We start from the raw sequence: 72,089 nt of genomic DNA, 5'->3' as shown, positions 1-72,089 counted from the left end.
AAGCGTCCGACTTCAGCCAGGTCACGATCTCGCGGTCTGTGAGTTCGAGCCCCGCGTCAGGCTCTGGGCTGATGGCTCGGAGCCTGGAGCCTGTTTCTGATTCTGTGTCTCCCTCTCTCTCTGCCCCTCCCCCGTTCATGCTCTGTCTCTCTCTGTCCCAAAAATAAAAATAAAAAACGTTGAAAAAAAAATAAAAAGACTTTATTTTTAATCTCTGTACCCAGTGTGGGGCTTGAACTCCTAACTCCAAGAGTCAAATTATCCACTGACTGAGCCTGCCAGGTGCCCCTATTTATCCCTTTAAACGCAGCCTCTTTCCCTTCCTGAGAGTGATAATCTGAGATCCAGGCCATTTCCCCATAATTCCAGAGCTGGGTCTACTCTCCTCATGTCACGTTCAGAGTAACCTACAAAAATGCTCCAGATGGATCCAAGACTCCAAGACTTTGCTCTTCAACTAGAAGAGTGAGGTGTTTTGTTTTGCTTTGTTTTTAATTTAAGAAGGAAGAAATGAGATCATGAGGCTTCAGGCAGAGCTTGCCCTGTTTGGATCCCATGAATGACCTGTGGGTGGCACATAAACACCTGCCCAGAAAAATCTTCGTCCCTTAAGAGAAAGGCCTCTAGAATAGATAGCTTATCTTACACTCAGTGCTTTCCTCACCAGCCTCTCAGAGCCCTTAGCAGCTTTGTGCTGTTGGATGTGAGTTTCCACTTGGTCCTCTTTTATGTCTTTAGTTTCTTTTGGCTCTCTGGCTGATGGATCCCTGCAGCTTGAGGTCTAGGAATGTTTGATTCTGCCCCTGTGAATGATCCCACAGCTGTCCTCCAAACCCCCAGGAGAGGTGAGGAATTTGGGTAGGTTGAGCTCCACCAAAGACCCAGAATATCCTTATTCTACCCACTGATTGATGATCTTCTCTAACTCCCTGGCTCTCTAAAAAACCTATAGGAGCCAGAGGGTGACAAGCAGCAGTAATTGGCTCATTTTCTGTTATGAGAAATTAGCCACTTAGCATGTGTACCTTTAGTGTGGAGAAAGTCAATGTGCATTTGTTGCCTTTCATGGCTGCTTTGCCAGAGTTAGCACATAGCAGGTGCTTAGTCTGTGTGGCAAAAAGTAGAATTGAAAATCTCTGCTCAAGTCCAGTGGCTCCAATATGCTTTGTCATTGGAACTGGAGCCTCCCCAAACTTCTCCATGGCTTCTGGGCTAAAACCATGGTGCTTGGATTCAGTGGCATTGTTGGCTGCCCAGAATCACTGAAGCTGGTTCTGGCTTATCTAGTGTAGCACTTACACTCCTGTCACTGTTGGTTATGTTCCCTATGGCCCCTGAAGTCACAGAGTTACCTGTCCTACCCCTTTGAATGCACTGGAAGTCCTGTTGCAAACCCATCCAGAAAATTCTTCACAGTTTGGCTTGATGGCTATTTTTTGACCAAGGCCCTACTTTTCACCTCTCCTTCATGGAGCTGCTCCTGTCCTTTCTCTAGCTTCAGGCTCATGTGATTGTTTTTTGAAATGCCCTGTTGGGCTTTCCCGACACGGTAAGAGAAGCTAAGAAGCTTTGTGGTATGAGTTTTCCATACCTTCTCTACCCCTCCCATTATCCTCCCTTTGTAGAACATCTAATTTGTTTTCTTGGAGTTGGTGTTGAGGGCTGGATGAGTAGGTCTATCCCAAATGTAGTAAAATATTTAGAAAGTTCCAGGAGTTTTCTAAAGAGAGGTTATATAATTGCAATGTGTCTTTTATGCTTATGTTGTCTTTATTCCAGTCAGTTGTGATCTAATCAACTGACTCACTCGTCAGTTGGATGACAAATTTATTGAGCTTCTGATGTGAGCTCAGCCATGTATTAAGTGCCCAAGGAACACAGGACAAGGAAAGGATATAGCTCTTGTTTGTAGGCAATTACAATCCAGTTGAGGAGTAAAGGATGAATAACCATGTTCCTACAGAAATTCCTATGAGGCAGTTGTTCATTGATTGCTGTGTGCGTGTGTGTGTGAGTGGTACAGGAACGCCTGCTGTGGAGAGGTATCATGATGACCTAAAGGCAGCCTGGGACTGGAGGAACCAGGTTTACATCTCAGTCCCCTTTCTTATTGGTTAGGGCTTTTTGAATTTCGAGTCACAAGCAGAAAACATTTGATGAGGACTTTTTGTGCACATTGCCAAACTGCAAAGTGCTGTGGGATTGAGGGAGAAAGGCGAGGTGTGACGCCCACCCTTGAGCTGCAGTCTCAACAGAAGCAATGAGACAAAACAGCAGATGACAACATCCTCCTTATGTGTTGGCCCCAGAATGGATGAAGGGGGAGTCTATGACTGTGAACATATGCCCCACCAGATTGATATAGGGAAGAGATTTATGGTTCTTTAGTGTGCAATTTGAATTAAAGGCTATCCCATTTATGGAGCTCCTACTGTATTTCAGGAAGCAAGCAAGTGATGACTGCATGTGAACACCCACTCCACATTAGCTTTTTCTCTTTAATATGTTAGTTTCTTTTTCTTTTTTGCCATGTTAGCTTCTTAAAATCCGTCATCTGGATAATCTCCATGATCCAGTGCAATTTTGCTCTTTTTTTCACATAGAGGAGGAAATTGAGGTAGAAAAAAGGAAAGTAAATGGCTCAGGGTCAAACACTTAAGTAGGGTTGGTGAAGCTCAGAATCCGGCTTTGTGTGTCTATGTCCATCTTGTCCTTGTATGGGTTAGGCAATGAAGACCTGGTTAGGTAATTTAAGATGATCCTGCACTGAGCTGGGATCCAAACCTGCATCTGTCTGATTCTAAAGCCTGAGGCTGTTCCTGTCTATAAGCTTGAGGAGTTAGTAGAATCTTGCATTTCCTGAAAGAAATCCTTGCTGTGTGTAAAAACCAAACCAAACAAAAAACCCAGCAGAGCGCAGTTTACACTGAGGGGCCTCCTACTATGCAAAAGAGGCCTTAAAATAACTGAGTGCTTCTAACATGTGCATATGGGTCACCAGGGGATCCTGTAAGTCTGCAGTGGGACCTGAGCTTCTGCCTTCCTGACAAGCTTCAGGGGATGCTATGCTATTGGTCCATGAGCTACACTTTGAGTAGCAAGAGTCTAAACCAGATTTCTCAATCTGGACAGTAGTAATACTTTGGCCAGAAAATTTCTCATTGTGGGGGCTGTCTTGAGTATTGTGGGATGTTCAGCAGCATCCTGGCCTCTTCCCACTAGAGGTCAGTAGCACCACCCCCAGGGTGATAACAGAAATACCTCCTGAGGATGCCAAATGCCACCCAGGGGGCAAAATGGGTCCCAGGGTAAGTACCGTGGCTCTAAACCCGTGATTCCCAAACTTGTCTGCACATTGGAATTGGCTGAGGAGCTTCAAAATTCATGGTGCCTATGTCCCACTCAGCAGGTTGTGGTTTACTTGACCTGGAATGTGGCCCAGGCTTTGAAATGTTTAAATGCTACCCCAGGTGATTGTAATGTACAGTCTCTAGTCTAAACTCAAACTCTGGTCCAATCAGCTTCTCCTTTTCTTTAAGCTTTCAAAGAAGCCGTCAGGCCCAATGCTTCCAGCTGCCCATGGCTGACCAGATACCTGGTTTGGGGAAGGGAAGGGCAGTTTCCAGTCTATATTCATCACATGGAGAGGCCAGCTCTGGGTTGGCTTGAATTCTCCAGTAAGAAAGGAATTATGCAGGGCTGGAATATATTTAGCCCCATCCATCATGCTGTCTGGGCTGCTTTGTATACAGAAATAGTACAGGCTTACCTTGGAGTTCTTGCAAGGTTTGGTTCCAGACTACTACAATAAAGTGAATATTGCACTAAAGCATGTCAAATAATTTTTCTGGGTTTCCCAGGTCATATAAAAATCATGGTTATACTGTGGTCTACTAGGTATGTAATAGGTTTTTTACTTTTTTTTTTTTTCTAGATATAGCACTATTGCTAAAAACATACTGTCCATTATCTGAGCTTTTAGCAAGTTATCTTTTTACTGGTGGAGGGTCTTGTCTTCATGGTAGTGGCTGCTGACTGATCAGGGTGGTTGCTGAAGGTTGGGCAGCTGTGACAATTTCTCTTTTTAACATTTATTTTTGGGAGACCAAGTACAAGCAGGGTAGGGGCAGAGAGGGAGACAGAATCTGAAGCAGGCTCCAGGCTCTGAGCTGTCAGCACAGAGCCTGATGCAGTGCTCAAACTCACAAACCATGGATCATGACCTGAGCTGAAGTTGGCTGCTTAACTAAGCCAACTAGGCACACCAGTGACAATTTCTTAAAATAAGACAACAATGAAGTTTGTCCCATCCATTGACTCTTCACTGCACAATTTCTCTGTAGCTTGTGATGCTATTTGATAGGGTCTTACCCACAGTGGAACTTTGAAAATTGGAGTTAGTCCTCTCAAACCCTGCTGTCTCTTTATCAGCTTAGGTTTATGGAACATTCTTAGTCTTCACAGCATCTTCACCAGGAGTAGATTCACTCTTAAGAAACCACTTTCGACAGATGAAACATAATAGTCAAGTTAATGGTAGAAAAGCTATTGTAGTTATGTACAGGAGCCCCACAAAGATAGGAGACTCCAAAAAGACAGCCAAGCAATTGAGCCTTATATACCATCCTGAGCTAAGGAAAGGGAGAGGGGGTCTGGGCGCTTCAAAGGTAAGAAGGCAGATCATAGGACGATGAGACAAGGAAATATTTGGTAAAGAAAACTTGCCCTGCCACACGGGGTTACTCCAAGGAGCAAATCAGAGCATGCCTGGTGGAGAGTCCAAAATGGCACTGTGAATAGGGTAATAAAATAACAAAAGTCACAACAACAGAGAGCAAGTAACAGTCTCCAGAAAAACACCTCCTGAAGGGCCACGCCCTGGACAGTGTATGACTCTCCTTTAATATAGCAGTGCTTGCAGGTGCAGAGCACACAACAAGCTTTTAAAATGCATAAGGGACAGAAAATGAGCCAAAATGATGAAACAGAAGAATTCTCAAAAGAAGTTCCAGGAAGTAGCAACAGCTAACGAATTGATCAAAAAATGATTTAAACAATATAACTGAAAAAGAATTTAGAATAATCATAAAATTAATCGCTGGGCTTGAAAAATCTAGAGGGCAGCAGAGAATCTATTGCTACTGCAATCAAGGGACTAAAAAATAGTCATGAAGAATTAAAAAATGCTATAAATGAGGTGCAAAATAAAATGGAGGTGGCCACAGCACAGATTGGAGAGGTGGAGAGGAGAATAGGTGAATTAGAAGATAAACTTATGGAAAAAGGAAGCTGAGAAACAGAGGAAAAAATCCAGGAGTATGAGGGGAGAATTAGAGAACTAAGTGATGTAATCAAACAGAACAATATCCGTATAATAGGACTTTCAGAAGAAGAGAAAGGGGCTGAAGGTGTACTTGAACAAATCAGAGCTGAGAATTTCCCTGATCTGGGGAAGGAAACAGGCATTGAAATCTAAGTGGCACAGGAAACTCCCTTCAGGTGTAACTTGGATCCATCTTCTGCAGGACATATCATGGTGAAATTAGCAAAATCCAAGGATAAAGAGAATTCTGAAAGCAGCTAGGGATAAACGAGCCCTAACATACAAAGGTAGACACATAAGGGTAGTAGCAGACCTATCTACTGAAACCTGGCAGGCCAGAAAGGAACGGCAGGAAATCTTCAATGTGATTAACAGAAAAATTATGCAGTTGAGAATCCTTTATCTAGCAAGTCTTTCAGAATAGGAGAAAGGTTTTCTCAAACAAAAACTGAAGGAATTCATCACCACTAAACCAGCCCTACAAGAGATCCTAAGGTGGATCCACTTTCTTTGCTCATCTATGAAAAGCAACTCCTTACCCATTCAGGTTTTGCTGTGAGACTGAGATGGCAGCCATTCAGTCTTCAGGCTCCATATTTTAACATTTTTTTATTAGTTTTTTTGTTTTTGTTTTCTCTTTTTTGGAGAGCAGAGGAGGGGCAGAGAGATAGGGAGAGAGTGAATCCTAAGTAGTCTCTGTGATCACTGCACAGAGTCCAATGCGGGGCTCAAACTCACCAACTGTGAGATCATGACCTGAAGCTGAAATCAAGAGTCAGACACTTAATCCACTGAGCCACCCAGGAGCACCTTCAGGCTCTACTTCTAATTCTAGTTCTCTTGCTCTTTCCACCATGCCTGTACGTACTTCTTCCTCCGAAGTCTTGACTCCCTCAAACTCCTCGAGGATTAGAACCAACTTTTTTCAGACTCCTGTGTTAATATTGATATTTTGACCTCTTTCTGTGAGTCATGAATGTTCTTAATGGCATCTAGAATAGTGAATCCTTTCCAGAAGGTTTTCAGTTTACTTTGTCTAAATCCATTGGAGGAATTCCACTCCTATGTGGAATTTAAGAACCAAAACAAGCAAAGGAAAAAAGACAAACCAAGAAACACTCTTAACTGTGAAGAATGAACAGGTGGTTACCAGAGGGGAGATGGGTGAAATAGGTGATGGGGATTAAGAGTACACTTATCATGATGAGCACTGAGTAATGTATAAAATTGTTAAATCACTATATTGTGTATTTGAAACTAATGTTAACTATAGGTTAACTACACTGGAGTTTAAAAACGTAGTGATTCCTATGATGGGTTTAAAATTTTTTTTGATGTTTATTAATTTTCGAGAGAGAGAGAGCTTGAGTCAGGGAGGGACAGAGAGAGGAACACAGAATTCGAAGCAGGCTTCAGGCTCTGAGCCTGACGTCTGGGGCTCAAACTCAGACTGTGAGATCATGACCTGAGCTGAAGTCGGATGCTCAACCGACTGAGCTATCCAGGCACCCCTGATGGATTTTTTTATTGTCTATGGCAGCTACAGCCTTAAAAATTAAGATTTGAAAGTAAAAATTACTCCTTAATCCATGAGCTGCAGAATGGATGTTCTGCAAGCGTGAAGAAATGGAAGTTTCGAGCAAGCATGAAAACCTTCATTTTGTTGTCCATCTCTAGCAGAGCTCTTGGGTGACCAGGTGCATGCCAATGAGCAGTAATATTTTGAAAGCAATCTTTTTATTTTTCCTGATCAGTAGGTCTCAACAGTAGACTTAAAATACTCAGTAAAGCCTGTTGTAAACAAATGTGCTGTTACCCAGGCTTTGTTCTTCCATTTATGGAGTTGGGGAGAGTGAGTAGATTTAGCATAATTCTTAAGAGTCCTAGGCTTTTCAGAATGGCAAGTGAGCATTGGCCTCAACTTCAAGTCTCTAGCTACATTGGTACTTACCAAAAGCATCAGCCTGTCCTTTGAAGCCAGGCATTGACTTCTCATTAGCTCTGAAGGTCCTAGATGGCATCTTCCAACAGAAGGCTATTTACTCTGTATTGAAAATCTGTTGAGTGTGGCCATCTTTATTAATGATCTGTGCTAGATCCTCTGGAGAACTTGCTGCAGCTCCCACATCAGCTCTTGATCCTTCACCATGTGCTTTTATGTTCTGGAGATGGCCTCTTTCCTTAAACCTCACAAACCAACCTCTGCTAGCCTCCAACTTCCCTTCTGCAGCTTCTGCACCTCTCTCAGCCCTCCTAGAATTGAAGAGAGTTGGTGTCATCTTCTGGATTAGGCTTTGGCTTAGCGGAATGTGGCTTGTTTGATCTTCAGTCCAGACCAGTAAAACTTCCTCCATATCAGCAATAAGGCTGTTGAGGTTTCTCATCATTTCCATGTTCACTGGGGTAGCACTTCTAATTTCTTTCAGTCTATCTCTGCTTTCAGCAAATTTTGCCTTTTGATACGCTTTCCTCACCAAGCTTAATTAGGTCTTGTTTTTCCCCTTTAGAGAGATGTGTGACTCTTTTATTTGGACACTTACAGGCCATTGTGGGGCTGTTAATTGGCCTAATTTCAATATTGTGTCTCAGGGAATAAGACTCGAGGACAGGGAGAGAGATGGGGGAAGAGCTGGTTGGTAGAGCAATCAGAACATAAGGCTTATCACTTAAGTTCATGGTCTAACATGGGCATGGTTCATGGTGCCCCCACACAATTAACAATAGTAACCTTGCTGATCATAGATCACCACAACAAATATAATGGAAAAGTTTAGAGTATTGTGGAATTCTCAAAATATAACACTGAGACATGAAATGGGCAAATGTTATAGGAGAAATAGTGCTGGCCTGATGGGGTAGTCACAAACCTTCAATCTGTTAACATAATATTTGCAAAGTGCAATACAGTGAACTGGGTGTTGTGCCTGTATCTATTTTTATCTCCAAGAATTCCATTCTGAGCTGGTGATCTCCCCTAGGTGCTGTAAAGGCCTCTGCCATGGCTTGGCTCCTTTACCACCCCAAACCTTTGATGGAGTCCTCCTTTATTACCCTTGAACCCAGAGGCTAGGATGGTAGTCTAATATTTATCTGAAGTTTGGACTGAGGAGGTTCTCGGAGGTAGAGAATCTTTGCTAGGTAAGATCTCACCCAGTGAGCCATGGAAGGGATACCTATTGTTTGCATCTCAGCTGATCGTGTATGTGTGTTGTGGACCTCCTCATTCTAAGGTTACTCCTGTCTAAAGCCAGGGATATTTTGCTGTCTGATGTGACATGCTGTGAGTATGGGCAGAAGTTCACACTTGGGGCCTTGGATAGGAATTGCTCATTAAGGACTCACTGTTGTCAGATAAGTTGCTGCTTCTGTGGAAAGTAACAGAGGAAGGATACATTCAGGGCTGTTATTCTTACTACTTCCTGACACCTACTTTAGCTTTTTTTCTCTTGGTAGTCCAGGGGAGAAGACTGAATTGCAATGGCAGGAACCATGGATGAGAGAAGCACGCTCATCAGGAAATGTGCATGGAACACTCTCGGGTGGCAGTCCTGTGCTGCTGGGACTTCTAGGATAGGCAGCCTGGGCTGGCTTCCCAGGTGTATTTTGCTGTCAAGGTTACTAACAAGTTACCTTAAACGTTCTGAGCCTCAGTTTCCTTATTTGTAAATGTGAAGATTAGTAACACCTACAGGCTTGTTGTGAAGATTACATGAAATCTCATGTTTATTGAGCCCTGCTACATTTCAGAAACCTGTATTAGCTCGATTGATTGCCCCAACATATCCTCCAAGGTTGATCTTCTCCCTCTTTTTCCAGTTGGGGGAATTAAGGCTCAGATGTTGAGTAATTCGTCCGAGCTCACACAGGGAGTATCATGCCAGGCAGTCTGACCCTAGGGCACATGATTTCACACTCCACCGCTTGTTACCAAACTTCTGGGCATTGTTAGTGTTCCACAAATGTTACTGTTCCTTTCTCCTGTCTGCAACATATTTTTCTGAATACCAACTTTATTAGTGGGTTGGATAAAGATAGAGGCAGGTTTCATAGGAGAATTTGTGTATCTTTTGGATATTAGTCAAATTAGGACAGGCTGAAGTGAGGGGCAGCACCTAATTGGATGAGCTAGGGATATTATATCCTACTCTTAGATACTAAAAACCACTAGAGAGAGGCAGGAAAGAGCTAATACTTACATAGATACCTACATATATATAAATTCATGTGTGTATATATGTATAAAATTCACATATATGTATAATTCACATTGATAAATGTGAATTAGCTGTATACCTAGGTTATGGTAACTGGGTTACAGAGGGACTCTGCAAGTCATGAGTTGACGGTCTGTCTATTCTCAGTTCTAGAAGGCTGTGAGAGCCCCATCCAGTTGACAGGCAGTTCACTATCCAGTTTCTCAAATGCTTGTACATTCACCAACAGTTTGTTTTGTTTTTGAAAATCCAAAGTAATAAACTCAAAGATATCATCTGACTTGGATTTTGAAGTTTCCTTGCTCTGGCTGATTTGCTGGCAGATGAGATAATGCACATTAAAATGGCAGCCACAGCAGCACCAACAAGCTCCTGGCACGTCCCAAGCACTTGAGTGAATGTTTTACATGCCTTACTTAATTCAGTGCTCACGACAACCTAATTGAGGTCCTTGTCCTCTTTTATAGATGAGGACATGGACTCAGAGGGATGATCTAATTTACCCAAGGGTCCTAAAAGGAATTAGAATTTAAAAGGCATCACATCCAGAAAGGGGTGTTTCAGAAAGAACTGGCTGACTGAGGGCTGCCTCGAACGATCCATAGACTGGCTATTGGGATCCTGGAGAGCAGACGGCTGGCTCCCCTGGGAACATAAGTGCCTGGTGTGGCCAAGGCCCTGGCAACTGCTTTACAAAGTGTTTCTGAGTGGATCTCCATGCATCTTGGCACATACTCTTGCTGTCTGAGATAGATTTTCTATCCCAAAGTGTGACAGTTTCTCCTAAGTGTTCCTGTCACTGGCTCAGTGATAAAAAGGGTGATTTCCATAGTTTTTCTGGCATGTAGAGGATGAGATAGTGTCACATGTAATGAAGCTCAGAAAGGCCATAATATCCTAAGCTTCTGCCTCATCATTCTTTCAGTTCATCTAAGCAAGTTCAGACCTGCTCCCATTTTGCATTTATCAGAACATAACGGGGAGGTGAAAATTCAGTTCTTGTAGTTTAGCACGTTGCCCTGAATCTTGCCGATAAAGCTAAAAGGACCCCCAAGAATCATAGCATGCTGGGTCCTCTCCCCATTTAGCCATAAACCCTGAGCTACTTTTTTCTAATCAAATTGTAAAGAGTTTTTTTTTTTTTTTTTTTCTCGGCCCTGATGCACTTGTGCAATTCTCGGGGCTTATGCTTGAGGTAGAAGGAGCATTCAGGTTTGCCTGTCAAATCCCCCCTATTCTGGAGTCCCTGGGGTGCACTCTGCTGCTTACCATCTCCTGTAACCTTGGTATATTCCCCAGGTTTGGTCACCAACTTACTTTTTGACCTTGTGCAAAATTACCCTTGAAAGGTTAAGTTAGTTAACATTCTTGGGTATTTGTTTTGCCATAGGAAGATCAGGCAATTCATTCCTTTGACAGAGATGGTTCTTCACTCTCTGTGCATTGGGTGATTTGGGGCCAAACACCAGAGATACGCTGGTGAGCAAGTTCACATGCAGCCCCTGCCTCTTCAGGATGGGAATCTCCTAGACCAAAGGGTTTGGACTAGGCAGTCCCCAATGCTTGCCAGGCCTCGAGGTGCATTAACTCCTTTCCACCCTGCAAAGCGTGCATTATAATCTCCTTTTAAGAGCAGAGGGGGTCAGGTGCCGGGGTGGTAGGTTACTTTCCCAGCCTCCCACAGCAAATAAGCTCCAGAACTGGAACTCAGATTTGGTTCCAAAGCCCACTGGTTCTCCAGCCTCTCCTCTGCTAGCTTAAGGGGAAGGGAACTAATATTATTCAATGCCTCTTAAGTCACAGTCAACCCCCCTGAAAGAGGGATCGTGCCCTCCATTGTATGAATGTGGGACCTCAGATTGAGAAATTCTCAGGGGTGTTTGCTCAGCCTCCCAGATAATGGAGGCAGGTTGAGAGGGCACTTTGGCCTGCTCTATTTCCAGAACTCGCCGCTGGGCCTCTGCTCCATTTGCTCCCTGGATCTGTGACAGAGTTCACCATACATCACACTCCAAGCTGCCTGCTTCTACCGTCTTCCTTGGTCTCAGCCATCCACCCCAGAAACCTGATACATTCTGATTTGGCTAACTGCCTCTCTTCCCAACCAGCACAAAGTAGGTGCCCAGTAAATACTGGTTAAATAAATACTACTGATTGTCCTCACAAGAGCAGGTCTTACCCCCTGTTTTAAATGTTCTAGATTTTATCCCAGAATGTGAAAGCATAAACTACAGTTAATGCTAATTCCTCCTGAGCTTGCATGACCAAAAAACTTCTTACAGGGTGTTTGAAAGATGCCCTAGTCATGTGAGTCCAGAACTTGTATTCATGCAAGGCTTTGTTTCTGGGATAAGTGGGGCCACCAATAGTGGGTTCTGGTTTAGATTAAGACACATATCAGGTGGATTTGCATTGATATGCAGCAAAGTGGGCCCAGGTGACCTTCCAGGAACCTGGCAGAGATTTTGTTTGTTTTTTTGTGTTTTGTGTGTTTTTTTTTTTTTTTTGGTTTTTTGTTTTTTTTTTGTTGTTGTTTTTTTGGCATTTCCCCCAACCTCACACTGGCTCTGTGGGCAGTTGGATGGCTAGGGCGGGCAGCACCTAGGACTGGAATCACATCAAGCCTGGGTTCCATAGGACCTCACTTCCACAGGACCTCCACCATGGGCTGTGGGGGTTGAGCTATGGCCATTGAAAGCAGTGCAGAAAGGGGCGCAGGTGTTGTGGGGGTCTGGTAGCTGTTGTCTACCAGGCAAAGTTGTCTGTCTACAGTAGCAATAATCTGCAGGTTATTTCTCGAAAGAGCAGCCCTCATCCCTTTTACCCTCTGCCATACTACCCTGCTGTGTGAACTCGCAAGTTTAAGAGGAAAATAAGGCTTAGCACAGGAACAAGGCTCTATCTTAACAGCGTTGGGCTGTGCTCTTAACATACAGACTCTGGAATCCTGGTTTCTCAGGACCTGAGGGTTTCCTGAGCTCCACAGCAGTTAGCAGAGAGACCAAGCATTTGTTTCATATAAGGGTGCCGTCCAGATTCTTACTGCCCACTGACAGCCCATTAAAGCTGTGCCTGCATTTATTAAAAGAGATAGAAGGAAAATTCCAGGTCTCTGTGCATTAACATCCAGGTGGAGGAGCTAGCTCTTAGTTGAAGAAACTGAATACAGTCTAACAAGAAAAGCAGGCTCAGTGGTTGGTTAGTGGAGGGCTAAGTGCATGTTGAAATGTTTTACTGAGCACCTGAATCCTCAAGGATATGCAGAAGCCATAGTAATTCATTCTTAGTAGTAATTCATTCCTTTGGCTATTTTAATCATCACAGCTTTATTATAAGGCAGGCGTTGCAAGCACCATTTTCCAGATAACTGAGGCACAAAACATAGAATAACTTGCCTTTGGAAACCATACAGCAGAGCCTGGACATAAATCCCAGTCTCTGATTCCCAGGTTCAGTGTTCACATCCTCATGAAGCCTTCATCAAGTATCCTCCATGTGCCAGGTTGTGACTTAGGTACAGGTTGTGTGGAGAGGGTAAGACTCCCATCTCTGGCCTTCAGGAGTTTGTCTAGTGAAGAACAGTCCATAAAGTTAGTGTTCCATCCCACAGCAGGATGGTGAACACATTGGTCTGTACACACAAAGCTCAGGAAGATGTGCCTGGCTCTGTGTGCAGGGTCGTGGCACAGGGAGCTGGCTCTTGAGAGATGCCCAGATGCCTGCTAAGTGGCCAAGCTCAGCTGTTGAAGGGCACTTTAAGCTTTTAGACAAAATCTAAAAGCAGGGTTCTAGAAGGCATGAGACTAGACCTGAAGTTGGGGGTGGGGGGGAGGCATTCAGGAAAAGTGGAGAATAAGAATTAATAGTTCCTCAGTGTTTATTTCCCAGCTGCTGCTCCGTTTTTCCCATGGTGATGGCATGGCTTAGATACTTGAACTGAACCTATCGGTTGGGGACATCTTCCTGATCCTGGATCTAGAAGCATGGAGAGATGAGTGACTGTTGAATTAGCTCACTCGGCTTCTAAGAGGGAGAGCCTTGATTGGCGCCCAAGTGGTCTGACTTCTAAGTTTGTGGAGGGGCAGAATAAATGGAATGGAGGCTGGCAGGGGTGTGGTACTGGGGCTTCACGCCTGTCCTCATTCTCATTCTTCACTCAGGATTTTCCAGTCTCCTATGCCAGGGGCTGTGAAACAGAAAAGCAAAGGGAAATAAATTAAAATCCAGTAGAGAGGAAAAGTCTTCCAAGAACAATGATAATGTGAAGAAAGCATCTGATGAGCAGCTTGGAGGTTGAAGAGGTGCCCCATTCCCTTTCATCATTTTTATTTCTCCCAATTCATTCACCTGCTCTTTTTGCAAGTACCTTTTCCTTCCCAGGGGTTTCCTTTCCCTCTGTCTCTCTGGTGTCTGACATTGTATCTCACTAGGAACCTTTGTTAACAAGTGACTCTCACATTCCTGAGAAATTGTTTCCATGTTGAAATCTGAGATTGTTTTCTTGACCCATATTGCCCTATGTGAGGGCCGCAAGAATCGGGCCACCTTCACCTGTCCCTCCATTAGGCACTCAGACTGATCCTATTGGTCTGAATTTTCTCTAAGATACTGGAGCTTCCTTCTCAGACAGCATTGATTTGAAATGAACATCTGTGGAGTCATGCCTGCTTCTTTCTCTCCTATAGCCACTCCATCTAGCTTCTTCATGCTTCTCTGCCTCTACCTCTTTGTAGATTTCTACGAAGATGAGGTCTGCTGTCTCTTTGAATCCTTTAGCATTCTATCTTTTTTGCCTAGGAGGTTTTGCCTGTGTTCAATGACTACCTCTAAATATGTGTCCTCCAAATTTTATCTTGGTATGAGCCTTTACTCTTAGCTCCAGATTTGTACATCCAACTGTTTTCTTTAGGCATTTTTTTTCTTGGAAATTTCAAATACCTACCAGATTAGAATGATGAACCACCAATACTTAACAATCCAGTTTCAAAAACAGTTTCTGCCATGCTGTGGGTCTATCCCTGTTCCCTCCTTCTCCACCTCTTGGCTGTACACTTTAAAGCAAATATCAGACCTGTCATGCCTTCTCATCTGTAAACATGTCAGAATCCAACAACCTTCTAATTATTTCCACTTAGTTTTCTCAAAAGTATGTCAAGCTTTAAGATCTTCTACCTTAGAATTGGTTGTCTTCTAATATTCTCCAGTTTAATGATTATCTCCAGCACCCATCCTAAGGGTTATTATTGATAAATGTCTTCTCTTCATTCTCTCTGTATATCGCTGAGCTCCCTTAACTCACACATATAACTTGGATTCTCCTGCTCTGTCACAACCCACTCCAAGCCACTGTTTCTTATCTTGACTGGGGCAATAGTCTTCTGAATACCTTGCTCTTCCCTTACTCTGGTCCTCTTTTTCTTGTTACAGCCAAATCATGTTTTCTTTGTTCCTTAAACAAATATGTACCTAGTACTTACAGTGGCGTGTTATAAGATACATGTCTAGTATTGGTGAGTGGGACAGATAAATTTCCTGTTAGTGTGTGTTCGTGGAGACAACATAATTTGAAGTGATATGAAGAAAATAAAGCTGAAGCTAGATAGAGACAGGGGTGCCCTCCTAGAGTGGTCAGTAAAGGGGTCTTTGATGAACTTAACCCTTGAGCAAAACCTGAATGCTGTAAAGGCATGAATCATATGTAAGTCCTGGGGTAGAACATTTCAACCAGCGTAAACTATACAATGAGTAATAAATTTTCTTTATCGACTTGGTTTTTACCTTTTGAACATAGTAATAAATGTAGAAGGTATGCGATGAAAAGTATATTTTCCTATTTCCAGTTTATTTTACATCATTCCAAAGATGTCCCAGCATCAAGCACATGTATGTATATATAACTTGATTATTTTTTTTGAAGTATGAGTGCACCCCCTTTTAAAAACATTTCCTATGGGATAATGCCTGCATTCCTGACTGGGATTTTGAGGCCTTTCTTCCACTGGCTTCGCCTTTCATCTTTGGGTCCTACCACAGACCCCCTTGCTCACTGTGACCTAGGCACATGGGACTTCCTCCAGTTCTTGGGCATTCTCCCTGCTGCCACAGAAACTTCATACGTGTTATTCCCTCTGGAATGCCCCTTCTCCCACCCCTGCTTTGTCTTAACCTAGTCCAGATGTAGAGTCCTTGATTTGTCCTTAATTACTTCCTTATCAGCCTCAACTCCCCCTCTCTCCCCCCTCTCTCCCCCCTCTCTCCCCCCTCTCTCCCCCCCCTCTCCCCCCCCTCTCTCCCCCCCCTCTCCCCAGTCCTGGTTAAATTTGCCTGGCTACAGTCACCATGGCTGCTTTTAGATTCTTCATATACACCAACAACCTTGTATTGACTATTTCCTTTGCTTGGGATGCTCTTACTTATGATCTCCTCATGGCTGGCATCACTTAGACCTCAGCTGAACTGTGTCTCAAAGAGGCCTTTGATGGCCATCTAACCTAAAATGATCACTCACTTTATCTTCTGTCAATTTTAGTTCTCTGCTGATGTGTTTCTTAAAAAAAAATTTTATTAAAATATAATTGACAAACAGTACCCTATTAGTTTTAAGTGGATATGTTAGTGATATATAGTATTTCTGTATAAAATGAAATGATCCTGACAATAAGTCTAGTTATCAAAGTTATTACAATAATATTGACTATATCTCATGTGCTGTACATTACATCTCTATGACATAGATTTAATTGTAAGTTTGTATCTCTTAGGTTCCTTCACCTACTTGCCTGTTCCTCAAACCCTTCTCACTCTGGTAACCAACAGTTTGTTTCCTATATGAATGATTTTTTTTTTTTTTTTTTTTTTTTTTCGGTGGTCAAAAAAATTTTTTTCTGTATGTAAGTGAAATCCTGTGGGAGTTGTCTCTAATTTCACTTAGCATAATACTATCTAGGTCGATCCATGTTGCACATGGCAACATTTTATTCTCCCTTATGGCTGAGTAATAGTCGTGTGTGTGTGTGTGTGTGTGTGTGTGTGTGTGTGTGTGTGTGTGTGTGTGTGGGAGGGGGGTGGGGGGGGGCTTTATTCATCTATTGTTGGACACTTAACGTTCCTTCCACATCTTGGCTCTTGTAAATAATGCTGCAGTGAATCTAGGGATGCCCATCTCTCTTCAAATTGGTGTCTTTGGTGTTTTGGATCAATCCCCAGAAGTGGAATTGCTGGATCATAGGGTAGCTCTATTTTTAATTTTCTGAGGAAGCTCCATACTGTTTTCCACAGTGGCTGCACCAATTTACATTCCCACCAAGAGTGTGAGAGGGTTCCCTTGTCTTCACACCCTCCCCAACACTTGTTATTTTTTCTCTTTTTGATAATAGCTAATCTGACAGGTGTGAGGTGATCTCATTGCAGTCTTGATTTGCATTTCCCTAATGAGTAATGATGTTAAGCATCTTTTCATGTGTCTGTTGGCCATCTGCATATGTTTGGAAAAATGCTTATTCAGGTTCTCTTCCCGTTTTTCTTAAATTGGGTTGTTTTTGATATTAAGTTGTGTGAGTTCTTTAGTTTTAGATATTAACCCCTTATAGTATGTATGATTTGCAAATATCTTCCATTTAGTAGAATGCTTTTTCGTTTTGTTGGTTTCTTTCACTGTGCAAAAGCTTTTTAGCTAGATGTAATGCCATTTTGTTTGTTTTAGCTTTGGTTGTCCTTGCCTGAGGAGACTGGTCCAGAAAATTATTGCTAAGACCAATGTCATGATATTTTTCTTGATTAACTGGTTTGATTGATCTCTCCCACTTGACCCCAAATATAAGCTCCAAGAGAGAAGAAAATGGTTTGTCTTCTTCATTCTGTGTTCTTAGTGCCTGGAGCACAAGGTAGGTGCCTAATGTCTCTTAAATGAATAAAGGCATTATAGATTTGCAAGCAGGGAAGTACAGGATAAAGATGGTGCTTAAGGAGGACTTACAGATCGATAAAATTCAGGGAGATAAAGGACAGCTTAGAGGTAGAAATGATAAAGGAAACTGAAGGAGAGTACATCTATGGTGTTTCTGCCCCTTGCACCCCTCTCAATTGAATTAATCTGGCCCCCATATCTGTATGTTTTGCAAGCTCCCCAGGAGTTTCTGGTACTCAGCAGGGTGCCAGGATGGTTGTGCTTGCTCAGTGATCTGTGCTGCCCACTGAACTAGAATGCCAGTCACATATGTGACCTTGAATTTTCTGATAGTGACAATAAAGTAAAAAGAAACCAGTGAAATTTTAATTTACTTAACCTAATACTATTTCAACATGTTTTCTATATAAAAACTGTGGGTATATTGTATACCTTGTTTTTTCTTTAATAGGTCTTTAAAAGTAGTGTGTAGCTTACCCCTACAGCACTTGGCAATTTGGACTAGCCACATTTTAAGGGCTCAGTAGCCATATAGGGTTGAGGAGCCTGTACTAGGCAGTACAGAACCACAGGTCCTTTCTGGTTCTAGCATCTGACAGCTAATCCTGAGCACACTAAGATCTCTGTAATTCTGAAATGCAAAGCAGGCCACCATGTACTGGGCATCACATTTCTTTCTTGTTCTTATGAAAATCCGTGTTCGTCCCCCAAATATTTCTCTTTGTTCTGGATTCATTCCTATTAGCTGACTGTTGGTACCTGAAAACCCCCAGCCTGGATCAATACTATCTTGGAGGTTTCTTTTCCTCGGTGAATATGACGCAGGACCTAATTTTTAGCCAGTGGAGGTCACTGTTTACTCAAGGAGTGTCCTTGGAGGAGACTGTCTAATTCAGGGACAAATCCACACAGCAGTCAATGTGTCCTCGTTCCCTGTATTAGTGTTTCCCTTCTAATTGGGAGGAGTGACAGATTTTTAGGAAGGGAACTGCAGGTGGTCAGACCTGGCTCACCAGTGTTGTCGAGAGGTGTTCCTTGGTCCTGGGGATTCAAAGTCTCATTTAATAAAAGTTGTCATCCAAAATGACAAGGCAATCAGCAACCATGTTAATTGTAGTAAAAAAAAAAAAAAAAAAACAAAAAACCAAAAAACCCTCCCTGATGGCCCTTTTTCTTTTCTTTTTTTTAAAAAATAAATGTGTTTCCATAGAGCAGAGGTCACAGTCAGCCTATAGTTAAGTCTGACCAACAGCTGTGTGACAGTGTTTGGAAAACAGTTGTGCTAACGTTTACATTGGAGGGGATTTCACACAAGCATTTGGATTTCTGGCTTCTCCTGAAATACTGGAAGATCTGGCCACATTAGACTCACACTCTGTGAATCTGCAGCAAAGATGACTGTCTGTTGCTTTTTCAGATTGTCCTGCCCTCTTCACTTTCCCCAGGCTCCACTATTCCTGGCCACTCCCCAACTCTGGTCCCTTCCCTTGTTCACACTTGTTGCCATATGTGTTTCTTGGAATGAAAGCACATACGCAATTAACTGCTGTTTCAGGCTTCTTGAGTGATGGGGTGATTTGGGCGAAAAAGTGATATGTGGTTTGTTTTGGAAGATCTTCTCTTTTCCTGGCTTTGGGTTTAGGGCTGGAGATTCCTTGGCTTAGGGTAGGTAAGACCAGGTGCCCTGTTGCTTGGGCCTGCCTCTTCAAGATGCCAGATATGCCAGGTGGTCAGGAGCTCTTTTCTGTAGCCCAGGGTGTGGGAGATGAAAAAAAGGGGTTAGGGGACAGTAGGATCTTTGCTGAAGCTAGAGGGGTTGAGGATTGACCCCAATGGCTTCCTCTAAACTGTACTCAGTGAATGGGGAGTTGGGGACTCTTGTGCCTTTAAGGCAGTGAGAGCATCAGAGTCACCTGGAGGACTTGTGTTAGTCACAAGTGGTGTGTGTGGGGTCCAATGCCCAGAGTTTTGTTTTTTGTTTTTTTTTTTTTTTTTTTATTTCAGAGAACATGCACAAGCAGGTGCAGGGCAGAGAGAAGGAGGGATGGAATCCCAAGCAGGCTCTGCACCATCAGCATGGAGCCTGATGGGGGGGAAGGCTTGAACACCGTGAGATCATGACCTGAGCTGAGATCAGGAGTCAGATGCTTAACCAACTGAGCCACCGCGGTGTCCCAGAACTTCTGATTCAATAGTTCTAGGGTGTAGGATTTGAGAACTCGCATTCCTGACAAGCTCTCATGATGCCGAGGTGGCTGAACTGGGATGACACTGAGCAAACACCAGTGCAAGTTTTCGAGGCCAAAGCGAGTTTTTTTCTTTTTTAAGGCAAAAGAGGGTGTGTGTGTGTGTCTATGCGTGTGCACATGCATGCAGAGGGGAAAGGGAGAAATGATCTATTGAAAACAGGCTTTTGACTTCCTTGCTACAATGCATGTATGATACAAGAGCCAGTATATTACCAAAGGCAGAGAAGAATGAACTCAGGCATAAGCAACACCATGGAGAAGGTTCTGGCTTTTTCCTTATCAGTGTGTTAGATACCCTTCTCAAGAAAAAAGATGAAGTGCCTTTGGGTGGCCTCTAACTCTGGGGCTGCTTACCTGCAAGTGGATGAAATGACGTTTATCTTAGATGAAAAACAAGATAACAAGCACAGGCCCCCCCCCCCCCCCCCCTCTTCTGCTAGCTCTGACGGCTGTGCTGAGACCCGGAGAGGAGCTTTGGAGCAGTGTCGGCTGGTGGCTGCTGAACACTCATGGTGTGCTGGGAGCTGTGTTCCAGGCTTACCTGTAACAGCTCGTTCAGTTCTCAAACCATTCCAGGGGATGTGTATTCTGTGTATTTGCATTTTATAGTTGAGATTGCCTCAGAGTTAAGTACCTTTCTCTAAAGCCACACAGTTAGTGGGTGACAGCCAAAGTGTTAGCCCGGCTCATTCAATTCTATAGCTGGAGCTCTGAAACCCTGTGCCATGAGTCTGAGTGGGGTTTGAAGTGGAGGGATACCGCTGAGGTATAGGCAAGCATAGCCTATTTTGTGTCTTCAGCATTTTCTGCAAAATGGAAATAATTCCACTTCCCAGACTGTTGTACAAATCCAACTGAGATCGGTAGATCTTCTGATATGTCATGGCCTCAGTAAGTGTTCATATGCTTACCCCCTCCCTTCCCTGTGTCCCATGAGTTCCCCAGTGATTTTCATTGTACCTCACAGTATCCATTCACTTGGCATTTGTTGTACAATGTGAACGATCAGGCAGGTATAGTACCTGCAGTGTGATGGCAGGAAGGAGCTACAGGTTGATAATCTAGCTTTCCACTCTTCATTTCCACTTGCAAGTCTCCCAGAACCCTCAGACTTGCCATGCCCCACCCCCCCCAACCATGGCTGTCCTCAAAGACAGCTCTGGTTTGCTTGATGGTGCCATCTACTGTCGTTAAGTTCTTTTGAGTCAGTGGCCTGCCTGTCCCTCTCCATCCATCTTTTTCAGATCTCAAACTCCTTATTTCAGCAGGCTACAGATCCTGGGGGTTCTACCTGGAGAATTGCTTAAATCCTCAGGACTCTTGTCTAATTGGGCCATCATTCACTCCTCACCTGGATCCTCTCTGCGTTCTAAGCGGGACCTCCTTTTCTGCCTACTTTGCCCCTTCCCATAGTTTCTATGTGGCTGCCAGAATGGGTGTTCTAATGCACCTCTGAGCCCATTGCTGCCTGCTCCACGTTCTGTAGCATCTCCTCCCTGCCCTCCTGTAACTTTTGCCCACCTTTGGGACCCCCAGCCTCCAGGATACCCAGCCTGCCACCTTTTCTGGCATCATCCTTTCCTCATTCCCCAGAAACCTCAGTCCCTTAGAACCTGTCCTTGAAATCTCCCAGCTTGTGCCTCCATGGATTTGCTCATGACGTGTACCCTGCCGGGAAAACCCCACCCATCCCTACACTTGGCTCTTTTTCTCCCCTTTTCTGACCCCACTCAAGAACCTGCTTTCTCACACTTTGCTGCTCCACAGGATGGGGTAAGTTCTTCTGAGCTCCCATAGTCCTTGCTCAGTATCCCTTTTGTACTACAACGCACTTACCTGCAGCCGTTCCTCCACTGAATTGGAAGCTCTAGACATGTCTGTATTTCTGCATTCAAGTAGAGAGCAACCAGCCATGGTCTGGGTCTCTAAGGAGCTGGGAGTGTGGAGGTGGGCCCGGGAGCTGGGTGGAGTCGTCCTGGAGTGCTGGGAGGCCAACGTTCAGAGCTTTCACACCAGCAGATCTGCATGAAGGGCCCCTAGGGTAGCCTTTGGAGCTGCAGGGCTCAGAGGCTTAAATATCTACAGAAATCAGGATCTTTATTTCAAGACCTTTCTCTCTGACATTTCTCCCCTCAAATGCCACTTCTGAGCCACATGGAGACACATGTCCCAGGAGGGTTTGACCTATTCAGGGTCTTGGTTATCTATCAGAGGAAAGCTGAGCTGATCCAGGTTCCTAGCAGGGGGTGGGGAGTGGGGAGGTGGGGCTTTGGACAGCAGGAAACATCAGTTAGGTCCAGGATTGTTTTGCCTTGCCTCACCCTGCCTGCTTGCTAGCATTTGCCTTCCCTGGCTCTCTGTGTGGACAGAGACAAGCCATTAATTAAGCTAGGACCTTTGTTTCCTGAGCTACTTTGTCCGGATGCTTCTCCCCTCCAGGCATCTCAACTGTCCCATTGTGGCTCAGGATGCTGGTGACAGCAGTGTGAAGGGTCAGGGGGCTCTTAATACTTCCACTCTATCATGGGCTCTAGAGGCTCGGAGAAAGAGTTGAGGGCTTTCTCACTTTCAGAGACCTGAGAAATGTTGGTGTAGTAATCTGACAGAGGGTTCAGTCTTCAGAATCTAGTAAGAATGGCCCCAGGACTCCTTGTAGGGAGGGTCATCTGAATGAACTTTCTTAAAAGGGTGGTTTCTTTTTCCCTGTAAGCAGTTTCCTGCTGGCTTGTATCCTGTTAACAGGACCACAGATGACACCTATTGTAGAGTGAATTGGATTCCAGCCACACCTTCCAGTTCTTCTCTTAATCTGATTCTTTATCAACCTGTGAGATGGTGGGATGGGGGCACTGGAGACTGGCTATATGATCCATCTTTTAAACATGGGGAAACGGAGGCCAGAGGCGTCAAGTGTTACTAATGAGGTCATCATTTAGCAAGTGCTCTCCAGCTTGCAGAACATTTACATGTAAATGCTTGCACTTGTTTCTTAAAATAGTGCAAGATGAAGTGTGAAACCTCGGCAACTATTCTGTGCTTGTATGTGTTAGGCACTATCGCTATCATGTGATAATTAGATATTGTCTTAGGCAATAACCCTATGATAGGTGGGATTGTGCCCTATTTGTCCAGGACTCAACTGAGTTCTCAGATAAATGAAATAAGCTGTCTTCCTTAGTCTTAGAACACAAGCACCGTCTTCTGTTATTTCAGGAGGAAGGCCCCTACCCACTCCCCAGCCTATTATCAGCAGTCTGGGGAGGTGTGTTTTGGTGCCTGAGACACAGGAAGGTTCAGCGTCCACTCTTGCAATGTGGAAAATGTAAAACCTTGGGTAGAACTCGCAAATAGAGTAGTGAAATGTCCCCACTGAGCAAGTCCTTCTGTTCTGGGAAACACTGGAGTTTTTGCCTAGACTTCTTCCGATTCCCAGATTGTTATTTGGGAGTTAACAATTTGTTAAGGATCCAAGCCAACTGTGTTACACGTGCAACTTGATCTTTAACTCAAGTTTCAGAATTGCCTGCTGAGACCTGTAATAGTACCCTGAACCTGTAAATGAGGACTTGGGAAATGCAGAGAAGTTGAATTATTTGCTCCAGGTCACATGGCATGGTCAGTCTGTAAGTTGCATAACCGGGATTTGGATCTCTGCCTGGTTGACCCAGAGGCCCTCCAAATTATCTACTTTAGTGCACCACGGGGGAGCCAGAAAGCCTGAAAGCAGATTATGGCTGCCCTATACAGCACCTTTGAGGAAATTAAGAAAAAGTGTCTTTGCTGGGCATGAGAAATTAGAAAAAGGAAGCATTTCCAGTACAACCCTGAGACGTGGCTCAGAGCCAAGCCTGGTGGGAGAGCAAAGGCATCCTTCTCTCCATCCCCAGGGTACAGTGCTACCCTGAGGTGTGGGCTGCAATTCTGACCCACTGTCCAGATGCACTTGTGCACTGCCGTTTGTTTCCAGATGTTTCTCCTGGATCCTCCACCTGTGGTAGTCAGAGATGGGTCTTGCTTGTTGTCACGAACAGGTGTCTTGGTACTATAGTGAAAAGCACGTGCCCTGTGTCATCCTGGGTTTGAATTCTGCCTCTGTTTCTTCTAATACCTCAACCAGGAATAAGCCACATTACCCTGTGTTCCCGGAGTTTTCCTCCAGGGGTTATTGAAAGGATTAAATAAGCAGTGCATGCACAGTGCAGGCCTCACCGGGTCTCAGTGTCTGCTGGTGGTACTGGGAGAGTTGCCTGAAGGCTCCTCTCAAATAAGTCACCAGTGTTTTGCCAATGAGCCTGTGTTCCCGGAGTTTTCCTCCAGGGGTTATTGAAAGGATTAAATAAGCAGTGCATGCACAGTGCAGGCCTCACAGGGTCTCAGTGTCTGCTGGTGGTACTGGGAGAGTTGCCTGAAGGCTCTTCTCAAATAAGTCACCAGTGTTTTGCCAATGAGCCTGCCTCCCAGGCTTTTTTCATCAGCTGCTTTAGCATGGTAATCAGAGGCCCATGAGGATCTAATTAGAGATGGATAAACAAGTCAGGAAAATGAGACGCTCATTATTGGCGCACACACACCCAAGGTAGCATTACCATAAGTCTCTGTTCACCTCTATAGCTATAAAGCTTGGGTGGAAGTATCCCAGAAGTGAGAGTTCTTGTGTCCCCGTAGGAAGCTCCTATTCATCCTTCCTCATCCCAGCTTAGAGCTCTCATCTGTGAAACTTTCCCTGATGGTAGATATATTAAACCCCTAGTTCCACTTTAGGACATTCTTTACATGCATGGAACACCTACTTGTGAATTATTGTTTATGTTGGTAGTAAGGGAGCACCTACTATGCACAAGATTCTGGCACCAGGCATGGAAGCTGGTTTCTCTTTGTCCCTGGCATTTTTTGGTTCCTGGCTGTCTTGAGCAGAGTGCCTCATTCTGTTTCTGCACCCAATTCAAAGACTTCCCTGGGCTCCCCACTACCCCTCTTCTCACTCTGGAGTTAACTCCTGCACATGGCTGAGGATGGCTGAAGGAGCCATGTGTGTACTGGTCAAAGTCTTGTGTGGATGCAGCAGAGGTACTGAGGTGAAGCCCAGGAAGGTGGGCACGTGAGCCATGCTGGGTGGGACTCAGCAAGGCGAGGGCAAGGATTCTGACCTTAGGCTCCCTGCACTGGTGAGGGTGAGCAGGGAGTGTGGTGGCTTTCAGGGCTGACTTTACCACCTCACTCCCAGTATGTTTGTGCCCTCCCTTGGTTGGGGAGGCTTTAGTGCAACTGTTCTGACAGTGCTGTGTGTACATCTGGGCGAGGAGGAGAAGGGGAAAAAAACCCCCACAAAAAACAAACAGCTGGTGAAGGAGGCCAGCTCAGCAATAAAGGCATTGCTGCAACAACCAATAGCCTTGACCTACAAGAAACATTAAACCATCTTGACAGCAACCATTTTGTGCTGCGAAATACAGAGAGACACTGGAGAGACGGCAGCTGCAGGAGAGGTCTAAGGCTAGAGGGGTGGAGGATTCTTGCATACCATCAGGATTTTTATTAGTAATTACCTTGTGAGGGAGAGTACCAAGGACAGAGGCAGCAGGGAAGGCCTTTTGAGAAGGTGCAGAAAAGCAGTGGTGTGATGTGGTAATAAGTAGCCTGGGAAGGAAATCTCATTTCATTGTGTGGACAAATCTCCATGGAACTGAGCCCCTTACAGTCCCAGCTTTGCTCTTGTTGATAGTAAAACACCTGGTTTCAACGGCAGCTCTGCACTTGCTGGACAGAGGTGGGATCCTGAGCAAGATATTTAATACCTTTTGGAGCTACCGTTTCTGTGTCTGCAAAATGAGGGTCATTTTAGCTGTGGGGTTTAAGAGACCATGCATATAAACATCCTGAACAGTGCCTGGCAGGGAATAGCCATGACCAAGTGAAATGTAACTACTATAATTTTGGGGAGACTATAATGGTCGTGATGGTATTAATGTTAACACTAGCTAGTGGAAAAAAGAAATCCCATGGTTTTAGTTACATAAAACCATAGAAATCTGTTTCTTGGATGTGTAACTGTCCAATTAGGGCTGAAGGTGAGAGGGTGGGTTTCTTCTCTGTGTTGACTCAGGGACCCAGGCTGTATGCATCTTGACTTAGGATCTACCAAGACTTCAGAGTCCACAGCCAGTAGAGTGGGAAGAGGGTGGACAAGGTGTTCCTACTTCCTGAGAGCCCTGGCTTGGATGTAATCAATGGCATTCCTGCCCACATCACATTGATGAGAATTGGTCACATGGTCACCCCTGATGACCAGGAAGGAACTTCATCAGTGATTAAGTGGGAGCTCCCTTCCAGGCTAACTGCACACTGTTGGAGGTACACCCATTTCTTTTTTTTTTTTTTTTTTGTGAGCAGTTAGCTTTCTCTGCTCTAGTGGTATTGGGTAGGTGACAGTCTGGGGTGACATAGGTGCCTTAGGACAAAGCTAATAGTAGCCAGGTCAGTTACAGTGGGCAGTGGCTTGATAATCAGTTATACAGAGCCTTGCTGCTCAAAGTCCTCCGTAGCCCCAGTAGCACTGGCTTCGCTCAGGAGCTTGCTTGACATGAAGAATCTCAGGCTCCACCCCAGACCTTCGGAGTCAGAATCTGTATTTACAATCTCACACACTTCGACTGTGTAGATTCCAATTTATCTGGTCTTGGGATGTGCATTGTTTCTAACAGTGCTCAGGTGAGGCAGGCGTTGCTCATCTACGGGACTACACTTTGAGTAGGGGACGCCAACGTCCAAAGCTCAACCTCTCCCTGAACGAAGTGAGGTTTTTTCCAGTGGCTGTGTGAAATGGGGGCTTCCCACTTTGCCTTCCTTATGCTGGTGGTCATCTACCCTGCATGGGTGGTGGTGCTGCAAGAAGGTGGCTGAGGTGGACTCCAAGCTTCTTGTTTTGTCTGAAGAAAGAGGAAATCCAGAGAGCACCCACAGAAGGCCAGCAGCTGGGTGTTTACTGATATTTGGTGGCCGAACAGAGACACCCTTCTCATATTTAGAATCCGTCTCTGGGCGGACGTGAATCTCTGTCCAACTGAGCTCACTTGGAGTTGTCTATAGCGAGCGGTGTTAATGAAGCCTGTGCTAGAGTCACACAGGTAATCACCCTCTTCCTGTTCTCCTTTCCCCCTTGTGACAGTTCATTCTTTTGGAAAAATTCATTAACCTACTGTAACACTTTTCACTGGTGACAACTCTAAGTAAAAGCACGCTGGCATTTCTTGCTTTTTCACAGACTATTCTCTCAGCTCCCTGAGAGTTGCACATTTTAGAAGAACAAAAAAAAGTCTTGTTTTGAGATCAGTGGCCCTCATGTAAAAATCCCTGAGCTCTGAGGCTCTGTGGATGCCTTGAGGTGATTCTGGCATCAGCTGATGGCCAAGACATTTTAGAAATTGTAGACTGGAGGGAGGGTAGGGATGTAATGTACATGCATCACCTACTGTGTGCTGTACTTAGCAAATGTAGCTCTGTAGTCTATTTTTTTAACGTTTATTATTTTGCACATGTGTATGGAAGAGAGTGGGAGAGCAAGACAGCAGGGAGGAGCAGAGAGAGAGGGAGACAAAGAATCTGAAGCAGAATCTAGGCTCTGAGTTGTCAGTACAGAACCCAAAGCAGGGCTCGAACTCCTGAACTGTGCAATCATGACCTGAGCTGAAGTCAGATGCTTAACCAGCTGAGCGGCCCAGGTGCCCCAGCTCTGTAATCTTCTAAACCACACAGATAGGGAAGGGAACTGATAGTAAATGTTAGGTGCTCTGCTGGGTGCTACCTATTGTCTCTTTCATTTGCCATTTAATCCATTTGCAACTCTGAACATTAGACCTTATTGTTATAGGTAAAAGAAGGTGAGGGTGGGGAAAGGTTAAGTAAAGTATAAAGCCAGGATTTAAATACAACTCCTACCCTGAATGTCTTCCAACTTCATTGTAGGGTCACTGTGAATGAGAACCAGGTGGCAGACTTTTTTTTTTTTTTTTTTTGAGGAGTGAGTTGGTCTCCTATAGTCCTCAGATTCATAAGATTGTCCAGCTCCAGGGTTAAGGAGAAGTCTAGTATGGTAGTTAAGAGCATAAGCATAGATCCACCTGTGTTTAATTCCTGCCTCAGCTGGGAGTTTAATCAAATTAGCCTCTCAAAGCCTTAATTTCCTCAAATGTAAAATTGGGATAAAAATAGTACTGCTCTCATAGGAATAATGAAATGATCGTATAAAAGTTTCAATGTCATGCCAGATATACAAAATAAGCACTTAACAAATGCTAATTATTGGTAATATTTGTAGAATCAAGCCGCTTTTGGCTGACATGGACAGATATCACTCAACTTAGGTTACATGAAGAGGATAGGGTTTTTACAAAGCTATGAAGAACAGCCTGACTGGAAAGTCAGATATTGAGATTTTTTTTTTCCCATCTTTCCTGGGGCCACATGTCATCCTCCTGTCTACTCCCCTTTTTGGATCTGGGCCATCATTCTCTTGATCAGAGTCCTGTTACCTTTTTGCTCCACTCTGTTGAGTCTGCTTAGTTAGGCCTGAGTCTGAATGCAATTTTATCCTAAGCACATGCCATCGATCACTTATAGATTCTCAGGACTTAATTGAGAATTAATAGGCATCTTGTTAGTTGAAGGCCAGCAAACTAATGGACGTCTTCATTAGTGGATGGGGTTCACTCCCTGTTCTAGGGGCCCTCTTCATGAAGCACAGTGGGTGAGGCGAGCAGACAAGTAGGTTGAGAATAGGGATTTGGGTTTTTTCCTTTGGTGTGTTTTTGTAATTTCGGTTGGGTACAGGTTATTGATTGGCTTATTGAAGGACAAGAATTTTATTCTTTTAAATGTATGTATCTTTAAACATTTTATTTTTGAGAGAGAGTTGGGGAGGCAGAGCACGAGGGGGACAGAGGATTTAAAGCAGGCTTTGCACTGATAACAGTGAGCCCAATGTGGGGCTTGAACCTATGAAATGTGAGATTATGAGCCGAAGTCTGATGTATAACTGAGCCACCCAGGTGCCCGAAAGGAGAAGAATTTTAAAATTAAGTTTCCAAGGTGATGAAAACCATTTCCTCAGAAATGATGAATTAGTAGAAAAAGCAGGGAAGGGTAATTTCATGTGTTTGGACCCGTTTTAAGAAGGGTCTGTCCTGTGTCTCAAGCCTTAGCGCCCTTTTGGGATTTTAGACTCTGCATTGAGCGGGCCGATGTTGAGAGGTTTCTCTGTTTGTCAGTCTCTTAGACCTTTAGATGTAATTGCCATTACCTTTCATTAAAGATTTTCTTAGAGAAAATTGCTTTCTTACCTGTTTTGCCGTTTTCGTGGCCTGAACATCATTCATAAATTCTGGAGGCAGGATTTTGTCTTCGTTTAAAGATTTAGTTTACTGGCAATTACGGACAAACCAATGCAGCCCATTGAAGAACTTCCCAAATAAATACCAAAAACTCTGGTAGAGTCAGTTAATTACCTGTGACAGGGTGTTAGGAGCCCTGAATGGAAGCTTAAGCAAATGACTTAGGGCTTAGAAGAAGAATCCACATTGACCTGGAATCTTTTCTTCTTTGGTCTCCTACTTTTCCCAGACCCTTTTCAGTTAGTTTGGGCCTGAAGGCTCCTGTTGGCCAAGGGTCTGTAGGTGGCCACGTCCCTGTGGGGCAAAAATAGTGAATTGTTGGTACAACACTTCTACACACGAGCAGACCCAGTGATTGAGGAAGCTACGCATTCCAGATCATGTAGCTACAATAGAACGGTGGAGCTCCTGAGTGATTGTGTGGAGCAGAGCCCCTACCAATCCATGATGGGCATATAGCATGAATAATAAAACGGGCATTTATTGTGTTATATCACTGACATTTGCAGTTTGGAGATTTGGCTCTGTGGTGTCATCTAGTCTATTCTGCTTAATTCAGCAAGGCAGTGTGTTATCTGATGGGATTCAGCTATGAATAAAACTACTCATAGTTCCTGTGGAGTAGTAGTTTAGTCAGGGAGATGCGGATTTTTCAAATCATCATTCAGGTAAACAATGGAAATTTTGAAGTGCTACAGGGTGTCAGCTGTGTATGGTGAAATGTTCATAGTGCTCTTTATGAGCATGGGATTAGTCAGCTTTGGCACGAGCTTATGGCTTCATCATAAATTTGGAAGTGAAAAAGTCCTTTTTGCATTGCTATGGAGAGATAAGTGTGTAAAGTGAACTCCCACCTGAGTCAGAGACACGATGGTAGTACTCAGGGCAGCCTCATGAAAGGACTTCCTTTTTCTGTATTAATAATTGTAATAATAGTTATAACTAATTTGTCAGGCTAAGTGAATGATCCAGACAAATCTGTTCTCATGGAGCTTACAAACTAATAGGTAGGTTTCCCCAGAGTTGAAATCGGGGGGCAGGAGGAAATCGGGGGGCCAGAGGCCCAGTGCCAGCAGTACAGACATGGCTGCTGAGGTCCAGCTTTGTTGCCAGGGACAATTTCTAGGGAATGGAGAGTCACTAGGCACATACCCTGAGAGAGGCCGCTTTTCACCTTTTTTTTTAAAGTATGGCTCTTAACATTTGCTCAGTTATTCTCTATAGGTGCCAAACCCTTTACTGATATGTATATGCTTAGTTCGTTGAGAAAGGGCCTGGCTGATGAGGTGTACAATCTCTTGGGACCATACCTGATTAGGTGGACATGAAGCAGGTATAACACATGCAGGATGATAGATGTGTATGAAGTGATGAGTTCCTTGAAGAGGATGACTTGGACTTGTCCCCTGCAGTGCTTAGCACACTGTGTAGCACTTACAGGTTTCTATTAAATGCTTAATGACAGAACAGACACTACATTTTACTTACAAAGCAGTCGATTCTTGTTACGATCTGATACATCCTATTGATTCATCTTATAGGATGCTATTTTGGTTTATATGTCAACTTGGCTGGGCCATAATCCCCAGATAAGTGGTCACACAGTATTGAGTGTTTCTTTTGATCAGTGTTTTGGATGAAACATTTAGATTGAATAAAGCAAAATGCTCTGTCATGTGGGTGGGTCTCATCCAATCAACTGAAGGCTTGAATAGAACGAAAGACTTTCTCTGAGCCAGAGGGAATTCTGCAGCAGCCTTCAGACTTTCCTTGCAATATTGACTCTTCCCTCAGCCTGATAGCCCACCCTAAAGATTTTGAACTAGCCAGCTTCCATAATCAATCTCTTTCTATACATATGCACATCTCATCTATTGGTTCAGTTTTTCTGGAGAACTATGTCTAATAAAGATACTCATTTAACCTCTCCAATCCCCACATTTATTTAGTGTCTACTATGTGGCAGGGATTGTTGGGGAAGCCAAGAGGAATAAACCATATTACCTGCTTTCAATCTCTTCATTCATTCATCATTTAGAAAATACTTACTAGATACCTCCTATGTTGCAGGCACTGTTCTAAGCACTTGAGATACAGCAGACCTAAATTCTTGCCCTCATGAGAGCTGATGGTGAAGCAGGGGAACATAGGCAATAAAGTGTACAAGTAAAAAAAAAGTAAAATATGTAGATAATGATAGGTAATATGGGCACATCTGAGTTTAGCAGCATGCTAATTTAAAAAGGGTAGTCAGAGAAGACCTTTCTGACAAGATGATATTTGAGCAGACCCCCCCCCCAAAGGATACACAGAAGTGGACCATGGTCTGTTTTAGAAGAAGGCTTCATGCTACTTACAAAGTTCCCCCTTCTGAAGCCACCTGGCCTATTTCAGCAAGAGAAGGGAGGCTTGTGTGGCTAAGTTGGAGGGAACCTAGCATGAGAGGGTATAAGATTATGGCTCATGTCATGTAGAGTCTTTTAGACCACTGTAAGAATTTGGTTCTTCTGATTGAGATGGGACACTATCTGGGGACTTTAAGCAGAGATAGGCCATTTAAACAGACATGCTTTGAAGGCTCATGCTGGCTGATCTGGGGAGAATAGACTATAGGGGGCATAGGCAGAAGCGGGTATTACACTTAAGCAGTTATGAACTGATGTTGGCTTGGATCATAGTGGCAACAATGGTGGTGGTAAGTGGTTGAGTTCTGAATATAGCTTGAAGGTAGAGCTGATAGGACTTGATGATGGATTAGATGTGGCATGTAGGAGGAGAGGGGGGAGTCAAGGATGGTTTCAAGGTTTTGGTTGGACCAAATTCAAATGATGGACTTATTTACTGAGAGTTGGTTGGTGGAGCATCAGAATAAACTAGGGTAGGTCAGCTTCTGATAGCTCCAAAATTCAGGTGTTAATTCTTGATTAACAATTCTAGTTTTTCTCCTTCAAGGAGAAGAGCCAACTGTGTTGCTAATCTTCATTCTTAAACCAGGATTTCCTATTGCTTTCTATGTCCCTTGGGGTATCTTAAATGGCTGCAGCAATTCAGATTTTTGGAATTCTGGTACTGTAAGATATTTATATCCCTCAAGTCTCAGAAATCATGCTTAGTTATGGGTTAAAGTCAGCACCACCATTAAGGGCTTGGGCTTTTGAGTTGGTCTCTTTGAAATTGCAACCATGTTTACAATTTAACAGCTTTGTGACTTTGGGTAAATTCCTCCTTCCCTGTATCTCATTTCCCCGGTTAGGATACAATGATAATAATAGGTGTGTGGTAAGGGATAGTATGTGCTTAGTGTAGTGACAATATGTATTAGTGCATAGAGTCTCACCTGGCATGGATGAGTTCTCAGCAACTGTTGGCTACAATTCTGTTATGAGCATTAAGTACAGCTCTGGGGAGTTTGTACATCTGTTGAAAATTGTTCGTTGGTCAGTTTCACATTTGTGGTTTAGGATAGAAGAGGATGTGCCCTGATCCCAAACTTGTTCTCAGCCACTGATGCCAGTGAGTACAGTGGTCTCTGTGAAACTTTGTTCAGATTGAAGGAAACCTCCTCTATTCTTTTTTCCTAGTATATTTGCTTCTTTTTGAAAACAAGATTTAAGAAGCTTTTCTCCCCTAAGTGGCTTTGCTTGCCAGTTGTAAGGTTAGTCATACCTGTTTGTTGATATGGTCCTACATTTGCCTGGTCCCTTTTCTTCTGGATAGTCTGTCATTTTTCATACTGAAAAACCTGTAAGAATATTTAACATTTACTGGATGTTTATTATGAATCAGCCACTGGGTTAAATAGGTTTTAGGCTTTCTCATTTAATTATCACCATAGCACTGATAATCATCCCTTTTCTGCAACTATAGAAACTAAAGCTGAGAAGTTAAGTATCTGGCTGATCTGGAACTTGGTCAACCTTGAAAACTCCTGCTTTTAGCCCCTTTCCATGCTCCCTCTTAACAGTACACATGCCTTTTGAGTTTATTGCCCCTTCTAGTCCTGTCTTCCTGCTCTTTTTTACCCTGTCTTGGTCCTTGTGTCTTGGTGGAAAGTCCACAATGACAGAGCCAAAAGGGGCAGAGCCCATACTGTAATGAGCATGTACCACCCCCTTCCCTTTCCTGTCCCCTCGCGATCATCATCTGAACTCCTGAGACTGGGTGTACTGTTCTCACCACCTGCTTCGGGAGGTTCTGTCACCGTTTCCAGAAATGTTTCTGTTGCCCAAGGAAGTGGAAGCAATTGTGCCCAGAGAAGGTTATTAGTGAAAGGGTGAGGCAGAATAGAAACCAGGGAGAGATTGGGAGTTGGAATTATGGTTTTCCAAGTTGAGGAGTGAGACTGACCATCACATAGGCCTTAAGTTTAACCTATTTTCTGGTATCTGGTCTTGGCCAGGTTTCTTCCTCTGAATGGCAATGGTGCCTGCCTTGAACTATTGAGATAACGATCTGAAGGGACTGGTGCAGTACCTGGTAACTCCATACATGCTATTCCCTTTGTACCCCTTAAATGCTTGAGGAACACTTTCTCCAGCCAGCAAACTCCACCCCTCAGAGTGATGAGAACTCAGGATATTAACTCGAAGGCACTGTGTTCAAGCATAGCATTGTCATTGCCAACTGGATGAACTTGGACAAACAACTTTGCTTATTGTTTCTTGTTTATGTCTGAAATGAAATACTGTACGCTTTACTTGGATGAAGCATTATGATAAAGCTCAAAATATAAAATTCCTCCTAGGTTTTAGTGCGAAATGTATACAGAAATCATTTTCTGAATCCTGCCCTTCCCGTCTCTCCCATTCTCAGATTCCCGTGTGTGTGTGTGTGTGTGTGTGTGTGTGTGTGTGTGTGTGTGTGTGCGCGCGCGTACCTGGGGTTGGGGGCTTTGAGAGTGGGAAGAAGGCTGTAGGTTATTGCCTATGTGGTAATGCTCAGCTATGGCAGTGGGGGGGGGGGAAATCTCTGTTCACATATAACGTTAAAACTGAAATATCTTTGACTTTATGTCGAGGGGCACCTGGGTGGCTCAGTTGGTTAAGCATCTGACTCTTGATTTTTGTCTCAGGTTATGATCTCACAGTTAATGGGTTCGAGCCCCCTGTCAGGCTCTGTGCTGACAGCAAGGAGCTTGGGATTCTCTCCCTCCCTTTCTCTCTCTGTCCCTCCCCTATGTGTGCGCTCACGCTCCTGCTCTAACTCTCATAATAAACAATAAAAAAAAAAAAAAACTATGTTGAAGCATCTTTTAATCCAGATGGTAGCTTTAAAGATGTTGCAGACAAGTCAGCATAGTGTTTTGTGTCCACCCCTTCACCTCATAAGTTGTAAGAGGATATAAGGGTAAAATGTGGACCATCTATAGGGCAAAGCTTTGTAACTGAAGTTGCTGTATAAGTTCTGAGTATTACTGTAATTGTATACCAGTGTGCCTTTTACTTGAAAAATATTTCACTTGAGACCCAGTACTTATGCAATAGCAGTCAACTCTCTAAGTTGACCAGTACATTGATTCCCTACAGGAGGGTGGCAGGATATGGAGAAAACTAACAATTGGTGTCAGGGACAGCTCCTGTGGGGAGGTGAGCCCCAGGCCGGGTCTCTGAGGTGGTAATCCACATGCACTTGCAGGGACAATGTGTGAGGAGCTCTTCAGGGCTGGAAGTGGACCTGAGTGGTTGGGGACAGAGCCCAGGCATCTGATCCTTGTGCTTTTCTGCTGCTGACAGAAGTGCCTCTTGCTTTTTATGAGAGAATATGAATGAATTCTATTAGTTCAGCTATGCAGGAAGAGCTCTCACCCTGCAATCGATCCCCACGCTGTCAGTAGGCAACTGAGATGTTTGAAGCAGATGAGCAGCCAGCCCCTCTTCCTCTACCCACCTCTGCCTTCATTGTCAACAGCTCGCGGAGACCTCCTCCCATAAATCTTCAGCCTGGCCTCACCCAGGTGGGGAGAAGGGAGTGTTTTCTATTTTGTAACTCCTGACTATCAGGCTTTGTAAGCACCCTTAGATTTCAGGGTAAATCATTAATATCCAATTTGGGAAAGTCAGTCGTATGTAATAGCAGCATTGGCAAAGTAAATGGAAAGTGGAAGGCTGTGAGCAGGGTGTTAATTATCCTGTGCTATAGATAGAGTGCGAGCAGGTGTATATGGGTTCCATCTATCCGGCTGCCATGGCTGTACTGCCATTCACATTCATGGGGGTATATCTTGTTCCCTGCCAAACAGCCCTTAAGCCCCAGTAATACTGTGAATTCAGAAAAAATAGAATCTCCTTTGATAATGTTATGTGAGGGCATAGCATTTTAGAGAACCACATCCCATCCCCTCAGGCAGGTTTTGTTAGAATAACTGTTCTGGATACTTGGCAAACACACACTTGAGTAAATGAGACCAAATGTCACGTTTGGGAATCATAGCAAATGGGTCTGGGACAAGGGTCTCCCAGCTTACATGGAAAATTATAAACGTACCCTCAAGGTGAGTATGATTATATACACAAAATGAGTGAAATTATGGAAATTTAAGCAATTGGCCCTAAGATAATCGGTATCCTCTTGGTTCCAGTTCCTTTTTGTTCTTTTGATATCTTGTGTCATCTAATTGGGGTCTCATGATTCTCTGTCTCCCTTCTGCTGCTTGGTTCTGGCAATTTCCACTCTCAATTCAAATAACTGCCATTGCTGTTAAAGATGCCTTGTATGTAGCATTGTTTTAATGTTCTTGTGCTGAAAGACCTCTTCAGGAGGGGTGAGGGTAGTCAGGATAACAGAAGGCAAAGAACGTAGACTACTGCTACTCTGCCACAGGAAGTCTTGGGCTCGGAGACTGGGAATCTTGAAGTCCTCTTAGGACTGGTGACAAGGCTTTGGCTCCATCCTGGAATGGCTTGTCCTCTAGCTGTGGGGGTTGAGGTAGACCAGCTTCTGTGCAAGAGGCCTTGGGGTCCAAGGCCGTAGAAGGCCACTTCCCAGTTTTAGCGGGGTCTGCTCTCTTTTTAGCCATATCTTCTGTGGGGCCACAAAGGAAGACTCACACTCTGTGAATATTTGGGCTGTGTATAGGGCCACTGAGTTGCATCACTCCATGGTGGCCCTGTGGATTTACAAAACAAAACACTTTGCTGAGTAAATAGGGTGTATGCTTGTAGAATGAGGATCACAGCATTAGATGAAACAACAGCTACACATGCGTGCATACATACTCCCACATCTACTAATTATTAGCTTCGTAGAACACTGTATTTTCTGACTTAATCTGGGAGAGGAGGAAAACTTAATGTGATTTTTTTTTTAATTTCCTTTCTCTTTACATTTTCTGCTTCATCCTTTCCCATCAATTTACTTGAATTTGTCTCATAGAGATTGGGACCGGAGATTGAGATTAGTTTACAAATAAATTTCTTTGTAATGATCATAGTCCACTGTATGTCAGACACTGGTCAGAACAGTTTACATTCAATCCTCACAAGAGGACTTATTTTTAATATTTACAGTAAATTTTATAACCATATTAACAATTATCTGGACAACTTATTTTGCTCATTTTTATTCTTATTGAGGGGACCTTCTCACTTGATTTTCTGGCTTTGATTCCTCTTTTGACAATGTGGGGTGTGTTTATTTTGGGGATGATATATGTGGTGAGCCGACTTGGAAGAGTTTGCTTCTGTTGTCCTTGAACATGTATGAGAGTTTACAAGGATCAGAATTCTGAAGCCACAATCTTTACTATGAAAAATCCCATAGAATTAATTGATGTAGGATTTTAGGGAAGACGTTTATCACCTAATCTGATTTTTGTTCCTTTGTCTTAGTGTGCCTTATCTTGTTGTGTGCTTAGAATTTTGTTCTTTAGCTTTGAAATTAAAAAAAAAAAAAAAAAAAAAGGTAGTAGGGTCAATAAGGTGTGGCTATCATTTTATTTTGGCCTGGCCTTTGACTCCAGGATCCTTTTTTTTTTTTTTTTTTTTTTTTGAGACTCCATTTGGCCCTTAGCAGGCAGCTAGTTGGGGTTTTCCCACATGAATATACAGCAGGAAAAGCAGTAAAGGAGATGATGACTCTGCAAGGGAGCAATTATAACGATGAACAATGGAATCTAAATTAGACTAAGCGAAAAGTAAAGACAGCAGGGGAGTAATGGATAATGCAATAATGGAGGAAGTCAATGCATTGGAGGTCTCGATGAGGATAAATAATAGTCTTATTGGGGGTGCTAAAGTAAACTGACTAGAAGAGAGAAGGACCTGAAAGAACTGAAAAAGATTCTGTGGTGGTTCAGTTTCATTTAAGGAATGCCTACAGTATGGGGGGCAGTGCTGGAATGGAATGGGGGATGGTATGGAGGTCAGGTTGCTGATCAGCAAGCTAAGTTTGGGGGTAGGTTATCCACTGTGATGTTAGATTGGCCAAGAGGATGCCAGAGGTGGAAAGGCAGATGCTGCTTTTGGGAGTCTAGAATGAGTGCAGGGTTGACTTGGTGGCCAGTAGATGACAAATTTGTGAAAGGTGGATGGGTGACAAGGAGTGCCTCTGAGTAAGATGGGGGAGGACTGTTTGGAAGCACAGTGAAGAATAAGGAGGACTCCTACCATCATCTCACTGAGAGGTAAATTGAAAAGGCCTCAGCAACTGCTTGGGAAGGCTTAGGGTAGACAGTAGTGTCAGGGATAGCCAGGTTAGAGAGGAAGAGGGGAGGGGACGAGTTCAGAGAGCAATGGGGGAATTTTCTGGCCAAAGGCCATGTGTTCCAGAGAATGTAGTGGAGAGGTAGAGGTAGGGTGGATTAGAGTGGAGGAGGGTGCCCAGATTAATACTAGGGTGATGAATGACCAAGAAAATTTTGAGTAGTTACTCAGGTAAATAGGTGTGGCTCTTCTCATGGGCATGTCACCTGTGCAGTCACACAGGGGCCCATGTTTAAAAGGGTTCTATGCTTTGTGTAAGGTTCTGCTGTTGCTATCTTAAATTTTATAATGCACTTTTTAATGTTGGTTTTTGAGAGTGCATGTGTGCGAGCAGGGTAGGGGGAGGGAGGGAGGGAGAGAGACACACACACAGAATCCAAAGCAGGCTCCAGGCTCTGAGCTGTCACACAGAGCCCAACGCGGGGCTCAAACTCACCGTGAGATCATGACCTGAGCCGAGGTCAGACACTTAACCAACTGAGCCACCCAGGTGCCTCTGATGCCTTTTGAACAAGGAGCCCTGCATTTTCATTTTGCTAAGAGACCCATGAATTGAGTTTTGTAGTTGGTCTTGGGATGGGGTTTAGGTATGACCATCTCTTGGAGGACCATGTAGTCCCCATACTGTATTTGGTACTGTGAGTGTGCTGGGCTGACTGGTCAAGATTTTGCCAGAACTTTCTTCCTTTCCCAGAAGTGCTGGTGTAAACTGTTTTGTCAATCAACTGTCCCAAGGCCCAGCACCACTTCCTTCCCACACATCTCCTGCTTGTGTCTCTTATGCTAACTTTGTGAGTAGTTGGTGAGAAAAGGAATGAGCCATCAACCTTTCTTCAACCCAGACAGTTCTATAGGAGGCATTATAGAAGTTACTAACTTGAGAGTATCCTTATTTACTCTGTTTCCACTACTGATTACAAATTTTCCTCTAATTTTATGAACTTTGGTCTTTCAATGAGAATGGGGCAGGAGGTGCAATGAGGAAGAAAAAGTTCTATGTGTCCAAATTGTCATTATAAGAGAAGGCTTTACTTTCTCTTTCTTAATAAGTTATTTCTTAACTCTTTTTAAAGTATCTGGGCATATATCCTTATCTGCCAAGTCCTCTTTGCTCCAAGAGATGCTTGTATCATTAGACGTAGCTGATGACTCTAGAATTTAATTTTGGGAAGTTGCCAGTACTCATTGTTGCTCAACTATTAATGCAATAAAAGAACTATTCACTATACAAAAATGAACTTAGGGTTGGCCTAGCAGCAACTGATGTAGTATCAATGGGTTACTTCCTTCTGGAAAGAAATTTTTTATTTATTCTCTTCCCTCTATGTAACCTGTTGCCTCTGTTGACTACAGATACTTACAAATACCAACATCATCAATTTACTGCTGTATTTCACATTGTGTGAGGGGAAAAAAATCTCAACTAGCAGAGATTAGTTTCTGTGCATTCAAAATGAGATCTAAATAAGCAAGACCTACAAGGGGAATGACCTTATTTATCCTGGTCATTCTTCACCTTTTATCTCAACCTAAGGAGGATGAAAATCGAATACTTTTTGCCTTCTAACCTGCCCTGTGGCCTGTGTAGCCTGTGACAGTTACGTATGGGAGGAGGAGGAGGATTCGTGGGAGCTTTTGAATGTCATTGGCTCAGCCAAATACCAGGGCTTTCTCTTCACTTCAGAAGAGTACAGATTTCTAATGAAGATGCTTACAGAATTAGCCTATCATTGGAATTTATTTTTTTTTTATTAAAAAAAAAATTTTTTTTTAACGTTTGTTTATTTTTGAGACAGAGAGAGACAGAGCATGAACGGGGGAGGGGCAGAGAGAGAAGGAGACACAGAATCGGAAGCATGCTCCAGGCTCTGAGCCATCAGCCCAGAGCCCGACGTGGGGCTCAAACTCACGGACCGTGAGATCGTGACCTGAGCTGAAGTCGGACGCTTAACCGACTGAGCCACCCAGGCGCCCCTCATTGGAATTTATTACACACTTACTGTTACTTGTCATCTCCCTACTTTTGCCACTTGAGATGAAATGACAATGCTGTGGGGCTTATTTTCTATTTCTCATATGAGGAAGCTGACACACATTAAGGATGTTGTGAGCCCAACCACACCTTGGGCTGTTGCATTGAAGTCGTTGACAGAACCAAGCATGCCTAGAAATAAAAAGCATGTGCTTTTTCCAATCCTCTAGTTTCATACTCTGGACCATGCTGTGTGGAACCATAAAGATCTAGTTCTACAATGAAAATGGATGTTGAAATAAGGTCTAACTGGAGGTCCTCTGGTCATTTGGGGCAAGGTGCATGCTTGGGCTGGTGTCCATTTGGACACCAGTGGGGAGAAGACTTGGCCTTTTAAAGGACTCATGTTTGATGCATTCTGCCCTGCTGGATTCCCTGTTTGTCTCTAGTCCAATTCCTAGGTATGTTCTGATGCTTTTATTCTCAGCCTGCTGGTGGGAAGTAACTTGTGTGAGCACGTGTGCACGCATGAAGCATGAAAATAAGAGTTAAGATATTTAGCATTTGGCAGATTAGCACTTCAACTACAGGTGTTAAAATTGTCATTCTCCAGCAAAAGGGTAAATCCCAACCTGTATATTAACCTTTTAGTTTTTCCTTTGTGGATAAATACTGAAAGGAAAAAAATGTGCTTTCTTAAAATCTTGTTTCCTGTCTCCCACAGATTATGTGTACTCCCTTACCTCTTCTGTCCAGCTCTGCCTGATCTGAAGTTTTGGAACCATGTTTATATTGCTGTGATGATCTTCCAGCAGCCTGTCTTTGACTCAGTAGCACAACAGGAGTGCATCTGGGCATGTCAGGGATGGTAGTATCATGCCAGTGACCTTTGATCCATCTGGGCTTGGAGTTGGCTGAGAGCCTTGGATTTTGAGGGGCAAGTGTGATTTTTTTTTTTTTTTTTTAACTTAACATTTATTTTTGAGAGAGACACAGAGCATGAGTGGGAGAGGAACAGAGACAGAGGGAGACACAGAATGCAAAGCAGGCTCCAGGCTCTGAACAGTCAGCACAGAGCCCAATGCAGGGCTCAAACTCAAGATCACGACCTGAGCTGAGGTCAGACCCTTAACCATCGGAGCCACCCAGGGGCCCCTGCAAGTGTGATTTTCTAGTAAAATACCTGGCTTGAATACATACAGGGAAGTTGGCCAAATTGGTGGAGATTCCACTTGCTTTCCAAAGAGAGGTTATATCTCCACAACATCCATTTCCCCCTAAAGCTTGGACTCTTTAGTATTACGGGATGTCTACCCATATAAAAGATAGAACTTGTGCTTTCTGTATGTTTTTTCTAAGCAACACACTAATGGTCTCTTGTTCTTCCTTCGTTCCTTAACTATCAGTGTGTACAGAATATACTTTGAGGGCTAGAAATTCAGAGACTAAGAAACCCACTGTGAGCTTAGATAATAGGCATGTGAAATACTGATTGCAACACAGTAAAAGTCATTATATCATGATAGGTAAAGGGTATCCAAGAATGTCTTCCAGAAGACAATAATATCTTTGAGAAAATTTGGAGAGTGGATATGAATTTTCCCCACTGAGAAGGCAGGAGAAATGGGTCTTGAGGAAGGAAGAGGTTTTATGTGAAAGGGTTTGGCTTGGTTGGGAAGGTGTGGTTGGGCTCACATAGCACCAGGGTGTGGAGGTAACAGGAGGAAGTGAAGTTGAAAAAAATGTGTGGCCGGTTTGAAGGCTGTAAACCTTAAAAGCAAAAATGGTGTAGAGAGTCTGAATTTTATCCTATTAGTTTATGGGAGGCATCAGAAGTTTTAAATAGGAGTGCCATGGGCAGGTTTTTATTTTAGGATAAAAATTAATGATGTATAGAGGGTGGACTGAGCTGAATGGGGAGGGAGGGACTAGGGAGCAGGAGCCCCTAGCTGAGGATATTTTAGTAGTCTAGCCAAATATCTTAGGTGTCTGTGATGAGAATAAGGAGTAATCTGTTCAGTGACATTGTGGAGATTGAATGGGTGGAACTTGGTTACTGTATAGGTGGTGGGATTAGGAAAAGAGCAAAGTGCTAGCAACAGCCCCCCGGTTTCTAGTTTGGACAACTGAGGGGTTAGTGGTGCCCTTTACTAAGGCAAAGAACACAGGAAGAGGGGTAAGTTTGTCAAAAGGATGAGGGGAGGATAGGAACATGATCTGTTGGAGGCACTGCCTTCTTTAGCACTGATAACATTGAATGAAGAACCAGTTTATTCCAAGGTGATGCCAGTGGAGAGATCTCCCTTTCACACTGAACTTCAAAGTTCACTAGGACACTGCTATGTAGACAGCTGTGTCATCCTTGAATTCTCTGTGCAAGCAAAGTCAGTCAACAGCATCAGATCTGTGAGTGGCAGAAAGGAGGTGTTTGCAGCTCAGACTGAATGGCAAGCCAGAGCTGTCTTTAATGCAATGTGACCGTGATATCAGGCCAAAGCTTACTGTTAATTTCAGCATTGTCCCCCAGTATTCATAAAAGCTACCTACAGCAGCTTGTAAGTCCAAGCTGAATGTGCAGAGCCATTATGTGGACTCTCCCCTGATGATTTGCACTCTTTGGTAGCCTGGCATTGCCACTGGTGATTAGAACACTGACGATGTCCTGGCCAAAATGTTCTCTTGGGGGAGTTGGTCTGCACCTGTCGGGTGAATAGATATGGTGAGCAAGGCAGACAGATATGGGCTGGCTGGCCAAACACTGAACAGATAGAATAGAAACTCTAAAACTTTGTAGAACCAGGACATGGCATGAAGGAGAAAAAGGTTTCCTGCTAAATACAAACTCCTGTTTTGTTTTGTGTAAGTCCTCTCAATGGAAAATACTTGCTAACTCTTCTAAGTGCTTACAGTGCATGCAGGCAGCAAAATTCCAGGGCTGGTGAAATGCTCTGATAGTGTCTTCAACCATTTAAGGGTCAGGGAACCTAAAGAGAAAGTAACAGAAAAGAGTTACCCTGTGTCCCTCATGACAGATCATTAAGCAAGATTCTGGAGGGTTATCCTTTGGTCGGTAGGTCTTACTGGCTGTCACTGAAAAAATCAGAAGTGGAAAGGAATATGCATGAATGGTAGACCAGGCTTCCTGCTCTGGAACACAGAAGCCCACCAGCTGTGATCCGTGGCATCCCTTTCCTCTGCACGTATCAGCATCAATGCATCAAGGCTTTGCAGTTGTCCAGCCCAGGGCCAGTGTACAGCCCATCAGCTTTTATCTGTATTATCTGTGTAAGGAAAAAAATACTAAGCACAAATCCAATTGAAGGCAGGAGTAATTAATGGGGAACATGCACAGATAAATAAGCTATTTAAATGTATGGCTACAAATCCCCTGGTCTGCCCATTCACAGGGGCCCAGCAACAGAGCCCCCTCAGATGTTCCAGAACTGGCTGCCAGGGAGATATCTGAGTGTAAAACCCCAGAGGGGATGTCAGGAAATATTAATGAAATGCCTTCATGAAGAGTTTGTGAGGCTGGTGGAAGGTCTTCCTGGCTGCTCTTGTCAGACGGGCAGAATGCTGGGACTGAGTGCAGCATTCATTTCTGTTCAGTTTGGCCAGAGAGGCAGAGCACTTAGTAAACAGAACGTGAGCATTAGTGGAGTTTGGATTCTTGGCTTTTTAGTTGCCTGAGGAGTCTCTGAACAGACTGTCCCTCTTCCTGGGTGTCAGGGAAAAGTAGAACAAAGCAGGCTCAGAAATGTAACATTCCTCTTCCCCAGAGACAATGTTTAAGGTAATGTCCTAATATTTCATGACTTAAAGGTTTGTAGGGATCTGTGACTTGGAATAAAAGTTGGAAGGAAGCTAGGAAATAGGTTTGGCTAGACTAGCTGTGAGACCATGATTACAACTGCTGTACCAGTTTCCTGGCTGAGTATATCTCTTTCCTCTATACCTTCACTTTACTCCTCCTTCCCCACCCCTCATACCTTTTAAAGTCTGTCTTTTTAACTGACTGAGCTCCTGAATAAGATACCACTCATTGGCTCTTCTCTTCAAGTCAATTGCATGTAAGTCATGTCATGGGTTAACTGGTACTGTTTGTGGTCTCCATAAAGCCTTCCAGTATTGTTACAGATGACTAATTATCTGATTGGCTCCTTTATACTTATTAGATTGATTAATTTGGTGCCCACAAGAGACAAAACAGGGCTTTTATCTAAGTTCTGCCTTACCAGCTTTATAGCTGTCAGGAAATGTTGCCTGTTATAAACACATCTAAAAGTACATATTTACTTTCCTTCACTGTAAACCTTCTGTGGCCCAAATACATCAGACACTTTAATAATGTACAGTATCTTCATCCAGAGTTGACTAAGGAACGTATATTTTGCTGTGTCTGAGTTTTTCCAAGAGTTTAAGATTAATTACTGTGTGAATTCCAGCTCTGAGAATGGATTCCAGTGTTGTAGTTTCAAGAACAGATATTACCAGACAATTATGCTATGATTATATGGTAGTTGATTTTCAGTTTTCAAGGTCAGGATTAATAGAATAATTATAGTGCAAACACAACATTGGCATTTTTAACCTTTTTTTTTTTTTTTTTTTTTTTTTCCTACTGAAAGAGAAAATCATTTTCTCCCGAGCTTGCTGAGCCAGCTCTCTTTGTGCAAAGGCTCCCTCCTATTATCAGTCATTGCCGGAAATGGGAGAGCTGGCTGCTAGACCAGAGCAGGCTTGACTACCCACTGTCAGAAATGGGGCAGCTATTAGCCTGGGGATAGCACACTTTTGCTTGATGAGTTCAGATTGATAGCACAAAGAACTTATATAGGAAAAGAAGAAGAGGGCACTCGGGACCAAGTGGGGCAGCACATCTTTTGGATGAGAAATTTTGCCACATTTGCAATTAAGGCTAGGATAGTTAGGCCTTCCAAGAAGGCAGTGCTAAGATTGAGGTTTCTCACTTACTTATAGTGAGGGTCTGCAAACTATGCCCCATGGTCCAAATCCTGGTAGCTACTTGGTTTTTAAAGTAAAACTTAGTTTTATTGGTCTATAGCCAACCTCATTCATCTACACATTGGCTATAGCTGTTTTCATGCTACCCGGACAGAACTGAGTAATTCCAACAGACACCTTATAGCCTGCAAAGCCTAAGGTATTACTATCTGGTCCTTTACGGAAAAAGTTTGCTGACTTCCTGCCTTACATTGTTTCATTCCCAAGTTGTAAATATCATGGGGGAGGGAAATGTTGATGGGTTTCAGGTAGAATTAACAGTTCAGATGAAACTTCACCCTGCTATAAAACAAATTTTGTTTGAACAATAGTCAAAATTTAAGACTCCTTGAGCTTAAGTTTCCAGTGAAATGGGCCGGCTGTCATGGGTGGAATACCTAGGGATCCACCCTTTTAACTGAGCTTTTTGAATCACATACCAAAGCCATTTTAGAACTTTGTTATTTGGTAATAATGCAGCATGTTACCAAAAGCATACTTTTGGAAAAGCCTACTTTTTCCTCCAGCATTTCTACATGTACCCAGTTTCTACTTCCAGAAGCCCCAGTATACTTTGGTTATTCTCAATTTGGCACAAATCCAACTTCTTGTCTGGCTTCTAGGCATTGTGTACATAGGGTACAGGTGTGGTGGGGGTGTGGGGAGGGAATGCTCTGGGGCCATCCATCTTGGGAAAGCATGTTGTGTGTCTTCCTGAAATACTCTGGTCACTTGGTTCTCAAATCCCCTGTTGATAAGCAGATCTAATTGCAGACAGTTTGTATTCATATGTCCGTTTTTCCCCTAGGACTGTAAGAAGCATTTAAGAGTTTAAGCAGAGAAAAGAGGTATTAAGATGTCACTAAAGGGAACTACAAAACTTTTCTTTTTCTTTAATTTAAAAGATAGAATATACAGTGGGTCTTTGAAGTTCCAACTGTTAAAATTTGAGAGGTTACCTTTTCATGATTAAAAGTTAATTAGCAGAGCACCTGGGTGACTCACTGGGTTGAGTGTATCCGATTCTTGGTTTTAGGTCAGGTCATGATCTCGTGGTTTGTGGGGTCGAGCCCTGCATGTGGCTGCACGTTGTCAGAGCTTGGAATTCTGTCCCTCCCTCCTTGCTTTTCCCCAACTCGCATGTGCTCTCAAAATAAATAACAAGTCAATTAGGGTTTCTCTCTATAGGATTATATCATCTGCTAATAGATCATTTACTGATCTGGATTCATTTTTCTTGCCTAATTGCTTTGGCTAGGATTTCCAGTACTATTTTGAATAGAAGTGACAGGAGTGAGCTTTCTTGCCTTGTACCCAGTCATGAGGGAAAAACTTTGAATTTTTCATGATTGAGTAGGATGTTAGCTGTGGGCTTGTCATACATAGCTTTTTTTTTTTTTTTTAAATATGTTGTGGTATATTTCACACCTAGTTTTTTGAGCATTATTTACCGTGATAGGGTGTTGAATTTTGTCAAGTGCTTTTTGTGTACTGAGAAGATCATGTGTTTTTTAGCCTTCATTCTGTTGGTGTGGTGTATTACACTGTTTGACTTGCATATAGACTGCAAAGCCTTAAAATATTTATTTGAATAAAATGGCAGGGCATACAATCAACATATAAAAATAAGTTGTGTTTCTATACACTAATAATGAACCACCCCAAAAGGAAATGAACAGTTCCATTTATAATAGCATCAAAAAGATTAAAATAGCAATAAACCTAACCAAAGAGGTAAAAGACTTCTGTACCAAAAACTACATTGGGGCATCTGTGTAGCTCAGTTAAATGTCTGAATTCAGCTCAGGTCATGGTCTCACAGTTTTAAGCTTGAGCCCCACATTGGGCTCTGTGCTGATGGCTCAGAGCCTGGAGCCTGCTTCAGTTTCTGTGTCTCCATCTATCTCTGCCCCTCTCCCACCCACACTCTGTGTCTCTCAAAGATGAATGTTAAAAGAATAAAAACTACAAAGTATGCTGAAAACTATAAAAGAGATTAAAAGAAACCCTACAAAAATAATAAAACTAAAGAAGATGCAAATAAAAATAATTAAAGGAGATGCAAATAAATGGAAAATATGTTTTCATGGATTAGAAGAATTAATATTGTGAATTATCTTCTGGCTTCTTGTTTCCTGAGGTCCCAGCTGGGCTCAGGCCCTAGAGGCAGAAGCAGACGTTCAGCATTCTCCCATTGTTGATATGGCAGCTCCAGTGTCAGGTTCAGCTTGACTTGATACACAGCTGGCTGCTCAGAGGGTGGAGTGATACAACTTGGGAGAAAGTTAATCACATTTGGGGGTAGCTTTAACCAGTAAGAACATTCAACAGAAGATGGCAAGGAGTCAGCCAATAAATTAATCCTCCTCCTTCCTGAAGGATGTTCCAAGACACAGTGAGTCTATAGGGTTTCCAAAGATGTGTCAAATGACTAGCAACCAGCTGGGTTTTCTTACTTTCCACACTTCGTGACAAGTTTCTAAGTTTTTATTACATCATTTTTCTTTATAGAGGTATAAGATCTCTTACACAAAGAACAGTTGTGATTAAAATGTTGGTAATACTAGGATACAACTTTTACATAACGGTGAGGAAGTTGAGGGTGAGAAATGAGGTAAAGTAGGGCCAATGAGCCTACCAAAGGCAGAGCCCACCTTATCTCTAGGTTGTGTTAATCCAAGCCTGCAGTTTCTGTTACAGCACAACCGTGCTCCTCTCTATTCTATATAGGGTGTGCACAATGTAGTATCATATAAAGCAATAGCAGCAAACTTTGTCTGCAAAGGGCCAGATAATGTCTTTGGTTGTTGGAACTATTCAACTCTGCCTTTTTGGTACAAAAGCAGCCATAGACTATTCATAAACATAGCTATGTTCAGTACCCACTACATTGTATGTAGGGCCCAGTACACTATCAAGACTTGTGGCTCTGTGTTTAAAAATTAAGAATTTAAAAAAGTCTATAGTGGCCCATTAAACTAAATATGGGGCCCTAAGTGTGGTTCCTCAGTGACTGCAGGTTGCATGCTCATGAGGTCAGCCTTGGCTGTATTTCCAGTAAAATTTTACTAAAACAGGTGATGGCTGGGTCTGGCCCATGGGCCAGTTTGCTGATGTCAGCTATAAAGAATGACATAGTAGCATGTATCTTTGCTTGACCCAAGAGGGTTGTGAGTGGGTGCATGCTATGGATTTACCTATTCAGCCATCCTTGAACTTCTCCATATCTAGGCTGAAAGTCCATATACTGATACTTGATCTAGGATTGTCCCTTGAAGAGGGGTGGCCCTGGCCCCAGAAGCTAACAGGTCAGTAGCAATGGGTTCTGACCTAAGCACTTCTCATGCTGTTCCTTCCCATTTACCTCTGGGAAGACAAAACAGGCCTTTTTGTTTGTTCTTTTTTAACTCCAGTTAACTTTGTATTGACTCTTCCTGTTAGTGTCCTTGACTTCTGAAACACCTTCAAAGACCACCTTGGAAATAAACACAGGGATCCTTTCAGAAGCCTGTCAGCCTTTGATTAGCTCTTGTTGACTTTCTAAGAACATGTCTTATCACTTCTCTTGAGTTTTCAGGGAGGCCTTTGTAGTGTGTGGAATGAATATATATATATATATATATATATATACATATATATATATATGTATGTATATATGTATATATATACGTATATACATATATATAATATATATATGTATATACGTATATATATATATGTATATATGTATATATATATATATATGTATGTATTTTTTTTTTTTTTTTTGTATGTGCTTTGTTTCCCCAAATCAGAACTAGTCTCCTGGTGAGTTCCTGGACTTGGCCTGCTGGTTTCCATCACAGCCTGCTTTGGTCTCTCTCACTGGCCTAATGACTCAGGAGCCTCAGCCTTTTCGGGTACTGATGCTTTTCCAGCTAGTTACAGAATTAAAAGAAAACAAAAAAACTCCATGGTACCATTAGAAGGAGTGCTACCTAGAGAAAGGATTTGGTCTGTATAACTGGAATAGACACCTGACTCTTCCTGTTCCTTCTCTTTGGGATTTGTTTTTACATTTGAAGCCGAAACTGGATTCATATGATGTGAGAACAATGAACTGAGCAATTATGCATTCTACAAGAAGCTCCAAATTCCTGTGACCCCTAGGTGGCTTAGTTAAGTGTCGACTCTTGGTTTCGACTCAGGTCACGATCTTGCGGTTTTGTTGAGTTCAAGCTCCGTATTGGGCTCTACACTGAAAGTGTGGAGTCTGCTTGGGATTCTTTTTCCACCCCTCTCTGCCCCTTCCCCCCTTCATGCTATCTTTGTCTCAAATAAAAGTAAAAAAAACCTAAAAACTCCAATTTCCCTTATACAAAGTACTTAGCTGTAACAAAGAGATCATCTCTGGCCTGGGTGGGTCTATGCCTGCCTGGGAGAATGACCTCGGAGCTTGTCTTCTCCGAGCATGATTCTCTTAAAAACCAAACAGGATAAATGTGGAATGTTGTAGCTGCCTTTGCTGCTGTGGGTGACTGTGCCTGTGAGTTGGCATGCAGGCCTCGACCTAGGTGAGTAGAAAGATGGGTGAGAAACTGAGGCTGCGGCTCTGTGTCAAGGTAACTTCTACACAGCTTTTAGCCATTGTCTTGGGCAATGGTACTTGTGTCATGTAAATGAGACATGAAGATAGCTGCTGGGCCTTTTTTTTTTTTTTTTTTTTTTTAAATGTAATACTGTTTAACTTCAAAAACCTTTCAGCATTCTAAACATACAAAAAAAAAATATAACAGAACGTTGCAAATTGTGTTTAGTACAGAAGGTTCTTGTACTCTCACTGATGCAGTGGCTCTTCGCTTTGCTGACAATGAAGGGTTCTACAGTTTGTTTCAAAACAGTTTAAAACTACTGCACTTAACTAAAAAAAGATCCAAACACTTCTCATGCCAGCTGACCCCCCCCCCCCTTTCCACAGCTAAGAATGCCAGCAGAATGCTAGGTCACTATATACAGAAACAAGACAACCTGGAGCTAAACAGATGCCCACTGCAGTGTCCACAGGCCCAGCCTCACATTGCACGCCCTGAGCTACAGCCCCTCCAAAAGGCATCTTCCCCACAGCCTCAAGCCACGCAAGGAGCATCAATCAAGATTTTGTCTTGGTGGTTCTGTCCCTTTTTTTTTTTTTTTTTTTTTTTAAACAAACTATAGATATGTACAGTTGAGAACTCAGGATTTCTAGCCAATAACCATAGAGTTAACACCACCTTACAAATTCAAAAAAGAAAATGCCAGAAACATCTTTAAATGCCTTGTCAAGCCAACAGCAAAGTGCACAGAGTGAGGAGAACACGAGAGCCTTTTCATTTTAAAAATGTTTGGAAATACGTACAACTTTGATACAGTTTCAGGGTGCTCCAGACCCCCATGGCTGCTTCATGTAAACCACTGACAATTTCTAGAGCACTTTGAAGAGACTACAATATGACCATGACCCAATTGTGTAATTAAACCTAACGAGGGCAACAGACACGCCTCAAATAAGAGAGGTGTCAATGACGGCACTCCCTACTCGAAGGTATTCACAAGGAGACAGATAAACAGTTTTTTTTATTCCTCCTTCCCCTCCCCCTCTTCATCTTCCACCTTTTTTCCCCAGCAACTTTTGCAGGACCCTTTGTGCCATCAAACTTTCCTTTAGACTTATAGTCAGCGACATCCTTCTCATACTTATCCTTCAGCTTCGCTGCCTTGTTGTTGTAAGGCTGCTTTTCACCGTCACTTAAATCATTCCACATCTTGCCCAGCTTCTTTGCCACGTCTCCAATGGAGATACCAGGGTTTGTAGATTTGATCTTGGGGCAGAATTCTGAACAGAACAGGAAGAATCCAGATGGTGGCCTTTTGGGGGCATTAGGGTCCTTCTTCTTGCCTTCTTTAGCTGGTCCATAATCCTTCATTTCCTGATCATAGCGCACTTTGTCTGCCTTTGCCATTTCATCAAATTTAGACTTCTCTTTCCCAGACATTGTCTTCGACCTCTCAGAGCACTTCTTGGAAAATTCTGCAAAATTGACAGAGACCTCTGGGTTTTTCTTATGTTCTTCTCTGCATGTCTGCACAAAGAAGGCATAAGCAGACATCTTGCCCGTTGGTCTCTTGGGATCACCTTTAGCCATCCTGACTGTATTGTTCGCTAGTCTGGGCAGCCTGCTGGGCCTTCTTCCAGTGAGTTGAAGATGAGTATCTGCTGCATTTCTTGTCCCGTGTCCTTCGATAAACTTTCCAGTTTAGTGTTTGGTGAAAGCCCATCGTGTCTCCTGGGTCTGATGGTCAACCCGAACCCATAACAACCACTGTGCTGGATGTCATGCTGTCCACCTTCAGATTCAGCATCAGACAGTGGTTCAGACCTTGGAATTTGAATCTGATGACTGGGTTCAAATCCTGGCTCTACCACTAACTTGCTGTATCCCACTGGGGGGATTATTTAACCTGTGTGCCCCAAATAATAATAATATAGTACCTACCTGCTAGATTGTGAAGATAGAACGGGTTAGTCCATGATGGGTCATAGAGAAATGACTGGCACAGATTGGGGCCAATAGGGCTGTGCTCAGTGAGTATTAGTTACTATGGCTTTTACTGAGAATAACCTCTTCATTGTTATGCAGCTTTTCATGTCAAGAATACCTTCATCGCTGTTGCATGTAAATGAAAATTTGGCTCGATATTATAATACTGGCTCATTCACTTTTTCTTAAGAGAAGGACGTAATTATTCTATATTTTGCTGCTGACTTCTGTATCATAATTTACCCAGAACCAGTAAATCACTTTAATTTTCAATGTTTATTCAATAGCCATTTTCTTCAATTCTATCTTTCAGTATTCTATTCCAGCTGACCTATGTGATAGTTATTCAAGAAATCAAATATTCCTCTTAATATTTTCTTCTCTCACAATTTGAGTGGATAGTCTAGTTCAATAATCTGTTTTTCTTTAGCTCTAATGCTATTTATTGCTTCTAATTCTTTGAGTTTTATGGTTTATGATACTGTTCTTAGTTCTTAGTTACCTGATATGCATAATTGTATATAACTTTCTAAAAAAAAGTTATTTTTGATAGGAGATCCATTTCAGGTGTTGGGCTTCTTCACTTTCCCTTCCTTTTTTGATCATCATTATTCCTAAATAAAACTTTGTGGTCAGTGTTTTCATTTCTGTTTACTCATATTTCCTCATGGTTATTTTGCACATGATCAGAGTAGAAGTGATGGGACATTGGAATAAGTGCATTGTCTCTTAGCTATGGTCAGAGTGGGCTTCCCAAGTTTGATATAATTCCTATTATCTGGAAATATTAAAGAGTGGAGGGGGACTCCTGGCAGAGTAATTCTCTTGGATTTGGGGTTGGAAAAGATACTGGAGGTTGTCCTACAATTCGCTTAAACTACTATACTTAGACCTCTCCTAAGAAGCTGATTGACTTCTGTCAAGCTGATGAGTGGGAGAAAATCACTTCCATCCCACCCCAGCCATGCAGGCTCTGGCAGAGGGAACCAGAGGTAGAACATCAGGCTGGATTGGGGGCATCTCCAACGAAGGATTATATGAAGGATTATAACTGGCTATCAGGTTATAGGTATGATTAATGCAAGTGGCCATCAACCTGCTTTGCCTCCCTGTTGAGGCAGAAACACTGCAGCCATGGCTGCCTGGGTCTGACTGGGAATCCAGGTAATAGAGCCAATATCTGCGTGAACACTCAGCAAGAACACAAAGAAATAGCTCTGAATTCCAGGGGAAATGTGCAGAGCTGTGACAAAGTACATTTGCAAGCCAATCTGTGACCTGGATTAGAGATGTTACTACACCTGTACCCTGCCTAGACACTCTGGATATGGAGAACGTAAATACCTTCTGGCTGCTGCTTGGTAGCTCTGCTGTTTTCTGTGGTGGACTGCTTCTTGTTTTCTGAGGCTTTTTAATTTGAATGAGACTGGGTTGAGGGTAGAGAGACAGGACTCACTCAAGATTACTCATAGGGTTCAGACAGATTTCATTTGCCTGCATTTGTAGGCACACATCAGGAGGGGAGCAGGCCAGAGTGGGCCATGCTCTATATATTTGCCTTCCTATCTGCAGAGCCCGTGGGAGGAGGAACCTTTTACGTCTATAACTCACTACAGGAAAACCTGTTCATTTTAGGGATGAATAGCAGGCTTAATGAGTAGGCTCTCCATCCCTGTCTTCCAGGAAGAGTGGGGTCATCCATGTCCCCAGTCTTTCTGTTTCACAAATCAGAGCTCTGACTTGATGGCAGGTCAGCACAACTGCCTTGCCTGGGTACTTGTTCAATCAGGTACAGAGCTGGCTACTAGGGTAATGCAAATCAGGGGAGAAGGCAGTACACGGGGGTAAGTGGGTGGCAGTGGGAATGGCCTGGAGAATTTAGTGGGCATCAATGCCTAGCTTGTCTTTGAGAAAAGGGCTAAGTGGACTCCAGGTTGTCTGGGAAAAGATGCATGCACCCTTTAGGGTGCATTGAGAGGAGGAGGCAGGAAATGTGAGTAGTCCTGCCAGTCATGATGGGAGAGGGACACCTGGAGACAGGCTTGGAAGATAGAAACGAGAAGAGCACCAATGAGATTGGTGATCAGCCTTTCTAAACTAAGTCCTCAGGGGACATTCACTTGGAACCTTCTTGTCCCTTCTCAGTATGCTGAGCTGATGGTTTCAAAGAATGTCATTGAAGCCATCATCATGACAGTGTGTCATAACATCCCCCTACGGTTTCCTTTAATATACATGTTTCTGCATATGTGGCAAATAGGCTTTGAGGTATAGAGTTAAGATTTTAGGCATAGAATAAGTGTTTTTTTTTTTTTTTTTCTTAGAGATAGCTCTGTTTTAGGGGAAGTGTATCAGAGACCTCTGACAACAAAACAAAAATGATCATATCAATAATAAAAGCTTACATACCATTGATCCTTGGTCAACATGGAATTAAACTGCATGGGTCCACCTTATATGTAGATTTTTTTTCAATAAGTACAGTATTGTCCGTGTATTTTCTTATGATTTGCATAACATTTTTTTTTAGCTTTTAAGAATTTGTATATAATACAATATACAAAAATTAGCTGTTTGTTATTGGCAAGTCTTCTGATCAACAGTAGGCTATTAGTAGTAGGATTTTGGGAAGTCAAAAGTTCTACATGGATTTTCAGCTGCATGGGGTTCAGTGCCCTTAACCCCCCTGCATTATTCTATGGTTCTTCCTATCAGCCATGTGCTCTAAGCACTTTGAACTCCTGTAATCTTCACAACTAGATGTAACTGATGCCCAGAAAAGTTAAGCAACTTGTCCAAGTCCACAGACTATCTGGGGGAAAGAGAATTTGAAGTGAGACAGTCTTTCTTTAGAGTCTCTGTCCTAGGGGCGCCTGGGTGGCTCGGTTGGTTAAGTGTCCGACTTCACCTCAGGTCATGATCTCGCAGTCTGTGAGTTCGAGCTTTCAGATTCTGTGTCTCCCCCTCTCTCTGACCCTCCCCTGTTCATTCTGTTTCTCTCTGTCTCAAAAATAAACATTAAAAAAATTTTAGAGTATCTGTTCTTTAAAAAAAAATTTTTTTTAACATTTATTTCTTTTTGAGAGAGAGAGAGAGACAGAGCATGAGCAGGGGAGGAGCAGAGAGAGAGGGAGACACAGAATCAGAAGCAGGCTCCAAGCTGTCAGCATAGAGCCCAACGTGGGGCTTGAACCCGCAAACTGTGAGATAATGACCTGAGCCGAAGTCGGATGCTCAACCAACTGAGCCACCCAATCGCCCCTGGAGTCTGTGTTTTAACCACTGGGTAGTGCTTCCTTTCCTGCTCCTGACTGAGTCTTATGTAGGTCATGCGACCTTAATGGTGTCCTCTGTAAAATGAGGACCCTCAAACTGACCCCAGGGGTTTTGAAAGGATTTATTCATGGAATGCACCTAGTCCAATCAGCACCTGGTGCACAGTAGGTTGGAATGTTCCTCCATCCCTTTTGCATCCTCCTTTAGAGGACAGTGCACAATTTGTGCTTCATGGTGCCTAAAAGAAGGGGAAACGCAGTTAAAAGCAAGCATCTCCTGTGTGTAGAAACTGGGCAAATAATTAAAAAAATAAAAAAAACTAGGCAATTAAATTGTGGTAAAATGTACATAGTATTTATCATTTAACCATTTCTTAAATACTTTTAATACTGATTTTTTGAGAGAGCAGGGGAAGGGCAGAGAGAGACAGACACAGAATCCGAAGCAGGATCCAGGCTCTGTGCTGGCGGCACAGAGCCCGATAAGGGGTTCAAACTTAGGAATTGTGAGATCATGACCTGGGCTGAAGTCAGACCCTCAACCGACTGAGCCACCCAGGTGCCCCACCATTTTAACCATTTTTAAGTGTACAGTTCAGTGGCATTAAGTACATTCACACTGTTCAGCTATCACCACTGCCCATCAGCAGAACGCTTTCATTTTGTGGAACTGGTATTGTTTACTGACTAAGCAATAACCCCACGGTCGCCTGCCCCCAGCCCCTGGAAACTGTCATTCTATCTTCTGTATGAATTTGACTAATCTGAGTACCTTGTATGAGTGGAATAATACATCATTTGTCCTTTTGTGACTGGCTTATTTCACTTAGCATAACGTCTTCAAGATTCATCTATGTTGTGGCATATGTCAGAATTTCCTTCCTTTTCAAAGTTGAATAATATTCCATTGTGTGTATATTATATATCACATTTTGTAATATGTGATATTTTCATTCATATGTCAATGGACACTTAGGTTGCTTTTACCTTTGGACTGAATAATGCTGCTATGGACATGAGCATACAACTAGCTGTTTGGGTCCCTGTTTTCAAATTTTGGGGTATACACCCTAAAGTGGAATTCCTGGACCATACCGCAATTCTCTTTACAACTTTTGGGGAGCCACCATACTGTTTTTCATAACGGCTGCACCATTTTACATTCCTATAAGCAGTCCACAAGGCTTCGGTTTCTCTGCATCCTTGCCAACACTGAAACAGGGCAATTTTAATGATTACTAAGAGCACCTGAGATAGATTTCCCTCTTCATCTAGGGGAAAGGAAAGGAAGTCAGCAGATCCAGTGTGTATCCTGATAATTCCGTTTGTGATAAAAAGCCTGTAGCAAGTAGACTGTTGCTGTAGAGGCTTGTTGACAAGCTAAGGCAGTTGCTAACTCAAAGGGGGAGTGAACATGGAGCTATGGTGGGAAGACCAGGGCTCTGTCCCTTCTTGGTGCTGTGCATGGTAAGACCATGCACATTCCCTTCTCTCTTGGGGCTTCTGTTTCCTTGTTGGTAAACGGAGCTTGGGCTATAGGGTATCTATGACCCCTTCCTATTTGGAAAGTCTGTTGTCTCCATGAGACAACTAAGGCTGGGGGTTCTTTAGAGTCATTGGGTTTGGATTCTGGACTCACTGGAGACCTGAGTCACACAGTAGCTGTCAGGCCTGACTATGAGACCACAGGGAGTTTGGGGTGATGATAGATGGGTGAGTGCACACCCCTTCTCTGGTGGGGGGGGGTATCCTTTCCCTGAATGGAGCTGACTGCCCCCTTGTGGGAATGTTGACCCAATGTTGGGTGGATCTCCTCTGATTTCTCAAGAAAAGCCAGAACGCCATGGTTTTAAAGTGGAATTTTCCAAGTTTTAAATATTGGTGATTAACGCGAAAGCTCACTGTTGACACCTCCTGGTCTCAGGCAGCAAGCTGCAAACATTGGTGTAGGGACCACCCAGGCTGGACCGCGAAGAGGCCTCCCTGACCACTGATGTTCTTCTCAGACAAACCCACGATTCCTGTCAGATCTCCAGGCTGTGTGGCGCACACATCCAGTGGATGCTGAGGGAGGAACCGTAACAGTGCCCTTTTGTGGTCCTCATTGTGTTCTCCCCTCTTTGTCAGGAGAAGCCAGAAAGAAGATGTAGCCAGCCACATGGAGGTTCTGGTGTTTTGGCATGTTTCATGTTCTTTAGAATATTCCAAATTGAGTGAAATAGCACCATGTGTCTCATCAATTTTGATACTACACCTATTGATATTTTGTTTATATACCTAGGTGTTGTGACAACAAATATGGTAAAGTCAGAATGCTGGCAGTAGTTGACATTCCACTCGCACTTTCTACAGCATCATTAGAGACCCCCAGGCTGATAAAGTTGTTAGCATTTGCCTGGTATAAATGTTTTCTGTGTCTTTAACAAACTGTCTTTTTTTTCCCCCTTATTATGCTTTCCAATGATTAATCTCATTCTTGCCATCTTATTTTGTTTTCTGTTACTCTTTCTCCTCCCCTTTACTCCCCTGAATTGATCAAACATTCTTGGTTTTGTTTTTCCTCTTTTGGGGTTTTGTCATTCAGAATCTTTACCTCTACCCCCAGCATACTTTGATTTCCCTCTTCTCCTACATGCCCCACATTTTGAGATTGTCTCGCTTAAAAAAATTGGAATCAAGGGTTACTTAGACTTCAAGTCTTAGTGATTCCTTATTTTTTGCATTTAATTTTATTTGTAACATTTTTCTAGTATATACTCCATTCTCTCAAAGGTGTTCAGTGAGGTAAATTTTTGAATCCTTGTATGTCCATACATGTTTATATTATTTCCCCCTCTTGAATATTAATTTGGCTGGAGATAGGATTTTAGGTTCAAAATAATTTTCCTCAGAATTTTGAAGATTTACCTTTTTGGTATCCAGTGTTTCCGACAAGAAGTATAATGCCATTCTGATTTTCGTTCTACTGAGTAAAAGAATTGTGGAACCCTTTGGGGATTTTCTGTCTATCCTTGGTGTTCTAAACCATTGCCATTGTGTTCTCGGTGTGCTTCTTGGTGAGAATCTTTAGTTTGAATGTAATGTTTTTTCAATCCTGAGAAATTTTTGATTACTTCATCCCCTTTGTTCTCTCTGCATTTTCCTTCTGCAACTTTTATTGAATTGTGACACTAGAAGTTTTACGTATATTCCCCATGTTTCAGTAATCTCTGCCCAAACCACTAAAAAATTTAGTGACTTAAAATGGCAACAACTTATGTTTCATGATTCTGGAGTTGATGAAGCTGTGATCCTGCTCTGTGAAGTGTTGGCTGGGGTCACCCATGTGGCTGCATTCACCTGGGAACTTAGCAAGGGTACCCAGGTTCTTTCCCTGTAGCCATCTGGTGTCATCCTTCAGAGCCTTTCCATGTGGCCCTTTTCTCCAACAAGGTAGCTTGGACTTCCTTACAACATGGCAGCTAGGTTTCAAGAGGGCATTCTAAGAGGATAGGCCCCTGTTTGCATCAACCCTGATAATGTCCCATTGGACAATTGCAAGTCACACGGCCAAGCCTGAGTCAGTGTGGGAAAGTGCTCTCCAAGGACCTAAATACTGAGAGGGTTTTATGGAGGTGAGCAATGTCAATCAAAGTTGGGGTGCTGATAGCTCGTCTTCTAAGTGGAAGATTTTTGTTCAGAGATTTAATACCTGCCTGAGAAACACTGCCCAGCTTCTCCTAGGGGTGCACACTTCTTGGTCTAGTTCTTGGGGACCATCCCTGTCACCTACTAACGGGTTCTGGTGGGGGATAGGAAGCTCTCACCTTCTTAGCCCTGATTTAGCATCCAAATTAATTTTCTCCCTGAGTGCTTTGTGGCTCTTCATTCTTTTTTCTCTCAGCCCCTAAGTGTCCCAGTCTTGACCTGCATTGTTTTTAGGCAGTGACTTTCTTCTTCTCCTTGGCTGTATCCTTCTCAGTCTTCTCCTTTCCTTTTCTTTCCCACTGGAGATGTGCTGATGTCCTTTGAGAGTATAAATTAGGTTTTTTTCCAGAAATAGACTTACTTTATCTACTCCCCACCAGAGATGTTTCACTAAGTCTTTGATTTAAATAACCACCTTTTAATTACATTGAACAAATATTTGTTGAACGGCTTAATTAATGTACAAGACTTTATTGGTTGGGCTTAATGAAATCTTTTATTGGAAGCCTTAGTGTTGGAGGTACTCTGAGAGGTCACCTAGACTAGTGATTCTTAAACTTTGCTTAAAATCCATCGGTTTTTCATGGCACTTTTGATAAAACCCAATTTTCTTAGTATTGCGTGAATGACCATTTGTGGTCTATACAGTGCTTAATTGTACGGTCTCCTACCTTTAATTCTTTCTTCTATATCAGGCAATCTTTATTCAGTTCTTCAAAAGTCAGCATACCCACACCTGTCTGTGTGTCTATTTTGGGCCTCTAGAAAAGCAAGGCTTTCTATCAGGAAGAATCTTTTCTCTTCAGTAGCCAGTCATCCATCCATCCATCCTCTCTTCTTCCATCTCTCCAGGCAGACTGCCACATGCAGCGCCTCATTTGAGTGTGTCTGGAGTCTTGGAAGCTCAACTACAACTTTACAAAGGGACCCTGAGGATCTAGCAGGGGAGTAAAGTTACTCCTATACTCTTGACTGAAGAATGGTCCTTCTCGATCTGGGAAGGTCATGCTTTTCAGCTGGGCATGCAGCTTTGGGAAGGATGCACGTGGAGTGGTGAGGGAGGAAGGGGACACCTGCCTAGCCAGCCAGACCAGCTGAGTCAGCACTGGCAATCAATGGAGTGACTAGATCACCCTCACATCCAGTAGCTAGTCATTGTAACACATCCTTTAGACCCAGTTTCTCTGAAATATCAACCATGACATCCCCACAAGGCCAAACATGGATTTAAAATTTCTGATGTGCTTAAAATTCTCCTGAGAACTGATCATTCTGCGGTGTAATTACACATGGATTGGCCCACCCAATTGACCATGAATGGCAGGAGGGCAGGGATTGTACTGGCCATCCAGCCTGTTACACATTACTGAACATCCTGCCTAGTACTGTTCCTGGAGCATGGTTGACACATAGGAACTGTTTTCTGAGTGATTGCATTAATATGCTTCTGAAGACAACAAAATCTGAAGATTGGGATCGTTAGCCTGTATTTAAACACGTTGAGAATCTTATTTAATGCTTTCATCTATTAGGGTTTGAAAAAAAAAATCTAACTGAAAAGTTTCAAAATCCTGCCCTGAGACAAAACTTTCATTTTATAGATGCAGTGGATTCCAGCATGGGGGCTAACTTACATATCTTTGTGAGAGCCAGAAGTAGGTCATCATCCCAGTTCTCTGTGACACAGCCTCTACAGTGGTTTATGTGGTGTGGCTTTGCCATCTGACCTACCCTGACACATAGCCCTACATATTCTGTCCATATCCTTTAAGATGGTACCTGGTGGCTTCTGCTGGGATGAAAACTGACTCCATAAATGTTCCCTCATGAATGCTATTTCCTAGGACACTTGAATACCAAACTCTAATGGGGCTTGAGCAGAAAAGGCTCAGCAAATCTATTAATATCATGTGAATACTTTGAAGAGGTTCCAGTCTTTCTGTAGCAGATTCTGAAGCCTGTCATGTGTATCAGATGTCTCCATCTGTATGTCAGTCACCATGGTCAAGTGAGGTAGGCAGGGTGGTTTTTGTTGTCTTCATTTATAGGTAGGGAAGTTAAGACAAGACTATGACGTGAGCTGGACCAAGACAGTGAAGGGCAGAGCCAGGAAGGAGTTGGGACTCACTGCTGTCCCTCCTGGGGATCACACTGCTGCTAACCGACTGGCTTAACAAGTACCCAATGTTCCTCTTGACTGGAGGAAAGCCACAACACAAATCGACACAAAATAATCATTCATTTCTGGAGAGGATGTTAAGTAGGTCTTGTCTTAGACATTTGGTGGGGACCTATGAAGGCACTTTGCTGTGGTGTACCACCCAGTCCCATCCTTCAGGATGGAGTCCCTTGGGCCACCTGCTGCTGGAAGAGCTGGCTCCAATGACTCTCGGCAGCATCCTTCCCTGGGAAATTTTTGAGGGAGTTACCTTTGCCCAAATTTGTGCCCCACTCCATGGGGGCAGCCTATATCTAGCTATAAGGTACAGAGACATGACCCCCTTGCTGTCATCTGAGAAAGGCTGATCCAGCTTCAGAGCTTCCTGGGAGATAAGCTGAGGGCTGATGCAACTGTATGGAAGTTCAACTTCTCCCTCTCTAGTCTGTCCCTTTCCTTTTTTACTGGAGTTGCTCTTGGCTGTGCTCTTGGTGTAAATCTCTATTTCAGAGTCTATTCCCCCAGAACCCAACCTACACAGAGATATCAATGAGCTGGGCATCACCCACTCTTATGAGGGAATGATGCAAGTTCTCCTCCATCAAGTTGAGAGGGAGGAGGAGCTTTGGAGAATCCCAAAAAGAGCATGAAATGTGTTCCCTGGATTTTTGAGCACGTGGATATGGAGACTTAACCCACACCTGGAACGGTCTTCAGTTGGGACACTTCCTGGGGTTAGATCTGACAGCTGGGCAGGGAGACAGGAGTGGGAGTGAGTAGCAGGTATGGGTTCCTTGGGAAAGAGACTTCAGGCACCTTGAAAGGTTCTTTACCCAAGAGGCTGGCCTGGAGGGGTGAAATGACCCCTCTCTGATGGACTGCCGGATGCCAGGGCATGGTTCTATTTATTAGCTAGAAAAGGCAATATCCGTGCTAGGGAGTGCAGGCAGGATGTCCCTGCCATATAGGGCCTTGGAAGAAAACCCACAAGAGCTCTAATAGGGCAAAAGAGTCAGTTTTTGACTATCTACTATGATAAAGGGCTTTAAAAAACCCAGAGAGGACTGGGAATAGCACCAGGCATATCAGATACTTTGATATTCTTTTCCCATGGCTCTTCTCCCTTCCCTAATGTCAGAGCAGCCAGGAGCAATACAGTGCATGGGGGAAGGATGATAGAGCCTGGGGCGATGCATGAGAAAAAGACTAATTTTCCTCCTCTTCCTATTATAGGCTCTTTGTCCTGTCCAGAGAAACCATCACCTGTTATGGTTTGGGGAGAGAAGTTTTAAGTTGGATAAGAGATGGAAGTTATGGTATTCAAGCTGATAGTTTTTTGTTTTTGTTTTTTGTTTTTGCTCTGGAACATGAGACTACTTGTTAGTATCTGAGAATGACTGAGAAAGCTCTGGGACCTGCCAGGGATTTCATTCAGGGACAGACATGTTCGATTTGGCTGAGCAGGTTAAGAGGAGACCCAATGAGAAGGCCCCCTACTGAGTCTAGCTAATTCAATAAACAGGTTTCACTCTGCTTCTTTTTTTGTTAATTTCCGGCTGGGACCATGCTGAGGGCATGTGGCAAGGAGGTAGTGTGTCAAATCCTTTGATCTGGAAGGTTTTCTTAGCACAGTATTCTTCCAAGGGTGTTTTGGAGTCTGTGATGTTAATGAGTATTACTTTAAAAGGGTTCTTTGGGGTCAAATAATATTTGATGGGAATATTTTTCTGATGAATATCTGTTAGGCCTAGCATTTCTGGGTACATGTGGGAATAGACGAATTTTTGGAGCATACTTCCCTGTACTAGTATGTCAGAGCAGTGCTTTTTGGTCACAAATAGGTGGTAGGATAATACAGAAGAGATATTGCCTTGGGTTTGGGTTGCTCTAAGAAAAACACCATAGGGGCATCTGGGTGGCTCACCCAGTTAAGCGGAGTCCAGTTTTGGCTCAGGTTCATGAGTTTGAGTCCTCATTGGGGTCTGCACTGACAGTGTGGAGCCTGCTTCGGATCCTTTCTCCCTCTCTTTCTGCCCCTCCCCTGGTCACGTTTTTCTCTCAAGAATAAATGTTAAAAACAACAACAAAATAACAAACCACCATAGATGGGGTGGCTTAAACAGCACATTTATTTCTCACAATTTGGAGGCTGGGAAGTCCAAGATCAAGTCACTGGTAGATTCTGTGTGTGGTGAAGGCCCACTTCCTACTTCATATACGGCTGTCATCTTGTGTCCTCATGTGGTAAAGGGCAGAACACACTGGGCTCTAAATTTCCTTATAAGAGGCACCAGTCACATCATGGGAGGCCCTGCCCTTGATTTGATAACCTCTCAAGGGCCCTGCCTCCAAACACCATCACATTGGGGATTAGATCTCAACATATGAATTTTAGGGGGACACAGTCTATAATAAAGCTTAAGGTTTTCATCCTTGCCTCTCCAACTAGGTATGCCATGTAACAATTTCAGGTCTGATCTAACTCACCATTTTGGGCTGGGAACTTCCTCTAAAAGGGGCTTCCATACATTTTCTTGTGGGAGCACACTGTGGAGCATCACAGAACAGCAGTGGGAATGGTACCCCTTGGGGATGGGCAGATATGTCCTCCTGCCCTGTGAGGCTCTTTCTGGAAAATGAGGCAGATGTCCTGCTTGCTCTCATATACCAGTACTTGTATTGGGATTCTATTGGCCAGCATCTTGAGGCTAATTCCACTTGTAGCTGGACCACCTCCACCAGCATTGTGCCATTTTCTCTTCTAGTTTGCTTGGAATACGTTTTCTAATTCCTGGAGTACAGTCACATGGCCTTTTAGTAGAAGAGTTACTCAGGGTGTGGGGGGAATGACTCAGGGAATCAACACTTCAGTTATGAGACATAGAATGTGCTGGATTCAGGCAAAGACAGAGGTAGCACTCAGAGGGAAGCAGGGAGTAGATGTGAACAGCGGCATCTGTCATTGAGACAAGAGCCCAGAGGAGAAAATATCACACAGCTAGGAAAATCCTTTTCAAGGTTCAACTTATTATTTCCTCTGTCCCACATGTGTGACTTTTGCCCTTGCTGTAGAAATCCTATTGATTTATAATAAAGCTGTGCTCACGGAAGGGAAATGAGTGCGCAGGAGTGCATGACTGAGTTATTGTGCTTATCACTAGTACTTGGTAGAACTTGGGAAATTACTGTGGGAAATTTGCCCCCCCTCCCTCATGTCCCCATGTGGAACAGTTCCCAGAAGCCACAGAGCTTGGATCAGCCCCGCCCCCCACTGTGAGGAGAAAAACAACTTTTGTTTTTTTGAGTTGCTACCTAGGCATTTTGCTGGATGATAACCCTGCTCATGCCGAGTCTGGATGTTCAGATGAGGAGTTGAGTTCAGGAAGCCTGCTATAAGTTCCCACTTCACTTTTCCTGGGGATACCTTTTAAAATAACCAGAGTAAAGCCTGTGAAAATTTAGTGACCTCAACCCCAGCTACCTCATAAGTAATAGGTGCTTGGTCCCCTGCTCACTCTCTCCTCCTCACCATTTTTGGGATCTGTAAGTAAGAAATCTTGTGACTCTCCTTCCTTTGTGCAGGCATATCGAAACTGTGTTTTTAATCAAAGCGAGCTTATTGGTTTTGCTTCCCCCAAAGTGGGAGCTTAGATGCTGGGGAACTATCTCCTGACTCCCTGTGTGGGTAGCTCGCGCTGCCCCATTCAGGGGGTTATAATCTGCACATTCTTACTTTGGTCCACAAGCTGTGGGTCTCCCAACACATCTCTATGTGATGTTTCACCTCTTCTGAGGTATCTTTGTGTTTCCGGAGCCACCAGGGGTGCTACAGAGGATAAGGGAACATAACACAATTTTTAGAGGAGTTAAAAAAAAAAAAAAAAAAACAAACCTGCAAGCATCTCAACGGACGAACAGGGTACCTACAAAGGAAGAAACCTCTGCTCACCTCAGATTCCCCTCCAGCACAGAACCACCATCTCCAGAGGCTTAAATGAAGAAGGTTGTGACCTGAGAATTCTGTGTTCAGCTAAATTGTCTTTCATGTGTGAATCCATAAAAAGATTCAGAAATGCAATGGTTTAGAAAGTATGCCACTTTTTATTCTTCCTAGAAACTGTGCTAAGATGTATTCCAGCTGACTAGGAGAGAAATCAGGCATTCAAAAGCGGATGATAGCATACACCAAAAAGGAAATCTTGGTATGTTCCAAAGAACATAAGATGGCCCAAGCCATATTTCCTGACTGGGATACCATAGAATTAAAGTCCATAATAAATGAAATAAATTTCATGAATAACTACTGGATGAAAGATGACCTAAAAATGCAATTATATTCTATTTAGAAAATGAGGAATTTGGCACACGTGGAAAAATTTCACAAATTAATCATAATCATTTATGAAAAGTTTTCTGGGTGACGGTCATTGTGCCAGACACAACGTGGTGGGATCGGGATGTGAGTCACCACCTTCTGAGAAGAAAATGATGGAAATAGGCACACACCTTGGAGAGGCCCTTGTCACCCGAACTGTCCTGGAATCAGGGAAGCCTTCAGAGAGGGTAGATGAACTCATTTGATATGACTTAGTTGAGGAAGAAAATGAGCTGTAGGAATGTCTCCCTTAGAGGTGGAATCAAAGCAGCAAGATGGAACCAGAGAAAGGGAGCCAGCCTGGAGATACAAAGACACTTGCCTCCGTCCCCAAATCCCTGTTCACAGGGCCCTTGCCTGCATTGCCCATGCCCCTCCAAGATGCCAACCCGCCTGTAGAACAGCTTCCTGTGCTGCCTGCTTGTGATCACTAAAGTCAATCCAAAGCCTTACCCTCGTGGGCCCCTTGGGAGTTCCTCAGAGCCACACCTAAGTGTAAGGGCAGGAAGCCTGGGGGAGGGGCTGTCAGATGCCATCACAGAGGCCTGCAGAGACCTTCCAGTCCTCTCATTGACCCACTCAGCACCTCTTCCCCAAGCTCACGTGGCATGCCCACCCTTTTTCTGTTTAACTGCTGTATCCCTTTCCTCACCTGTTGCACACAGGAGTCCCCACAGCAGTGGTGGGAATGGTACCCAGTGAGCTGGGCAGGGGCATAGCCTGTTTCCCTATGAGGCTGTCCTCCTGTGGAGCTCCGTCTAGAAAACAAGGCTGGTGTCCTGTTTGCTCTCACATCCCCAGGTATGCTTTGTACAGCCTCATGACCCACCCCCACACCCCAACACTGAGGCCTGCTGATACTCAGGATGTGATCCTTCCCCTTCTCCTTCCCCAGGGGTGGCGCTGCCACCCTCAGGGTTTCCCCAGGGGTAAGAGAACACTGTGGCTGCTGAGACAGTGCATGCATAGCTTCTGGTTGTGCTGGATGCACTCTCCGAGAATCTGGGGCCAGCTCAGTCTGCTGGTGCTGCAGCAGCTCTGGTGCCTTTGGGCCCCCCAGCACCTGCTGCCCTGCCTCAGCCCTACTCCCTGGCCCCTGGCACTGCTGTGTGGCCTGCCTCTGTGCTGCTATTCTGCCTTCGGCCTCACACACACTCCTTGATCCCCAGGTGTCAGCTAGAGGGTGACTTTTCTACGACACAAATCTGGCCATGTTTCTTTCCTTCAGTTCGTTCGGAGCCTGCCCCTTAGGTTTTTGGGTAATACCAAAATGCCTGGGGTGGACGTATATCTCTGTGTTTTCTGGGCTTACCTCATTTCTTTTTCCTTTCAGACTCTTTATTCTAGCCTCATGGAATGACTCGGTGTTCCCCACCTTTATGTATGCCCTGTGCACTGTCTGATCTGCCTCTCTCCATCTCGGAGGAGAAGCTATTTCTCATGCTATGGGTCTTAGCTCACACACTAGTTTAGTAGGAAAGCTGCCTTTGGTCCCTGAGGCCTAGCTTTGGTACCGTCTTTGAGCTCTGTGGATATACTCTGCCTCCCCCATGACAGCAGGTGTCCCGTTGAGTTGTATGTGCTTAAATTGTGTTACACTCCCCCACCCTTCCCAAAAGATGGGAAGTTCTATTAGGGCAGGAGCTTTCTTCTAATTGTCTTTTATTTGGAGCATGTGGCCTACTCATGTGCCGGGCACATAACTGGTGTTCAACAAATGCTTGCAGAATCACAGGGTGAATAGTGGGTGTGTGGTCACCCTGCTGGCTGCTGCATTTGCCCCAGGAAAATGGCAGCACTTTGGAGGTTGTCCATCTCTTGTTGGCTCTACAGCCCTCAGGTGAGTCGGCTGTTCACCTGAAGGGTTCACAACCTCCTGAGGGAGCTGAGAAAGTCCAGTGTGTGTCCAAGGACTTACTGGAGTGTGCCTGGAAAAGGGAGGGCATGTGACAGCAGGGTCTCTTAGGTGAACCCCACTTCGCAGAGTGCCTGAGTGTGGTTGGACTGACATCCAAATGCCTTGCATGTGTAGTGGGAACCCACATGCAGGTTATCGGCATTCCCATCCTGAACCCGGGATCTGGAGGAGCTGAGTAGGACATTGAATGATTTGCCAGTCTCTGTGTCAGACCTCTAAGTGGTTGGGCAGTTTGGACTGTGCCAAGGGGAATTCATGTTGGACAAGTTAGTCCCTGCCAGCCTTTGAATTATACCCAGCGGATTTTTAAAGAAATGGCAACTGCAACAGGGGATTTTAGGTTTTCAACAAACTCCATTTCCTTCTTTCCTCCCTGCCTGCCCCCCCCCCCCACCGATGATAGCTTGAATACATTTCTTAGTACCCCCTTGTGGTTAGGTTAGAGTTTTGGCAAGTGGAATGTGGGTGGAAGTGCTGTGTGCCATTTTATGGCCTGGCATCTAAAATTTTTTCTGTGGGGTAAGTACTGTCTTGTGGCTCTCTTTGGCCTTGTTGGCCAGCTGGAGGCAGAAGATCCAGTGTAGAATTCCATAGCCTTGGAGGCTCTGAGGCATCTAGGAGGGTGAGGAACCAATACATGGAAAGATCCTGGGTCCCTGGAGGGCTGCACGCAGCAGGGAGACTCTTGCTCACTCCTCTTCCCTGCTGACACAGTGTGGTCTGTGATGGAAGAAGTGAACCCTTGTTGTATTGGGCTACTGAGGGTTGGGGGCTATTGGTCAAAGCACTAAGTCTACTCTGACTAGCACAGTGGCCTCTGAGCCAACTTCATCTCCAGATCATTCCTCCTGTCTCAGCTTCCTGAATTTCCAGCTTTACTCCAGCTACTTAGAAGACAAGGTTAAGAGCAGGCAGAGGGCCTACTACCAGAGTGTTGGTGCAGATACTAGAGGTTCAAGGGAAGGGGGGGTCTTACGTGTTTGCTCTGTGTGCTGCTTCTCTGTCATTGTGATGTGCTAAGGCCTGCAGAAAATTGTTTCCTCAGAGTGTGGCTACGGCTTGTATCAGCATGGCTAGCATGGTACCTGTCATTTCCAGATGTGCTTTATGCTCAAGGACCAGGCTTTGGGGCCCTCCCATTCCTGCAGAGCCCCTGTGTTCATGCACTGAGCATTAGGGGCCATGACCTGGGGGAGAGAACCTGTTTTGGGGCACCAAGCTGCTGTCCAAGCCATGAAGAAAGTATCCATTTCTTTTCTGTTGTGGTGAATTCCATCCTAGGAGTCAAATAGAAGCTTAAAGCCTTGCTTTCCTACTTGAGTAAATTTGGGTGATCTTAATACCTTTGAGGGCCATTTTCTACTTCTCAATCGATAAATACACACACACACACCTATATAAATAATATACCCTTATTTTATTTATTTTCATTTAGCTATTGGTTGAGAACAAGATAATTTTTACACGGTCCCTAGTATAGTACCTAGTCCTAAACCTGTTGATTCTTTTTTTAAATTTTTATTTAAATCCCAAGTTAGTGAACATACAGTGTAATAATCTTAGGAGTAGAATTTAGTGATTGATGACTTAAAATAACAGCCAGTTCTCTTCCCAGTGTCCTCAATGCCCATCACCCCCAACCTCTCCTCCAACAACCCTCAGTTCTCTATGAGTCTTCTATGGCGTGCCTCCTCCTCTTTTTTAATCATATTTTTCCTCCCCTTCCCCTGCGTTCATCTGTTTTGTTTCTTAAATTCCATAAGTGAAATCTTATTTCTGTGACTTTGCTTAGCATAATATAATCTAGTTCCATCCACATTGTTGTAGATGGCAAGATTTCATTCTTTTTGATTGGTGAGTAATATTCCATATTATTGAGTACTTTTGTCAGACTTTACATGTGTTAACTCCTTTAACCTTCCAACAAGCCTGTGAGTTAGGCTCCATTACCAGTCCCATTTTAGGATGAGGAAGCTTGAGGCAGTTATGTACTTTTTACAGTTCATCTGACTGTAATGTTAGAGCTGACATTGAGCCCACATAATCAAGAGTCCCTGGTCTTAACTATCAGGTCAAAAAGATGAGGGGCACAGGAGGAGGAGGAGGATGTTGATATTATCATCATCTGGTTTTTCCACCCTTTCTGGAGGTGATGTGCCAGGGCCTACAGGAAATTGACTCCTCAGAGTGTGGCTACAGCACCTTTTGTCCACAGGAAAATAGGGCTATGGCTGAGAAATTCCCTTTCTCTCTGGATTCCATGGATCCCATTTTGGGCAGCTTAAGGGTCTTCAGATGTAAGAAAGGGGATCTCTGTTGGCTCACTCAAAGTGACTTTGCACAATGGTAGTCTTGCCATCCCAGCACTGGTGCCAAGGAACTGGCTTGGGCAGAAGAATGCAGACTGGCACTTCCGGGTAAGGGGCACTGCTTCTCTTGCCCGCATCACCTACGGCTTCTGTCAGGAAATGCCCGAGGAGGTGCCATTTCTGTGGGGCAGTTTTGGAGGGTCCCAAAGTCTTCCCTATCACTGATTTGCTGCTGCCATAAGTGAACGTGACTGGAGAAGCCAAGACTTCCCTGGACTTCTACCATTCTCTGTGGCTCATGGCCCTGCCCTGCTCCTGTTGCAAGCAAACCAGACTCCAGCAGTGCCAGCAGGTCAGTGTTCTGGGTGAAGGCTTGCTAGAGCCCGTCCAGTACCGCCAGCTGGAGTCTTAGCAGTCCTCATCCTTAGTAAAGAATGCACTGCGTGTGGACACTGATGTTAGACACATGATGGGCAACTGCAGTAAATCTAGGTCAGGAGGCCCAGTGCATACGTTTGGGATTTTAGTGGTTGCCTCTGTCTCGGTGTCACCCAGCACACATGGTGGTGACAGCTGCCTCTGGGGCGGGGGGCGTTGGGCCTCACCTTTCCCTGATAGGGTCAGTTTAGCTGGGAGTCAGTGCTGGAGAAGCATATGCAGGATATCATAACCAGATAATCAAAACCACTCTTACGGACTATGTCTCCTCAAATTTGTATATTGAAGCATTAACTTCCACTGTGACTAGTGTTTGGAGATAAGGCCTTCACAGAAGTAATTAGGATTGAATGAGGTCATAAGGGTAGGGCTTTGATCCCCCAGGGAAGAGAGGCCAGAGCTTGCTCTCCCATGTGCATGCACTGACGAAAGGCTGTGTGAACACACAGCAATATGAACAGAAAGCGAGAAGGTGGCCTTCTACCAGCCAGGAAGAGAGTTCTCGCCGGAGCCTGGCCCAGACTTCAAGCATCCAGAAGCATGAAAGAAATTTCTGTTCCCCAAGCCTCTGGTCTATGGTATTTTGTTACAGCAGCCTGAGTGGACTAAGACAACCACCTTCATCTGCCCCAGGAATGTAGTGTTTTCCACGTGTGGACTCTGGTAAGAGCTTCACTCATGGCCTTACCTGTTTTTAGACCTCTGGTCCCAGGCTTATCCACTGATGCCAGGGCCACGCCACCTGTTGCACACCCACCTTTGTGTGAAGATGAGCCCTGAACCTTCTGCTGATCTAGCCCTCATCTCCACTCCTATGACCAAAGGAAGAAGTCGAATTTCCACACCATCAGTGACTCTCAGGCCACCCTGAATTCATTCCCCATGAATTTACTATCAATTTGGGCAGGCATTGTTGGCCCTGGTGAGGCAGTCACGAATGAAAGAGATGGGATCTCTTCTTTCATACAATTGATGTTCTCTGAGGAAAGACAGGGTATATGTACAAAACAAATGGGATAATTTAGAAGGTCACTGTGCTAAGAAGGAACATTGAAGCTTAATGATGTGACGGTGAGTGAGGGTCTTGTGCTTCAATTGCTCAGGGAACGTTCCTCTGAAGTGGTGATGTTTGTATTATAATCTGAACAGAAGCAGTCAGTTGAGCTAGGATCTGGAAAGAATGGTCCAGGGAGAGGAAAGAGCAAGTTTAAATTCTCTGAGAGAATGAGCTTGGGAAGCTTGAGGTGGATCTCAGCCATGGCATCTGCAGGAACCCCTGTCCTTAGCTGTGCATGTGTAGGATATGAGCCTAGAGGACTCCATTGCTTAATTTTTGGTGTTCCCTGCAATTCTGTGATGATGGTTACGGCTTACAGTGTCTCCCCAACCCAAACCTGGGCTGTGAATCCAAGTGCTAGGATGAGAGCCCCAAGGTAGTCCTAGGTATTGGGATTCACAGATATGGTGTGAGGTAGATATTGCATCCCTTCTGGGACTCTGTCTCAAACATATCTGCTCAAAAGCGATAACTAGACAAAGATAATTTAAAAAGAAAGGAAAAACCAACTGGTCTCCTCTCTGAGAAGGTCATCAAAGAATTGAGCTGTGACTTTTTCCCTTTGACATTGATTTGGAACACCCAAAGATGAGTAGAACACTCAAAGATGAGTAGAGACCATGCCCTTGAGGGATTTTCATGAATGCTTCAGTTTTCTGAAGCATGTAGTGAGTGGTTATCAGACCTTGCTTCCTGGTCTTAGTTTGCTGTGTGTACTGGAGGCCATGTTCAGAGGGCTCACTTGAGCAGCAGAGGGGGGGCGGGGTATCTGAGCCAAGGAGGACCCCATCTTGTATTATATTGCAGAAGGTATCATAGAAGATGAGGGGAGTTGAGATTTGTTCTCTCCCCACTGTGCTATGGTGTCAGAATGAAATAGGCCCCAGGGGATGTGCAGGAGCTTGGGCTGTGTCCTCCCTAGCATGTATCTGTCAGGCCAGATTTCCTCCTGCCTGGCTCCTTGCTACCTCACTCCAGGTATGTCTCTTTAGTCTTGAGCCCAGGCAAGAGCTAAGTGTCACAGTCTGTCTTTGGTTTCTTACATGACCCAGATACTGTTGAGTTTGAGAGACCTGAGTTTGAATACCATCTCTATAATTGTGTGACCTTGACTGTCACTGAACTTCTCAGAATCTCCATGTATTTCTCTGTAAATTGAATTACTGTAAGGATTCCAAGAAATCGAGTTACCTAATGTGTGTAAGCCACCTAGTCTTATGCCGAGCACACAGATCTCCTCTCTAGGATTGTACTCCACTTGACTTGCCACAGACTGGCTACTGCCTTAAGAGCTGGCCTGTCCTGCTAATTGCTGAGAATGTCTCCATTTCCCCACGGAAGATGGAGAAATTGATGAGGATATGAATCCTCTGTATCCTGTGGATGTGATGATGTGGGCTCCAAGGCCAACCTGGCTGTTTCCTATATATAATACCAGACACTCTCTCTCTCCTTCTCTTCTGCCTGGTGTTTGATGCTTACTGCCTGGGAAGAATTGTGTTGTTAAAACAGGTGACTTTTCTGCCAGCCCAGTCTTGTGACTTGGGGGTCAGAAACATAGA

General features: G+C 43.7%; 1 protein-coding gene across 1 annotated transcript; it reads right to left on the bottom strand.

Moving 5' to 3' along the window:
• Positions 1-50,345: 50,345 nt before the first annotated feature.
• Positions 50,346-50,940, bottom strand: LOC109264498 (high mobility group protein B3-like). The gene is given in 2 exon segments (XM_053910122.1): positions 50,346-50,390; positions 50,393-50,940. Coding segments are annotated over 2 exon segments (567 nt in total). The 5' UTR covers positions 50,915-50,940.
• Between the last annotated feature and the right edge of the window lie 21,149 nt (positions 50,941-72,089).

This window comes from Panthera pardus, unplaced genomic scaffold (assembly GCF_024362965.1).
Source record: "Panthera pardus isolate Hobbes unplaced genomic scaffold, ASM2436296v1 HiC_scaffold_22, whole genome shotgun sequence".
In the NCBI taxonomy this organism is placed as follows: Eukaryota; Metazoa; Chordata; class Mammalia; order Carnivora; family Felidae; genus Panthera; species Panthera pardus.
This window is presented reverse-complemented; position numbering and strand designations above follow the sequence as displayed.